The sequence below is a fragment of the Ranitomeya variabilis genome, chromosome 1 (genome assembly GCF_051348905.1).
Source record: "Ranitomeya variabilis isolate aRanVar5 chromosome 1, aRanVar5.hap1, whole genome shotgun sequence".
In the NCBI taxonomy this organism is placed as follows: Eukaryota; Metazoa; Chordata; class Amphibia; order Anura; family Dendrobatidae; genus Ranitomeya; species Ranitomeya variabilis.
In genome coordinates, this window is record NC_135232.1 from 253,745,091 (window position 1) to 253,817,179 (window position 72,089).

The window sequence follows — 72,089 nt, forward strand, 5'->3', positions numbered from 1 at the left end:
CCGCATTTAATACGCCCGAGGGCCATTTTGAGTATTTAGTAATGCCTTTTGGTCTTTCAAATGCCCCTTCAGTCTTTCAGTCCTTTATGCATGACATTTTCCGTGAATATTTGGATAAATTTATGATCGTGTATCTGGATGATATTTTGATTTTTTCGGATGACTGGGATTCTCATGTCCAACAGGTCAGGAGGGTTTTTCAGGTTTTGCGGGCTAATTCCTTGTGTGTGAAGGGTTCTAAGTGTATTTTTGGGGTTCAAAAGATTTATTTTTTTGGGTTACATTTTTTCCCCCTCTTCCATTGAGATGGATCCTGTCAAGGTTCGGGCTATTTGTGATTGGACGCAACCTTCTTCTCTTAAGAGCCTTCAGAAATTTTTGGGCTTTGCTAATTTTTATCGTCGATTTATAACTGGTTTTTCTGATGTTGCTAAACCTTTGACTGATTTGACCAAAAAGGGTGCTGATGTTGCTGATTGGTCCCCTACTGCTGTGGAGGCCTTTCGGGAGCTTAAGCATCGCTTTTCTTCCGCCCCTGTGTTGCGTCAGCCTGATGTTACTCTTCCTTTTCAGGTTGAGGTCGATGCTTCCGAGATCGGAGCTGGGGCGGTCTTGTCGCAGAAAAGTTCCGACTGCTCCGTGATGAGACCTTGTGCGTTCTTTTCTCGAAAATTTTCGCCCGCCGAGCGAAATTATGATATTGGTAATCGGGAGCTTTTGGCTATGAAGTGGGCTTTTGAGGAGTGGCGTCATTGGCTTGAGGGGGCTAGACATCAGGTGGTGGTATTGACCGATCACAAGAATTTGATTTATCTTGAGTCTGCCAGGCGCCTGAATCCTAGACAGGCGCGCTGGTCGTTGTTTTTCTCTCGGTTTAATTTTGTGGTCTCGTACTTACCAGGTTCTAAAAATGTGAAGGCGGATGCCCTTTCTAGGAGTTTTGAGCCTGATTCCCCTGGTGATTCTGAACCTACAGGTATCCTTAAGGATGGGGTGATATTATCTGCTGTTTCCCCAGACCTGCGACGGGCTTTGCAGGAGTTTCAGGCGGATAGACATGATCGTTGCCCGCCTGGTAGACTGTTTGTTCCTGATGATTGGACCAGTAGAGTCATCTCGGAGGTTCATTCTTCTGTGTTGGCAGGTCATCCCGGGATCTTTGGTACCAGGGATTTGGTGGCTAGGTCCTTCTGGTGGCCTTCCCTGTCTCGAGATGTACGAGTTTTTGTGCAGTCTTGTGATGTTTGTGCTCGGGCCAAACCTTGTTGTTCTCGGGCTAGCGGATTGTTGTTGTCTTTGCCTATTCTGAAGAGGCCTTGGACTCACATCTCTATGGATTTTATTTCTGATCTCCCTGTTTCTCAGAAAATGTCTGTCATCTGGGTGGTGTGTGACCGTTTTTCAAAGATGGTTCATTTGGTGCCCTTGCCTAAGTTGCCTTCCTCATCCGAGTTGGTTCCTCTGTTTTTTCAAAATGTGGTTCGCTTGCATGGTATTCCGGAGAATATCGTTTCTGACAGGGGGACCCAGTTCGTGTCTAGATTTTGGCGGGCGTTCTGTGCTAGGATGGGCATTGATTTGTCTTTTTCGTCTGCGTTCCATCCTCAGACTAATGGCCAGACTGAGCGAACTAATCAGACCTTGGAGACTTATTTGAGGTGTTTTGTGTCTGCGGATCAGGATGACTGGGTTGCCTTTTTGCCGTTGGCGGAGTTTGCCCTCAATAATCGGGCTAGTTCTGCCACTTTGGTTTCTCCTTTCTTTTGCAATTCGGGGTTTCATCCTCGTTTTTCTTCCGGTCAGGTGGAGTCTTCGGATTGTCCTGGAGTGGATACTGTGGTGGATAGGTTGCATCGGATTTGGGGACAGGTGGTGGACAATTTGGAGTTGTCCCAGGAGAAGACTCGGCATTTTGCTAACCGCCGTCGTCGTGTTGGTCCTCGTCTTCGTGTTGGGGACTTGGTGTGGTTGTCTTCTCGTTTTGTCCCTATGAGGGTTTCTTCTCCTAAGTTTAAGCCTCGGTTCATCGGCCCGTATAAGATTTTGGAGATTCTTAACCCCGTGTCCTTTCGATTGGACCTCCCAGCATCTTTTTCTATCCATAATGTCTTCCATCGGTCATTATTGCGCAGGTATGAGGTACCGGTTGTGCCTTCCGTTGAGCCTCCCGCTCCGGTGTTGGTTGAGGGTGAATTGGAGTACGTTGTGGAGAAGATCTTGGACTCCCGTGTTTCCAGACGGAAACTTCAGTATCTGGTCAAGTGGAAGGGCTACGGTCAAGAGGATAATTCTTGGGTGACAGCCTCTGATGTTCATGCCTCTGATTTGGTCCGTGCTTTTCATAGGGCTCGTCCTGATCGCCCTGGTGGTTCTTGTGAGGGTTCGGTGCCCCCTCCTTGAGGGGGGGGTACTGTTGTGAGTTTGGTTTTTGGGCTCCCCCGGTGGTCACTGGTGGTACTGGACTTGTGTGCTTCACTTTCTCTGTTCACCTGTTTCCATCAGGATATGGGTGTATCCTATTTAGCCTTGCTGCTCAGTTATTCTAGTGCCGGCCATCAATGTAACCAGAGCCTTTCTGTTGCATGTTCCTGCTTCTAGACTACTATCAGCTAAGTTGGACTCTTAGTCCTAAGTTTGTTTTGCATTTTTGTTCCAGTTCACAGTTATGTTATTTTTCTGTAGCTGGAAGCTCTTGTGGGCCGAAATTGCCACTCCGGTGTCATGAGTTGACACATGAGTCTTAAAGTAATTTCGGGATGGTATTTTAATAGGGTTTTCAGCTGACCGTGAAGTTCCCTATTGTATCTTCTTGCTATCTAGTAAGCGGACCTCGCTTTGCTGAACCTACCTTCATACTGCGTATGTCTTTTCCTCTGAACTCACCGTCAATATATGTGGGGGGCTTCTGTCTCCTTTTTGGGGGAATTTCCCTAGAGGTAAGCCAGGTCTGTCTTTTCCTCTATTAGGGTTAGTTAGTCCTCCGGCTGGCGCTAGGCGTCTAGGGATAAAACGTAGGTACGCCACCCGGCCACTGTTAGTTGTGTGGTAGGTTTAGCTCACGGTCAGCTCGAGATTCCATCACCCAAGAGCTGTTCTGTTATTTATGTTCTATGACGTTCCCTTGCCATTGGGAACCATGACACTGATGGCTGTAGACTGGGCTGGGATTATGAGGATGACTGGGAACGTGGTGCTGCGGGTGGAATTACAGTGGGTCTCTGGACAACAGTGCCAGAGGTTCTTCCTTGGCGATCCTGGGAGGAAGCCGAACCAGCTGTGTGTGAGCTGGAGGAAGAGGCAACACGAGCTGAAGAGGTGGTAGCTGCCGCTGTTGGTTGGCCTAGGTCTTCAGTGTGTTTTTGTAACTCCACCGCGTGCCTGGTCCGCACATGTTTCCACATATTTGAGGTATTGAGGTTGCCGACATTTCTCCCTCTTTTGATTTTATGATGACACACTTTGCATTTGACAAAGCAAATGTCATCTGCAACTGTGTCAAAAAAGGACCAGGCACTGCAAGTCTTGGGAGCGCCCTTTTTGGCTTTTGGAAGAGACATGCTCCTAACAGGTGCCGAAGTGGAGGCTACAGGCTCCGCAGTCTTCCCCCTCCCTCTCCCTCTTTGGCCCATTCGGGGAATCTCTTCCTCAGAGCTGCTCCCACCACCTTCCTGTTCCTCACGCCACGATGGGTCAAGGACCTCATCATCTACACTACCCTCTGCCACCAACTGCTCCTCCTGGGTAGTCTCGGCAGCACAGCACGCACCAGAAAGTGGCACCTGAGTGTCATCATCAGATGCGTTCTGCGGTGTGGTGATCGGAGGCACTGGCCCACCCGCCTCTTCAGAGTCAGAGAGACAAAGCTGTTGCGCATCACTGCACACTGCCTCTTCTTCCATTTCTCCAATGCTGCTTTGCTGGCCCCCTGTTTCCAAGCCAAGAGATTCAGAGAACAGAAGTAGAGATGGCTCCTGTCCTGGGCTCTCTGACTGCCTGGGCAATTTGGCAGGTGGTGAAGAGACAGATGGGTGCTCTCCAGTGCTCTATGCCTGAGAGGATGTGGCACTAATTGAAGTTGATGCATTAGCTGCCATCCATTCGACAACGGCTTCAATTTGGTCTTCACGCAGCAGCGGTGTAAGGCGCTCTCCGACAAAGCTGCGCATGAAAGACTGTTCCCTCCTGAAACTGGGTGATGATGAGTCACCGGTGCCCGCAGCAGGCACATAATCCCCACGTCCTCTCCCTGCTCCGTGCCCACGCCCACGTGCCTTATTCCCTGCCTTCTTCATCTTGGTTGACTGATAAAGATAAGCAGAAAAGTACTAAGGGCTTAGTGTGCTTATTCCTGAACAGCTCCTAACAGGTATAAGAAACACTAATTTTCTAAAGTGTGGACTAGACTTTAATATGAGCTAATGTGGCCTACACAACTGTAAAGTGGTGTGTTTGGTGAACTTTATTATTTTTTATTTTTTTTGGGCAGAACTGACTACAGGGCGAGCTGCACTCACACGGAGACCGTGCAGACAGCCGTAAACGGCGCTGCAAGGCCCAAAAAAACTCCTCCAGGTTATCCTATGTAGTGTTTTTCCACAATTTAGCTGGATACGGGTGGAAAGCCACTAATAGGAATTATTTGAAAAAATGTGCAGCAGCCTGCACTACTTGCAAAAAAGGACAATGTATTTTACGGTATGAGGCAGTGACGCACCATGAGCTGGATACAATCGGCTATGGCTGCACACAGACTACAGGGCAAGCTGCACTCACACGGAGACAGTGCAGACAGCCGTAAACGGCGCTGCAAAGCCCAAAAAACCTCCTCTAGGCTATCCTATGTAGTGTTTTTTTACAATTTAGCTGGATACGGGTGGAAAGCCACTAATAGGAATTATTTGAAAAAATGTGCAGCAGGCTGCACTATTTGCAAAAAAGAACAATGTATTTTACGGTATGAGGCAGTGACGCACCCTGAGCTGGATACAACCGGCTGTGGCTGCACACAGACTACAGGGCGAGCTGCACTCACACGGAGACCGTGCAGACAGCCGTAAACGGCGCTGCAAGGCCCAAAAAACCTCCTCTAGGTTATCCTATGAGGTGTTTTTTTACAATTTAGCTGGATACGGGTGGAAAGCCACTAATAGGAATTATTTGAAAAAATGTGCAGCAGGCTGCACTATTTGCAAAAAAGGACAATGGATAGAACAGTATGAGGCAGTGAACCACCCTGAGCTGGATACAACCGGCTGTGGCTGCACACAGACTACAGAGTGGGCTGCACTCACACACACACACACACACACAGAGACCTTGCAGATCGCTGTGAAAACAGCGCTGTAAGGCAAAAGCAAGGTGAACACACAGCGGTTGCTAAATTAGCCTGGGAAAAGCACAATGAAGCAAATCGCTATCTCAACTGGCCCTCAGTCAGAACACAGCGTCCTATGCCTAACTGAATTCACAGCAGAGTGAGCCAGAAATGGCGGCAGCGTTTTTTATAGTGCATCATGACATCATATCAGCAGCCAATCACAGCCTTGTCAGTAATTACATGCCCACCATGCTGAACAGGATGTGCCCACACTTGTAATCATTCCTCATTGGCTGAATTCGTGCAGTTTGATTTCTGGGAACTTCCAATTCCGGTATCCGATACACAGTAAATATCGGAACTCGGTATCGGAATTCCGATACCGCAAATATCGGCCGATACCCGATACTTGCGGTATCCGAATGCTCAAGACTAGTCAACATAGCAACGATCGTCATGCCCGTGCGGTCTCTGATCCAAAGGCAGAGGGGCTGTCGGCCCTCTGCCGGCTCCCAGAATGTTGCGATCTCATTCGATTGCAGCATTTCTGGGGTTAAAGTGCAGGTAGTGGTGTGTGACCACTCCGGGCACTTAGTGCTGGGTGTTCGCTGTCAGAATCAGAGAAGAAAATGTTCATGAGGTAAGAGAAGAAACCAGTTCGCAACTTTTCTCATGTCAGTGCTCAGACTAGCTGATTGTATAGTGGCTGCTCTTTCCTTTAACAATGCAAAAGTTTCCAAAGTATATTGAGAATGATTTGATAAAGAAAAAAAATCCGCCAAAACGTAATACTGTTGATGTAGAAATATTTGCCAACAAAAGGTGTCAGAGGGGAACAGTCAAGTAAACTGCAGCTAAGTACGATTATGTCCGAATGCAGAATTCCTGATTACAGATGGGCTATAACTAGAGATGAGCTGATTACTTGAAATTCAAATTTCCTTTGTCAAATTTAACCCAAAACTTCGATTTACATAGAATAAATTTGCGTTAATTGCAATACTGGAAAGCTTCTACTTACTTGTAAAACACGTGTATAACATTCTTAGTTTTTCTAAGGAAGGGGGAGAGAATGAGAGAGATACTCTATGTTTCAGTATGATACGTATAATTCACTTGCCTAGTGAATCCAATTCTGCCACTCAATCTTCTAGACTTGCTGTACTCGGACCCGCTGATCTCTGATAACTCAAGTACTGGCCACCATCGTACAAAGTAGGAGAATCCATTCTATAAAATTTGATAGATCATTTGATGTCAGTTTTTGGACATTATGTTGAAGTCTGTACGCCGCACAATACATCATTAACTAGCTTTTTAATGTAAGTAATGTAACAAATGGAGTTGGGCATATTTTTTTTTGCTCTCTTGAATTGAATTTCAGGAAGGAAGACTTGATGTTGATCTTCTGAGGATCGATCCCTAGCTATAACAGCAGATGCCTAGTTTGCATACAATTGCTATTTAAAGGAAGTAGAAAGACATGTTTCCAGTGGGCAAAAAAGAGCAAAAAATTGGATCACCGAGTAGTGGAAAAACATTGCCTGGTCAAAGTGATTCCAGTTTTTTTGTTGCATCATGCTGATGGAAGGAGCAGAATTTGACATAAACTGCACAAATCAAAATTGTGGGGTGTCAACAGTTCAGGCTGGTGGGGGAAAGGAATTAATGCTGTTGGGATAATTTTCTTGGTTCTTCCTATATCTTATGATACTTGTGGATAGGCATTTGGACAGTAGGGCATAGACCAAATAAACCAAAAGTAAAGCATAGTGCAATATGACTATATATAAATATAAGAAGAGAGAGATAGCAGAAAGGTGGGAAGTTGAAAATTTACTTTTAATAATATTATTAAAAATACCATTGCTTTTTTATTTAAAAAAACAACTACAGTTATGTCTCATGATTCAAGGTGTACAATACAGAGGTATGAATCTCATTTAACATAAATAGTGTAACGGACACTGTGACAGACTTACCCCCTGAGACTGTACAAGTGTCCTGAACGTGCTGGGAAAGCCGAGAACTTCTGCTGTAACGTGGGAAGCTGCTGTGAGCACACCTGCAGGTGTACAGGACCTGCAGCACGTGACCATCATGGGAGTGGTTTGGAGATGGGGCTGGGCCCTGAACTCCCAGGTATGATGACAGGAGCCAGGGAAACCCAGAGAAGTGTCAGGCGAGCCGAGGTCAGACTAGAGAACAGCGCGGTAGCCAAGGGGACAGACAAATAGTGTGGTAAGAGGGTAAGAGACAAGCCGGGGTCAGAAGCCAGAAAAAGATACAAGGTACCATAGGGACTAATGAGCAGACAGCCAGGGGACAAAGCAGAGATCAAAACCAGGAGTATAATGAATCAGGAGATAAATGCAAAACGGGGAACAGACCAGGTCATTCACAAGCACGCAACAGATACAAGCAATACACACAGGTATTCATAGGGTCAGCTGCTCAGCCAAGGTTTGATGTATAACTGACAACGGGCACAGCACAGGGGCGGGTAAATATAGCCCTCCTCAACCAAAGAGAGGCCACATGGTTTTAACCCTAGAAGCACTGCCAAAGAATTTCTGAGCAAACCATGACAGTACCCCCTATCAACAGGGGGGCCACTGGACCCCTAGGCTTCTCAGGATGCCTGGCATGAAACGCCCAGACCAGGCAATTGGCATGCACCGACTGGGCTGAGACCCATGACCAATCCTCTGGACCATACCCCTTCCAGTGTACCAAATACTGCAGTGTACGGCGCACCCACTGGGAATGTATAATGCGTCCCACCTCTATTCTATGTGACCCTCCACCAATACCAAAGGAACGGTGGACAAGGAACTCTTCTCAACGGCTCCCAAGGGCTTCAACAGGGACTTGTGGAACACGTTGGAAATTTTCAATAAAGCCAGGAGACGTAATAATTTACAAGCCACTGGATTAATAATCTCCACGATCTCATATGGGCCAATGAACTTCGGGCCCAACTTGGCTGATGGGACCTTGAGTTTTATATCATGAGTGGACCCAAAACCTTCTCACATACCTGGAATGTAGGACCTGAGACCCTTTTCTTGTCTGCAAAAAACTTGTGTCACCCCTGAGCTTTGGAGATGTTACGACGAACCTCAGCCCACAGCACCTTTAGATGCTGTATGGTACTCTCAGCCCCAGGACAACCCGAGTCCAGATGAGAAAACTCCCCAAAATGCAGACAGAACCCATAGTTGACAAGAAAGGAAGACATACTAGTGGACTGACTCACACGACTATTGAAAGCAAACTCAGCCAAAGGTAATATGCAAAAAAAGGTTGCACTCTATCGTGCCAAAACACGTCAAATATGAAATACATGAAATATGAATAGCAAAATGGCATTTTGAACATTAGGAAAACATTTTTGAGATGCTTAGCACAGAATTTGGCCAAATAGTTTGAGCCCATCAACCATTGTCAAGGTTGATGGGTGTAATAATTATAGGGGATAACTCAGGAGACTCTTTGCGTGGAACAAGACAACTACAGGACACAGTTTTATAAGTGGTAAAGTCTATATTATCACACGGTGATTCAAAGAGGTGCAGAGAGAAACTCAAGTCCACAACACTTGGTGTAAATATTAAATGCAGCTTAGCAGTCTACAGGAAGCTTCAGAGGAAAATGCAATCATGCAGAAAGTCTATGAAGCACAATTATTCTTGAGGATACTTGACACGAATAAGTCCTTGTTTTAGTCCAAACACAGATAGATATGCTTATAAGGCAGTTCAAATAATATCTTAGCTCAACCAGGGAGGCCTAGGTAATAGTCTCAGGTTTTTGCAGAGCAGCAGCAGCTTACATGTCCAGCAAATGCAGATGGAAGTAAACACGAGCAGCAGATGAAGGAGGATTACTGGAAACTGGTATATGCAGCAGGAACTCAGAGCAGAGTAGCAAGATCACCACACAGGTTCACAGGAGCAGGTATATAGCCAGGGAGTCATCAGGGTCAGGAGCTGTATGCAAGGCAGAATACTCTAGCATAGACTGAAGGCTGGGGTGGAGTTTTATAGCAGGAAGACACAGTACACATGAGACCAAAGACGCCATCTTGGAAAAGGGCATTAATGCACAAAAGGTAATAAAAAATGTTCAGAGTCCTGACAATGGGCTCACACTATTTGGCCAAATATGTATTTCATATTTTACTTGTTTTGGCACGATAGAGTGCAACCTTTTTTTGTATATTATATATGGAGGTTGCTGCTCCTGGTATGCACCTATTCACACTAGTTTGGATGTACCAGTCATTTTTCTGTCATTTCAGCCAAAGGTAAGGCATCACACCACTCATCCTGCCTAGTAGAGGCCAAGCACCTGCAGAATTTGCTCCAGAGAAGGATTAGTACATTCGGTTTGCCCATTAGACTCAGGGCGATAGGCAGAAGAAAACAACAAAGTAATCCCCAATTTCTTACAAAACGCCCTCCAGAATTTAGCGACGAACTGCACACCTCTGTCAGACACCACATTCGTCGGCACACCATGCAAGCTCACAACATGTTGCACAAACAGTCTGGACAAGGTCTCCGCAGAGGGCAACATGGACAAGGGTGCAAAATGGGCCTGTTTAGAGAATCTATCCACCACCACCCACACAATGGTATTACCTCTGTAAAAAGGGAGGTTGGTGATAAAATCCATGGACAGATGAGTCCATGGTCTATCAGGAACTGGTAGAGGTACCAATTCCCTGGCCGGCTGGGAATGAGAGCTTTTAGAACAGGCACAGACCTCACATGCAGACACAAATTTTATGATATCAACAACCATTAAGCGCCACCAAAAAACCCTAGTCATGGCCTCGCGAAAGGCTGAAATCCATGGACATGAGCACTCAACACGGACTCATGAAACTCTCGAAGGAGTCTAAGATGAAATTGTTCAGGGACAAAACACTTCCCAACTGGCTTAGGACTAGGAGCAAGAGACTGGGCCTCAAAAATCTCTGTCTCCAACTCCGACGAGATGTTGGCCACCACCTCCCCAGGTTGAAGAATGGAAAACGGAGGTTTGGGAGGAGATACTGGATCAAAGCTGTGGGATAAGGCATCAGCTTTAATACTTTTAGATCCCAGGTGAACATTAATGAAAAATTGAAACCGAGAAAAAAAAAGCGACCACCGGGCTTGCCTGGGGGTCTGTCTTTTGGCAGACTTGATGTAAGCCACATTTTTATGATTGGGAATTACCATAATGGGATGAGCCGCCCCCTCCAAAAAATGCCTCCACTCTTCAAAAGCCAACTTAATCGCAAGGAATTCTCTATTGCCCACATCATAGTTTCTCTCAGCAGAAGAGAACTTTTTGGAAAAGAAGGCACATGGTTTAGGGTTGGTCAAAGTGGCGGGTCCCTCAGAAAGCACTGCCCCACCCCCACCTCAAATGCGTCAACCTTCACAATAAAAGGTTTTGATGGGTTAGGTTGAATAAGTACCGGGGCAGTCATAAAACACTTTTTCAATGCTAGGAATGATTCAATGGAGACCAATTCTTAACATCTGCACCCTTTAACATGAGATCAGTAAGGCGTTTAACAATCTGTGAAAATCCTTTGATGAACTTTCGATAGTAGTTTGCGAACCCCAAGAAGCACTGCAGACCCTTCAAATCTCTGGGTTGGACAAAATCACTAATAGCCTGCACCTTCTTGGGATCCATGTGAAAGCCCTCATTGGAAACAATCAATCCCAAAAAGGGTAACTCTTGTACAAAAAATGAACATTTTTCCAATTTAGCAAATAATCAGATTTCCGAGTCTCTGAAGGACAGTATGCAAATGTTGCAAATGGGTTTGACTATCAGAGGAGTTCACCAAAATGTCATCAAGGTAAATGACTACAAAATGACCTATAAGATCCGCAAACACAACACTAATAAAATTTTGAAAAATGGCCAGGGCGTTTGTCAGGCCAAAAGACATCACCAAATTCTCAAAAAGACCTTCTGTCGTGAGAAACACCGTCTTCCATTCGTCCCCCTCTTTAACCCTAATCAAGTTATAGGCTCCCCGCTGATCCAGTTTAGAAAAAAACTTAGTCCCAGACAATTGGTTACACAAATCGGAAATAAGAGGGAGTGCGTACGTATTTCTCACAGTGATTTTATTGAGTTCCTGAAAGTCGAGGCACGGCCGCAACCCACCGTCTTTTTTTCAACAAAGAAAAAAACAGCTGCCACAGGAGAAACAGAAGGGCGGATATGCCCCTTACGGAGACTCTCAGCAGTATACTACTTCATGACCAACCACTCAGGACCAGACAGATTAAACTAATGGGCCTTGGGTAATTTAGCCCCAGTAACTAAATTGATGGCACAATCAAAAGACCGATGTGGTGGGAGGGAAAACAAGTCTTCAAAGTCCTTCAGGTACTCCGGAATACTCACCAGACTGACAGATGACACAGATACAGGTTTCAAAGATTTTGCAAAGGACACAGATTTACCACACAGATTGACACAGGTAGACCCCCATTGGATAATTTCCCCAGTAACCCAGTTGATAATGGGGTTATGCTGTAACCAAGGCACACCCAATACCAACCACGTAGGCAAATTGTCCAACACAAAACAACTTATGCTTTCCACATGAGCAGAGCCAACCTTGAGCAGAAAGACCTCCGAGACATAGAGGATCCTTTTTTTAGTAAGGGGAGAGGAGTCAATGGCCACAATTTTAACTGGAATCTCCAGCCTAACTGTCCCTAACTTACATTGAGTCGCCAGGCGATAGTCAATCAAGTTGATGGTAGAGCCACAATTGACAAAAGCCGTGGTAAGTGACCAAACACAGTATACCTCCAGCTCCACCTGGAGTAGGATTTTAGAAAACGAGGAACATTGTAACTGAGAGTCTGGGTAACTTCCTCAACCGTTACCAATACCTAGACGTTTCCTGACGGCTTGGCGGATGAAAGACAAGAAGGTCAGTTGGTTTTCCAGTGTCATGGAACTCGACAGTAAAAACACAACTGATTGTCCTGGTGGCGCCGCCTCTCCTTCTCCTTAAACAATATAGCTCCTACCTCCATGGGTTCAGAAGCCATTAGTGTATCACCTTTGCTAGGATATAGAGGGGTGTCCAGCTGCATCACCCACCTAGCATGAAGCCTTCAGTCCAAGCAGACAGCCTGAGTCATGGTGTCTTCAAGGGAGTCTGGAGGATGATGTAATGCCAATGTGTCCTTCAGGTGTTCAGCCAGGCCCCGGTGGAATAAACCCCTGAGGGGCCACATCATTTCATCAAACCTCTGAACCCCAACCCCTGAACTGTGAGCAAAACCACTCAGCAGAGTGCTTCCTCTGTGTCACACTCATCACCATGTCCTCAGCCAGACGCACATGATCAGGCTCATCATATATATGCCAGAGGGCCTCAAAAAAGCAATCCACTGACATTCTTTCAGGGGCAGTGGGAGAGAGAGAGAAAGGCCAGACCTGCGGAGCCTCCCTTAACAAAGAAATTATGACTCTCACCCTCTGACTCTCATTTCTCGAAGCATGGGGATGCAGGGAAAAAAACAATTTACACCCCTCCCTGAAAGCCAAAACTTCTTCTTGTCCCCAGAGAAAGTGTCAGGTAATTTTACAGGTGGTTCAGGAGTGAAAAGGGACACATCATTGGTGTTGTCACCCTGAGCCCCAGAGAAAAACGCACCCTGCACAGCCTCCACAACCTCCCTCTGAACTTCTTGCTGAGACTGAGCCAGGGTTTTGTGCTCCACAGACAATTTTTGCATAATCTGGGTGAGACTGCTAACCTGGTCAGAGAGAGCATGCAGAGGATCCATAATGTCACAGAAAAGCCCCACACCAAAAAGAGGGAAAACTTTAGTGATCAGTTATAGGGTTGAGCGAAACGGATCGGTCATTTTCATAAGTCGCCGACTTTTGGCAAAGTCGGGTTTCATGAAACCCGGCCCGATCCCAGCGTGGGATCGGCCATGCGGTACACGATCTTCGCGCCAAAGTCGCGTTTCCTATGACGCTTAAAGCGCCATTTCTCAGCCAATGAAGGTGCACGCACAGTGTGGGCAGCGTGATGACATAGATCCTGGTCCCCACCATCTTAGAGAAGGGCATGGCAGTGATTGGCTTGCTTTCTGCGGCATCACAGGGGCTATAAAGGGGCATTCCCGCCGACCGCCATGTTACCGGATGCTGATCTGAGCATAGGGAGAGGTTGCTGCCGCTTCATCAGAAGCAGGGATAGCGTTAGGCAGGGTAAATTAAGCCCCAAACCGCTTGTGCTGTAGCGATTTCCACTGTCCAACACCACCTTTTCTTTTTGGGACAGTGGAGGCTCGATTTCTGTGCAACAGCTCTGGAGGTTATAAGGCTCCCTGATAGCTGCATTGCTGTGTTCAAAGCACAAATCCTGTTGCTCCTTCCTTTCTGCACAGCTATCTTGTTTGTTTGTCCACACTTTTGACTTTTGTGTGCAGCAGTCCTTTTTATTACTGCCTGACATACTTTTCTGATATAACTGTAGGGAGATAGTAATTGTAGTACAGTCCCTTTTTTTTTTTTTTTTTTTTTATATCTCTTCAAGCCACTTTTTGCCACAGAAAATATACTCTAATACAGTGGCCCAGATTTATTCACAATTCTCCCAGAAAAAAAAAATAAAAGTGGGAGATTAAGATTGGCAAATCTGCATTAGTGCCAGTCCTGTGTGTGGCATCTGTCTTTGTTTTTCTGCCACAGAAAACCTACTTTTTTAACAGTGGGCCTGATTTCTTCACAATTCTCCCAGAAAAAAAATAAAAGTGGGAGATTAAGATTGGCAAATCTGCATTAGTGCCAGTCCTGTGTGTGGCATCTTTTTTTTTTTTCTGCCACAGAAAACCTACTGTGTAGCAGTGGGCCTGATTTCTTCACAATTCTCCCAGAAAAAAAAATAAAAGTGGGAGATTAAGATTGGCAAATCTGCATTAGTGCCAGTCCTGTGTGTGGCATCTTTTTTTTTTTTCTACCACAGAAAACCTACTGTGTAGCAGTGGGCCTGATTTCTTCACAATTCTCCCAGAAAAAAAAATAAAAGTGGGAGATTAAGATTGGCAAATCTGCATTAGTGCCAGTCCTGTGTGTGGCATTTTTTTTTTCTGCCACAGAAAACCTACTGTGTAACAGTGGGCCTGATTTCTTCACAATTCTCCCAGAAAAAAAAATAAAAGTGGGAGATTAAGATTGGCAAATCTGCATTAGTGCCAGTCCTGTGTGTGTCATTTTTTTTTTTCTGCCACAGAAAACCTACTGTATAACAGTGGGCCAGATTAAATCACTTGTCTCACATATCCCCCCAAAAAATTAAAATAAAGGGAGAATAATCTTGCCAAACCTGTGCATCTGTGCGAGTGCTGTCTGTGGTATCTGTTAGTCATTTTGTGCCACAGGAACTATACCGTGATATAGTGGGCCTGATTCAATCCCTTGTCTCCCATATCAAAAAAAAGAGGGAGATTTCTATTGCCAGTGTGTGCATCTGCGTCAGTCCGGCTAGTGCCATATCTGCCAGCCTCTTTCTGCTAATCAAACTGTGTTGTTGTGTAATACAGTGGGCCTGATTTTTCACTGCATTCTCCCACACATAAAGAGGGACATTTCTATTGCCAGTGTGTGCATCTACGTCACTCCTGTTAGTGCCATATCTGCCAGCCTCTTTCTGCTAATCAAACTGTGTTGTTGTGTAATACAGTGGGCCTGATTTTTCACTGCATTCTCCCACACATAAAGAGGGACATTTCAACTGCTAGTGTGTGCATCTGCGTCACTCCTGTTAGTGCCATATCTGCCAGCCTCTTTCTGCTAATCAAACTGTGTTGTTGTGTAATACAGTGGGCCTGATTTTTCACTGCATTCTCCCACACACAAAGAGGGACATTTCTATTGCCAGTGTTTTTATCTGCGTCACTCCTGTTAGTGCCATATCTGCCAGCCTCTTTCTGCTAATCAAACTGTGTTGTTGTGTAATACAGTGGGCCTGATTTTTCCCTGGATTCTCCCACACATAAAGAGGGACATTTCTATTGCCAGTGTGTGCATCTGCGTCACTCCTGTTAGTGCCATATCTGCCAGCCTCTTTCTGCCAATCAAACTGTGTTGTTGTGTATTACAGTGGGCCTGATTTTTCACTGCATTCTTCCACACATAAAGAGGGACATTTCTATTGCCAGTGTTTTTATCTGCGTCACTCCTGTTAGTGACATATCTGCCAGCCTCTTTCTGCTAATCAAACTGTGTTGTTGTGTAATACAGTGGCCCTGATTTTTCCCTGGATTCTTCCACACATAAAGAGGGACATTTCTACTGCCAGTGTGTGCATCTGTGTCACTCCTGTTAGTGCCATATCTGCCAGCCTCTTTCTGCCAATCAAACTGTGTTGTTGTGTAATACAGTGGCCCTAATTTTTCACTGCATTCTCCCACACATAAAGAGGGACATTTCAACTGCTAGTGTGTGCATCTGCATCACTCCTGTTAGTGCCATATCTGCCAGCCTCTTTCTGCTAATCAAACTGTCTACTGTAATATAGTGGGCCTGATTTTTCACTGCATTCTCCCACACACAAAGAGGGACATTTCTATTGCCAGTGTTTTTATCTGCGTCACTCCTGTTAGTGCCATATCTGCCAGCCTCTTTCTGCCAATCAAACTGTCCAGTGTAATACAGTGGGCCTCATTTTTCACTGCATTCTCCCACATATAAAAAAGGGAGATTTACATTCCCAACAAGTTCACGCACACCTTGTACCTGGTTTTACAGGACCACATAACGGTTGTTAGTTTGGTAACATTTTTCCAAGAATGAAGAAGTCTGGTGGAAGAGGTCGTGGCCGTGGGTGGTCATTGGCAGCTGGTAATGATGGCAGTGGTGGTGGTTGTGGAGCATCAGGTGGTCGTGGGAAAAGCAGTATAGCCCCTAAGTCTCGAGTTGTTGAGCCAGCGTCCTCATCTGGCTACACAAGGCTTTGAAGGCTCCCTTTTCTGGGAGTAGGAAAACTGCTTTTGAAGCCGGAGCAGCAGGAACAAGTATTGGCTTTCATTGCTGACTCTGCCTCTAGCTCTTTCGCCTCCTCCTCGGAAAGTGCCAAATGTCAGAGCAGTGCGTCGTCAGTGGATGCTCCCGGTCAGGAACAAGTCGCTTCCTTGTGTCTTTCACCCAGAACAACAGTGAAGGATGCGTCAGGCGACACAACTGGTTACTCCATGGAGCTCTTTACACATACCGTGCCTGGGTTAGAAAGGGAAATTGTTAACAGGACATGTCCATTGCAAGATGAATCGGACATGGAGTGCACAGATGCACAGCCACAGCCAGATTATTATGCTGTTCCTTTGACTCAGATCAGAACATTGCCCTCGCAGTGTACTGATCCAGAATCTGACCCCGATGAGACTATGGAGCCCCGTCACGAACGCTATAGCACCGGCTTACATGGTGACCCAAAGGAAGGTGCACAGAACATAGAAGAGGAGGTCATAGATGACCCAGTTGTTGAACCCGATTGGCAGCCATTGGGGGAACAGGGTGCAGGCGGCAGTAGCTCTGAAGCTGAGGAGGAGGAGCTGCAGCAGGCATCAACATCGCAACAGGTTCCATCTGGCAGTCCCGTATCTGGCCAAAAACGTCTGGCAAAACCAAAACCAGTTGTAGGATAGCGTGGCCATCAGGTTAAAGTAGCTCAGTGTGCAATGCCTGAAAAGGTATCCGATAGGAAGAGTGAAGTCTGGAATTTATTTAACCAAGATCCCAATGATCAGCACAAAGTCATCTGTAAAAAATGCTCAAGGACCTTCAGCAGAGGTCAGAATGTTAAAAATTTAAATACAAGTTGCATGCATAGACATTTAACCACCATGCACTTGCAAGCCTGGACAAACTACCAAACGTCCCTTAACGTTGTAGCACCCTCTCACAATGAAGCTAGTCAGCAACGCGACATCCCTTCCCTCACTGTAAGCCCACCGTTTACCACACCACCTGCAGGTAATGTTGCGGTTTCGTCGCAAGGCCAAAGCAGTCAGCGAATCACCAGGTTCGTGGTCGGAAAAACTGTATGTAGGGCACCATCAAGAATACCATCACCAACCCTCTCTCAGTCACCCATGTCCACCGGTACCCCCACTAGTTCCACTGTATGCAGCTCTCCAGTCCAGCTCACCCTACATGAGAGTCTCATTAGGAAAAGGAAGTACTCATCCTCGCATCCGCGTACACAGGGTTTGAACGCCCACATTGCTAGACTAATCTCGTTAGAGATGATGCCCTACCGGTTAGTTGAAACCGAAGCTTTCAAAGCCCTGATAGACTACGCTGTACCACGCTACGAGCTACTCAGTCGACACTTCTTTTCGAGAAAAGCCATCCCAGCCCTCCACCAGCATGTAAAAGACCGCATTGTCCATGCGCTCAGGCAATCTGTGAGTAGAAAGGTGCACCTGAAAACAGATGCATGGACCAGTAGGCATGGCCAGGGGCATTACGTCTCCATCACGGCACACTGGGTTAATGTAGTGGATGCAGGGTCCACAGGGGACAGTAATATTGGGACAGTTCTGCCTAGCCCACGGTCTAGGAAACAGTTGGCTGTAGGCGTTCGTCCCCCCTCCTCCTCCTCGTCCTCCAGCAGAAGCGAGAGCTCGTCCACAGACCGCAATCGCACGACCACTCCATCCGCAGCTGCCACTGTTGCACACGAGGTGTCCAATTATGGAACAGCTAGTGGCAAGCGTCAGCAGGCTGTATTGGCAATGAAGTGTTTGGGCGACAACAGACACACCGCAGAGGTTCTGTCCGAGTTCTTGCAGCAAGAAACTCGGTCATGGCTGGGCACTGTACATCTTGAGTGAGTGATAACGGAAGGAATTTTATGGCTGCCATAGCCCTTTCACAACTGAAACACATTCCTTGCCTGGCTCACACCTTAAACCTGGTGGTGCAGTGCTTCCTGAAAAGTTATCCGGGGTTACTCGACCTGCTCCTCAAAGTGTGCAGACTTTGCTCTCACATCCGCCGTTCGCCCGTACACTCCAGCCGTATGCAGAACCATCAGCGGTCTTTGAACCTTCCCCAGCATCGCCTAATCATCGACGTTGCAACAAGGTGGAACTCCACACTGCACATGCTTCATAGACTGTGCGAACAGAGGCGTGCTGTTATGTATTTGTGGGATGATACACATACACGGGCAGGCAGTTGGATGGCAGACATGGAGTTGTCAGCTGTGCAGTGGTCGAAGCTCCAAGACCTGTGTCAAATCCTTCAGTGTTTTGAGGAATGCACACAGCTGGTTAGTGCAAGCATGAGCATCCCCCTAATGCATCTGCTGATGCAAAGTTTGACGCACATAAAGGAACAGGCGTCTGCAGCCATTTACGAGGGAAGCCTTGATGACAGTCAGCCATTGTCTGCTCAGGGAAGTCTACAGGACGAGGTGGTGGGCGAAGAGGAGGAGGAACGAGGAGGATGATGGGGATGACTATTTTTTGGATGAGGAAGCGTCTCAGGGGGCAATAGAAACTGCTGGCGGTGCAAGGCCGGGTTCAGGGTTTTTGAGGGAGACAAGTGACGTTGATTTGCCAGAAAGTGCTTCTCAACCCAGCATATGCACTGCCTTGACAACTGGAACATTGGCCCACATGGCGGATTATGCCTTGCGTATCCTCAAAAGGGACCCACGCATTATAAAATTGATGACAGATGACGATTACTGGTTGGCCTGCCTCCTTGATCCTCGCTATAAAGGCAAATTGCAAAATATCATGCCACATGAGAACCTCGAACAGATATTGGCAACCAAACAAGCTACTCTTGTAGACCGTTTGATTCAGGCATTCTCAGCACACAGCACCGGTGATGGTTCTCACACGAGCTCTAGGGGGCAACAGGGCAGAAGTGTTAGAGGTGCACAGATCAGAAGTGGCAAAGGACAGAGGGGTTTTCTGACCAGGTTGTGGAGTGATTTCGCAAGGACCGCAGACACGACAGGTACAGCAGCATCCATTCAAAGTGACAGGAGACAACATTTGTCCAGTATGGTTACTAACTATTTTTCCTCCATTACCGATGTTCTCCCTCAACCGTCATTCCCCTTTGATTACTGGGCATCCAAAATAGACACCTGGCCTGAATTGGCTGAATATGCATTGCAAGAGCTTGCTTGCCCAGCAGCTAGTGTGCTATCAGAAAGAGTATTCAGTGCTGCTGGTTCAATACTGACCGAAAAAAGGACTCGTCTGGCTACCCAAAATGTTGATGATCTAACCTTCATTAAAATGAACCACTCATGGATTTCAAATTATTTTGCCCCACCTTTCCCGGCTGACACCTAGCTTTCCTGTAAAAACGTCTTGCTTTGGGACTGGTGTTACTGACTGTTCCAATCTCTTAATTTGCAGCTGCTGTTTGTCCAGCATACGACATGTTTACACCTCCCTAAATTGCCTAACTCCCCCCACGGGGCTGTGGTCTCGCAACTTGTCACAAGCACCCGTCAGAGTGCCATTTGTCTGAAGAGGTGGGTGTGCCCACTTTTGGTCGACGGCACTGGCATAGTGCATAGTACAATGAAGTGTCTCTGGCGGTGGTGGTGCGCACCCAACGTCAGACACACCATTGTAACATGAGAAGCCCTGGGCTTGTACCGCCGGCCAGGAGAGAGTGTCCCCCCCCAAAGGTCAAACAGTGCTCTACCACTTGCAAAATTATCTGTCGCTGCTCCACCACTGTTTAGTCTATGCGCTGAAATCCTTCCATGCCTGGCACAGACAATAACAATTTGTTGACATGTATGATGCTGGTTAAAATAGTCAGGGGCCCTGTCCTACATTTACTCCAGTAAATACTTTGCGCCAAATTACAATGTCTGAAAGTTAGCATAGGAGCACACCCCTGTACCTAAGTATGCCACCCTTTATTTTTTTTTTGGTTTTGTTTTTGTTTGGGATACATTAACATCAATTTAGGTTTTGGGACTCGGAGTACTTACTGTGTCAGACACTCCTTCCAATTGTCCTACGTTGACCACACCAATGCTGCCTGTGTACCCCTGCCACCTAATGGAAGCTGCACAGAGCCTATTTTATTATTTTAGGCCTAGGAAGTCTGTGTGCGGTCCCTCCTTCCAATTGTCCTCCACTGACACACCAATGCTGCCTGTGTACCCCTGCCACCTAACGGAAGCTGCATAGAGCCTATTTTACTATTTTGGGCCTAGGAATTCTGTCTACGGTCCCTCCTTCCAATTGTCCTCCACTGACCACACCAATGCTGCCTGTGTACCCCTGCCACCTAATGGAAGCTGCATAGAGCCTATGTTATTATTTTAGGCCTAGGAATTCTGTCTGCAGTCCCTCCTTCTAATTGCCCTACGTTGACCACACCAATGCTGCCTGTGTACCCCTGCCACCTAATGGAAGCTGCATAGAGCCAATTTTATTATTTTAGGCCTAGGAAGTCTGTCTGCGGTCCCTTGTTCCAATTGTCCTCCACTGACCACACCATTGCTGCCTGTGTACCCCTGCCACCTAATGGAAGCTGCATAGAGCCTATGTTATTATTTTAGGCCTAGGAATTCTGTCTGCGGTCCCTCCTTCCAATTGTCCTACGTTGACCACACCAATGCTGCCTGTTTACCCCTGCCACCTAATGGAAGCTGCACAGAGAATATTTTATTATTTTAGGCCTAGGAAGTCTGCGTGCGGTCCCTCCTTCCAATTGTCCTACGTTGACCACACCAATGCTGCCTGTGTACCCCTGCCACCTAATGGAAGCTGCATAGAGCCTATTTTATTATTTTAGGCCTAGGAAGTCTGTGTGCGGTCCCTCCTTCCAATTGTCCTCCACTGACCACACCAATGCTGCCTGTGTACCCCTGCCACCTAATGGAAGCTGCATAGAGCCTATTTTACTATTTTGGGCCTAGGAATTCTGTCTGCGGTCCCTCCTTCCAATTGTCCTCCACTGACCACACCAATGCTGCCTGTGTACCCCTGCCACCTAATGGAAGCAAGATAGAGCCTATGTTATTATTTTAGGCCTAGGAATTCTGTCTGCGGTCCCTCCTTCCAATTGTCCTTCGTTGACCACACCAATGCTGCCTGTGTACCCCTGCCACCTAATGGAAGCTGCATAGAGCCTATTTTATAATTTTAGGCCTAGGAAGTCTGTGTGCGGTCCCTCCTTCCAATTGTCCTCCACTGACCACACCAATGCTGCCTGTGTACCCCTGCCACCTAATGGAAGCTGCAGAGCCTATGTTATTATTTTAGGCCTAGGAAGTCTGTCTGCAGTCCCTCCTTCCAATTGTCCTCCACTGACCACACCAATGCTGCCTGTGTACCCCTGCCACCTAATGGAAGCTGCATAGAGCCTATTTTATTATTTTAGGCCTAGGAAGTCCGTCTGCGGTCCCTCCTTCCAATTCTCCTCCGCTGACCACACGAATGCTGCCTGTGTACCCCCGAAACTAATTTAAAAATGCATAGAGCCAACTTTTTAAGTTAACACATACTACCTTTGTCTGTCTGCGGCGCCAATCAATCACGCTGTCCTCCACTGAAAAAGCTGAACTTCAACCTTCAGGCTCTCATTAAGTAGTTGTTTATATAAGACAGCAGTTGGCCTACTACTTTGGTTGGGTCCTAGTAACGGTGTCTGCCGCTCCTTGGTGTTGTCCTCCACTGTATAAAGCTGAGCTTCAGTCTTTAGGCTTTCGGCCTATAGTATCAGATATTAAACTGCATTTGGCCTTCAACTTTGGTTGGGGCCTACTAACGGTGAGTGCCGCTCCCTGGTGTTGTCCTCCACTGTATAAAGCTGAGCTTCAGTCTTTAGGCTTTCAGCCTATAGTATCAGATATTAAACTGCATTTGGCCTTCAACTTTGGTTGGGCCCTACTATCGGTGTGTGCTGCTCCCTGGTGTTGTCCTCCACTGTATAAAGCTGAGCTTCAGTCTTTAGGCTTTCGGCCTATAGTATCAGATATTAAACTGCATTTGGCCATCAACTTTGGTTGGGCCCTACTATCGGTGTGTGCCACTCCCTGGTGTTGTCCTCCACTGTATAAAGCTGAGCTTCAGTCTTTAGGCTTTCGGCCTATAGTACCAGATATTAAACTGCATTTGGCCTTCAACTTTGGTTGGGCCCTACTAACGGTGTGTGCCGCTCCCTGGTGTTGTCCTCCACGGTATAAAGCTGAGCTTCAGTCTTTAGGCTTTTGGCTTATAGTACCAGATATTAAACTGCATTTGGCCTACTAGTATGGTTGGGCCCTTAAAACGGTGTCTGCTGCTCCTGGGTTTGCTCCTCCACTGAACAAAGCAATGCCGCCTGTTTTCTCCTGTTACCAATTTTGAACTGCATTTAGCCTACTTTATTCTTTGGCCCTATATCTGTGTTTCCTCCTCATCCTGCCCATTGCCCAGCCACTGCTAGATGAGTCTGCTGGTACATTGACCCAGACCACTACATTCCCCTTGCACTCTACACAGCCAGAATCTGACCCTGCTGAAAGTAAGGTTCCCCTTCCTGCATGCTATACCACCTTACACAGGGACAAAGAGGAAGAAAGTGCAGATGAAAGTGCAGGTTCCTTCATCAGGTGGGGGGGCATACTCGTTGGCGACGTCACTGGCACAGGGCCCCTCAGAGTATGCAAAAGTGTCACTGCCGGTGGGAGGCGCCCCCGCCGTGCAAACACACCGCTGTACTTTGAGGGGCCCTGTGCCAGTGCCAATGCCAACGAGTGGGCCCCCTCTGCTTTCTCAGGATCACAGCACTTGCAAACTTGACATACTTACCTCTCACTGCTCCACCGCCGTGACGTAGTCCACGTTTCCTGAGCCCACTAAAAACTTGAACCAGCCCTACCCCCCACAACTTTAGCCAAATGACCCCCAATTTCCAATGCCTATCTATTATTATAAAGTAAATTAACATTGACAAGCTTCAGTAACAAGAATGGATGTTTTTGCCATTAAAATGGGCACTGTAGGTGTTTTCCTGGCCTCCGCTCACTGCCGACTATGCTTCCCCATTGACTTGCATTAGGTTTCATGTTTCGGTCGATCCCCGACTTTTCGCGATAATCGGCCGACTTCACTCGACTCGACTTTTGACAAAGTCGGGTTTCGCGAAACCCGACTCGACCCCCAAAAAGTAAAAGTCGCTCAACCCTAATCAGTTATAATGTATCGGTCACCGTGACAGACTTACTCCCTGAGACTGTACGGATGTCCGTGGACGTGCTGGGAAAGCCAGGAACTTCTGCTGTAATGTGGGAAGCTGCCATGATCACGCCTGCAGGTGAACAGGACATGCAGCATGTGGCCACCGTGGGAGTGGTTTGGAGATGGGGCTAGGTCCTGAACTCCCAGGGATGATGACAGGAGCCGGGGAAGCCCAGAGAAGTGTCAGGCGAGCTGAGGTCAGACCAGAGAACAGTGCAGTAGCCAAGGGGACAGACAAATAGCATACTAAGAGACAAGCCGGGGTAAGAAGCCAGAGAGAGATACGAGAAACCAGGGGGACTAACAAGCAGACAGTCAGGGGACAAAGGGACAAAGCAGAGATCAAAGCAAGGAGTATCATGAGAAGTACCAAATCAGAAAACAAATGCAAAACGGGGAACAGACCAGGTAATACACAAGGACGCAAGCAGATACAAGCAATACACACAAGTATTCACAGGGTCAGCTGCTCAGCCAAGGTTTGATGTATAACTGACAACGGGTACAGCACAGAGGTGGGTAAATATATCCCTCCCCCAACCAAAGAGAGGCTACATGGTGTTAACCCTAGAAGCACTGCCAAAGAACTTCCGAGCAAACCATGACAAAAAATTCTGACCCCTGCTATGTTCCACCAAATCCAGAATGCAAAACAGCAACAATAATCCTATAAATTGGATATCGTTGTATATCCTAGATAATCAAACAGAAGGGAGGAGAAAAGAAGATATTCTCATGTATCGTCACCACAAATAATGAGTAATAAAGAAATACTGTCACACATCACATGAAGCGTGAAAGAACTTCATTAAAAAATTTCCCAATCAAACAATTCAGATCTCACTAATGTCAGGGGGACATCAGTCAGACACCCAGGTTCCACCCTGTAATGTTTCATTCATACAGAGGGCCCAGTTACTCTCTATTTATCTCCCTTAGGGATTACCTAAACATTATGGTTGACCAAATTCACTTTCAGCAGGACAATGCACTATGCCACAAAAGTCATATAGACATGCACTACATGCAGTGATTTTTTTCATTGCTCCCCTGCTCTTAACAATCCCCTGATTTCTGTCTTATAGAACATATCTGTGACAAGTGGCATTTCAGAGAATGTCAGTATAACGATATAATTTGAATCAATTTGAGAAGCTTTTCTGTTTGCACTGGCCAATACTTTTGTAGAATAATTTTCAGCACCTAGTGGAATCTGTTATGACCCCAATGGCAGAGGGTCTCAAAAATACATACCAAGTCTGCAAACACAAAAAACCAGCTCATAGGGCAGTGGTAACTGGGCTGACCATATATCTAATCCTAGCACCACAAATAGCAGCAGCCGGGGAATGTGCCTACGTTGGTTCTAGACGTCTCGCGCCAGCCGGAGAACTAACTAACCCTAGAAGGGAAAAGATAGACCTTTCTTGCCTCCAGAGAAAAGACCCCAAAAGTTGGATACAAGCCCCCAACAAATAATAACGGTGAGGTAAGGAGAAAAGACAAACGTAAGAATGAACTAGATATTTAGCAAAGAGAGGCCCACTGACTAATAGCAGAATATAGTAAGATGACTTATACGGTCAGCAAAAACCCTATCAAAATTTCCACGCTGGATATTCAAGAACCCCTGAACCGTCTAACGGCCCGGGGGGAGAATACCAGCCCCCTAGAGCTTCCAGCAAAATCAGGAATCACATTTAGTACAAGCTGGACAAAAAATAATAGCAATGCAAATAACCAAAAAACAAGGAAGCAAGACTTAGCTTAATTTTGCAAGATCCAGGACCAGCAGACAGGAGCAAACAGAAAGGAACTGATTACAACGATGCCAGGCACAGGACTGAGAATCCAGGAAGTTTATATAGCGACACCCCTGGACTAACGACCCAGGTGGGTGCCAAACTGAGGAAAGACAATCCCAGAGTCATATCACTAGTGACCACAAGAGGGAGCCAAAAAGGTCTAATTCACAACAGTACCCCCCCTTTAAGGAGGGGTCACCGAACCCTCACCAAGACCACCAGGGCAATCAGGATGAGCAGCGTGAAAGGCACGAACTAAATCGGCCGCATGCACATCAGAGGCAACCACCCAGGAATTATCCTCCTGACCATAGCCCTTCCACTTGACCAGATACTGAAGCCTCCGCCTGGAGAGACGAGAATCCAAGATCTTCTCCACCACGTACTCCAACTCGCCCTCAACCAACACAGCAGGAGGCTCAACAGAAGGAACCACAGGTACAACGTACCGCCGCAACAAAGACCTATGGAACACGTTGTGAATGGCAAACGACACCGGAAGATCCAAGCAAAAGGACACAGGATTAAGGATTTCCAATATCTTGTAAGGACCGATGAAGCGAGGCTTAAATTTAGGAGAGGAGACCTTCATAGGAACAAATCGAGAAGACAGCCATACCAAATCCCCAACACGAAGTCGGGGACCCACACCGGGGCGGCGTTTGGCAAAACGCTGAGCCTTCTCCTGTGACAACTTCAAGTTGTCCACCACATGATTCCAGATCTGCTGCAACCTATCCACCATGGAATCTACCCCAGGCCTGTCAGAAGGCTCCACATGTCCCGAGGAAAAACGAGGATGGAAACCAGAGTTGCAAAAAAAAGGCGAAACCAAGGTAGCGGAACTAGCCCGATTATTAAGGGCAAACTCAGCCAACGGCAAGAAGGTCACCCAATCATCCTGATCTGCAGAAACAAAACACCTCAAATAAGCCTCCAGAGTCTGATTAGTTCGCTCCGTTTGTCCATTAGTTTGAGGATGAAAGGCAGACGAAAACGACAAATCAATGCCCATCTTAGCACAGAAGGATCGCCAGAACCTGGAAACAAACTGGGATCCTCTGTCAGACACGATATTCTCAGGAATGCCGTGTAAACGAACCACATTCTGAAAGAACAAGGGAACCAGATCGGAAGAGGAAGGCAGTTTAGGCAAAGATACCAAATGGACCATCTTGGAAAAGCGATCACATACCACCCAGATGACAGACATACCTTGAGACACCGGAAGATCTGAAATGAAATCCATGGAAATGTGTGTCCAAGGCCTCTTCGGGACAGGCAAGGGCAAGAGCAAGCTGCTGGCACGAGAACAGCAAGGCTTAGCCCGAGCACAAGTCCCACAGGACTGCACAAATGACCGCACATCCCGTGACAAGGAAGGCCACCAAAAGGACCTAGCCACCAGATCTCTGGTGCCAAAAATTCCCAGATGCCCTGCCAACACCGAGGAATGAACCTCGGAAATGACTCTGCTGGTCCACTTATCAGGAACAAACAGTCTGTCAGGTGGACAAGAGTCAGGTCTACCAGCCTGAAATCTCTGCAACACACGTCGCAAATCCGGAGAAATGGCTGACAAGATTACTCCCTCTTTAAGAATACCAACTGGTTCTGCAACTCCAGGAGAGTCAGGCACAAAGCTCCTTGAAAGAGCATCAGCCTACACATTCTTTGAACCTGGTAAATACGAGACCACAAAGTCAAAACGGGAGAAAAACAATGACCAACGGGCCTGTCTAGGATTCAGGCGTTTAGCAGACTCAAGATACATCAGATTCTTGTGATCAGTCAAGACCACCACACGATGCTTAGCACCCTCGAGCCAATGACGCCACTCCCCACTTCATGGCCAGCAACTCCCGATTGCCAACATCATAATTCCGCTCAGCAGGCGAAAACTTCCTAGAGAAGAAAGCACATGGTCTCATTACAGAGCAACCAGGGCCTCTCTGCGACAAAACGGCCCCTGCCCCAATCTCAGAAGCATCCACTTCAACCTGAAAGGGAAGTGAGACATCAGGCTGGCACAAAACAGGCGCTGAAGTAAACCGGCGCTTCAACTCTTGAAAAGCTTCCACGGCTGCAGGAGCCCAGTTAGCAACATCAGAACCTTTCTTGGTCATATCCGTCAAAGGTTTAACAACGCTAGAAAAATTAGCGATAAAACGACGGTAGAAGTTAGCAAAACCCAAGAACTTCTGAAGACTCTTAACTGACGTGGGTTGAGTCCAATCATGAATAGCTCGGACCTTGACTGGGTCCATCTCCACCGCAGAAGGGGAAAAAATAAAACCCAAAAAGGGAACCTTCTGTACTCCAAAGAGACACTTTGAGCCCTTAACAAACAAAGCATTCTCACGCAAAACCTGAAACACCATCCTGACCTGCTCTACATGCGAGTCCCAATCATCAGAAAAAACTAGAATATCATCCAGATAAACAGTCATAAATTTATCCAGATACTTCCGGAAAATATCATGCATAAAGGACTGAAACACTGAAGGAGCATTAGAGAGCCCGAAAGGCATCACCAAGTACTCAAAATGACCTTCGGGCGTATTAAATGCAGTTTTCCATTCATCTCCTTGCTTAATGCGCACAAGGTTGTACGCACCACGAAGATCTATCTTGGTGAACCACTTGGCACCTTTAATCTGGGCAAACAAGTCCGACAACAGAGGCAAAGGATACTGAAATTTAACAGTGATTTTATTCAGAAGCCGATAGTCAATACAAGGTCTCAAAGATCCGTCCTTCTTGGCCACAAAAAAGAATCCCGCACCAAGAGGGGAAGAGGATGGACGGATATGCCCCTTCTCCAGAGATTCCTTGATATACGAACGCATTGCGGTATGCTCAGGTACAGACAGATTAAATAATCTTCCCTTAGGAAATTTACTACCTGGAATCAAATCTATAGCGCAGTCACAGTCCCTATGAGGAGGAAGAGCACTGGAGCTGGACTCGCTGAATACATCCTGGTAATCAGACAAATACTCAGGAACTTCCGAAGGAGTAGAGGAAGCAATAGACACCGGCGGGGAGTCACCATGAATTCCCTGACAGCCCCAACTTGACACAGACATTGCCTTCCAATCCAAGACTGGATTATGGGTCTGTAACCATGGCAGACCCAAAACGACCAAATCATGCATTTTATGCAGAACAAGAAAACGAATCACCTCCCGATGTTCAGGAGTCATGCACATGGTTACCTGTGTCCAAAACTGCGGTTTATTTTCCGCCAATGGCGTAGCATCAATACCTCTAAGAGGGATAGGATTTACCAATGGCTCAAGAACAAAACCACAACGCTTGGCAAACGACAGATCCATAAGACTCAGGGCAGCACCTGAATCCACAAACGCCATAACAGGGTAGGAGGACAATGAGCAAATTAAAGTCACAGACAAAATAAATTTAGGTTGCAAATTACCAATGGCAACAGGACTAACAACCCTAGTTAGGCGTTTAGAGCATGCTGATATAACATGTGTAGAATCACCACAGTAAAAACACAACCCATTCTGACGTCTATGATTTTTCCGTTCATTTCTAGTCTGAATTCTACCACATTGCATTAAATCAGGTGTTTGTTCAGACAACACCACCAGAGGATTCGCGGCTTTGCGCTCCCGCAAACGCCGGTCAATTTGAATAGCCAGCGCCATGGAATCATTCAGACCTGTAGGAATGGAGAAACCCACCATCACATTCTTAATGGCTTCAGAAAGGCCATTTCTGAAATTTGCGGCCAGAGCACACTCATTCCACTGAGTAAGCACGGACCATTTCCGACATTTTTGGCAATACACTTCAGCTTCATCCTGCCCCTGAGAAATAGCCAACAAGGCTTTTTCTGCCTGAATTTCAAGATTGGGTTCCTCGTAAAGCAATCCGAGTGCCAGAAAAAACGCATCAACATTTGCCAATGCCGGATCTCCTGGCGCTAGCGAGAAGGCCCAATCCTGAGGGTCGCCCCGTAAGAAAGAGATAACAATTTTTACTTGCTGAGCTGAATCTCCAGATGAACGGGGTCTCAGAGATAGAAACAATTTACAATTATTCCTGAAATTCCTAAACTTAAATCGGTCTCCAGAGAACAGCTCAGGAATAGGTATTTTAGGTTCAGACATTGGACTACTGGTAACAAAATCTTGTATACCCTGCACACGAGCAGCAAGCCGATCCACACTTGTAATCAAAGTCTGGACATTCATGTCTGCAGCAAGCACAAGCCACTCAGAGGTAAAGGGGAGGAAAAAAGAGAGGAAAGAAAAAAAAAAAAAACTCAGACTTTCCTTTCTTGTAATCCCACATCTGCAATGCATTAAACATTCAACCTTGGCCTGGCATACTGTTATGACCCCAATGGCAGAGGGTCTCAAAAATACATACCAAGTCTGCAAACACAAAAAAACAGCTCATAGGGCAGTGGTAACTGGGCTGACCATATATCTAATCCTAGCACCACAAATAGCAGCAGCCGGGGAACGTGCCTACGTTGGTTCTAGACGTCTCGCGCCAGCCGGAGAACTAACTAACCCTAGAAGGGAAAAGATAGACCTTGCTTGCCTCCAGAGAAAAGACCCCAAAAGTTGGATACAAGCCCCCAACAAATAATAACGGTGAGGTAAGGAGAAAAGACAAACGTAAGAATGAACTAGATATTTAGCAAAGAGAGGCCCACTGACTAATAGCAGAATATAGTAAGATGACTTATACGGTCAGCAGAAACCCTATCAAAATTTCCACGCTGGATATTCAAGAACCCCCGAACCATCTAACGGCCCGGGGGGAGAATACCAGCCCCCTAGAGCTTCCAGCAAAATCAGGAATCACATTTACTACAAGCTGGACAAAAAATAATAGCAATGCAAATAACCAAAAAACAAGGAAGCAAGACTTAGCTTAATTTTGCAAGATCCAGGACCAGCAGACAGGAGCAAACAGAAAGGAACTGATTACAACGATGCCAGGCACAGGACTGAGAATACAGGAAGTTTATATAGCGACACCCCTGGACTAACGACCCAGGTGGGTGCCAAACTGAGGAAAGACAATCCCAGAGTCATATCACTAGTGACCACAAGAGGGAGCCAAAAAGGTCTAATTCACAACAGGAATCTATGCCACTTTAAAATGCTGCAGTTGTAAAGACAAAAGGAGATCCACTATGGTAGTGTCATGCAGGTGTAGGGACTTTAGTTCTAGGGACCTAGTAAGAGCCCAGGGGTGCCCTGGTCTAACCCTGTCCCCCAGATTACTACTGAAGGTGGAGATGGTGGGTTCTCATGCCTTGCTTCACTCCTTTATCTACCCTAATCTGTCCCCTCTCCCACCCAAGGTAGTGGGATGCTGAAGTGTATAGGAGCACACTAACCAGACAAACAAGGAAAAACAGATAGGGATAAATGAAAATACCAATCATACAAAAGACATTCAAACAACAGATAGAGACATAGGGGTGTTAAAGGAAGGAGAAACCAAATAGGAGAGGATGAGTATGCGCACATAGACAAAACTCTAAGCAACAATCTCCAAACATCACCACCAAACACAAACAACACCTCCAACTCCAGAACCAGGCAGTAAGAACAAACACTGGCAGTCCCTAAGCGCCACAGGTAAGCATATATAGCAGAAGGGAGGGGGCAACACTGAAAAGGTGACACAATCCAAGCAGGAAAGCTCCAGGAGTTTCAACTGAACAGATTAAACCTTGCACTGCTATCAAGGAAAATACCTGCACTTTTTAATGCGATCCTGAAGTACAGTGCAGGCATTCATGAAACCAGACATTGCAGTCTTCTGGATCCTCTGTCCTGGTTTCAACATGACAGGTAGGTGGGCATATTTAACAAAGTGGCAATTAAGTGTATGTATCATTTATAAAAATATACAAAAGCCATATTAGTACTTATTCTCCAAAAGACCTTTAAACTTACTAATTTATATCATGCCAAATTTAGTCATACCTCTATCCTCATATACACATCTGAATTCCCCCTCCCTCTTGATTTCCCACTTGATAGACTGGGCCATAGAACGCCTGATTCTCCTAATAATTCAGCTTTATATCCATCTCAAAGGGAATAACCTTTTTATCATGTTCTCCAATTTTAGAGCACAATTATACTCCATCAAGTGGACATAAGCGGAGCTAACAGTATATATACGCACCTGCTGGTTATACTCTGCTCTAGAGAGATTTTCTAACAATAGTTGACCTTATGCAGTGTAAGGTTAATGTATTCAGCATGGAGAGATAGTTCGATTTGCTCGAAATCACAAGGACAGGAAACTGTGAAAGATTTCCACTTTTATGATTTACATATCTAGGTTCTTACTTTCATCACAGGTATTCAGGTAACTGCTGGAGGTCATGCATCACTAATCCCCTAATATTTACAGTAAAGCATGTCAGCTATTCTATACTACAATTCTGAAACAGAAGTCTGAAAGAAGTTATTCTTTTGCAATTAAAAGTGCAATATGACGTATATTTATATAGGGAAAAGACTGTGTACCATTATTAAATGTCCAATTGCCATTAGATTTGCATTGTATGTTTTACTCACTGTTTGATATATATCCATGACTGTTGTCACTCTATGTTATCTGGTGCAAGGTGTTATAGCATAGAGATGTAGCCAGCCCCAATGTCTTTGATCATCTAACCACCCCCTGGTGTGCTGGCCCCAGCTGCCAAATTATCGCTAATCTGTTCCCACAATCCATCTCTTCTAACCCTGCATTCTGGAATATAAATTTAGACATCTCCTTAGGGGTGAACGCAAACATTGCTGAAGAAAAGCATCCCAGCAGATAAGCATCGATCAAAAGGCATTTATTCCTCGGCAGTTAGTCAGGGCAGGAGTCAGGTAACCCACACTTTGCTCTCCCTTCTCTCCATGTGCTTTATTCCTATCCTGCTGTGTTCCCTTGCGATCCACATTCACCACACCATCCCCCCTCAATCACGACTCATACACATCAGCCTCTCTCTCCTTCCCTCTCCCATGTACAGCTCCCATGCACTTCTGATCTTCCTGAATATTCTCAGCCCATCTTGCCCAAACACATTGCACAAAAAAACTTCTTACAATTCCAATACCTACTTGCTCTTTATCCTCCTACTCCTTCTGATCTCAGGGGATATCTCCCCCCAACCCTGGTCCACCATCCCCCAACCTCAACCCCTATCCTACCTTGCATCAAAACCACACTAATCTTATTAATATTACTTGCACTCCTTCATATCCTTCTTTTAATTGTGCCCTTTGGAATCCACGGTTTGTATGTGTAAACTTCCTTTTCTGCACAATCACTTTCTGAACAACTCTTTAAATCTGTTGGCCCTCACTGAAACCTGGATTCAGGATTCTGACACTGTCTCCCCTGCTGCCATTTCCCATGGTGGCCTACAATTCTCCCATTCCCCGAGACCCACAAACAGACATGGTGGTGGAGTCGGCATACTCCTGTTACCACAATGCACCTTCCAGGTCATCCCCCCAAGTTCCATCACTCTCATTCCCTTCTTTTGAGGTCCACACCATCAGGCTCTTCCATCCCCTCTCCCTCAGAGTAGTGGTCATTAAGGTTGAGCGACTTTTATTTTTATAGGATCGGGTCGGGTTTCACGAAACCCGACTTTCTCAAAAGTCGGGTCGAGTGAAATCGTCCGATCCTATAAAAAAGTCGGGGTCGGCCGAAACACGAAACCCAATGCAGTGCAATGGGATACTATGGTTCCCAGGGTCTGAAGGAGAGGAAACTCTCCTTCAGGCCCTGGGATCCATATTAATGTGTAAAATAAAGAATCAAAATAAAAAATATTGATATACTCACCCTCGGACGCGCCCTGGTACTAACCGGCAGCCTTCCTTCCTAAGAATGAGCGCGTGAATGACCTGCGGTGACGTTGCGGCTTGTGATTGGTCGCGTGAGCGGTCACATGGGCGGTCACGCGACCAATCACAAGCCGCGACGTCATCTAAGGTCCTTCACGCGCTCATTCTTAGGAAGGAAGGCTGCCGGAAAGAAGCATGGCGCGTCCGAGGGTAAGCAGCCAGGGTCATCTACCTGGCTAATCGGTATTCAGATGAAGCCGCTCTTCGCCAGTCATTACAGTGACTGCCCATTTATTATAGAATCCAATTCAAAATACTTGTTCTCACCCACAAAGCTCTCCACAGACCGGCACCCCCTTACATCTCCTCCCTTATTTCTGTCTATCGGCCTAGCCGACCGCTGCACTCTGCAAATGACTTTCGACTAACCTCTGCATTAATCCGTACCTCCCACTCCCATCTCCAAGACTTCTCCCATGCTGGGCCAATCCTCTGGAATGCTCTACTCCAAGAAATTAGGACCATTCACAATTTGCATAATTTTAGGCGCGCCCTCAAAGCAAATTTGTTCAGAGCGGCCTATCACGTTCGCTAATAAAAGTAATTTTATGTGTAAGGGCGCGTTTGTAGCCCATTCACTATCTCCATCTATCCCCCACCCCCTGTAAATGGCTGGACTATCATTGTAAATACATCATTGTAAATAAGCTCCTGTACTTTGTATCTCCCTCACCTCATTGTAGATTGTAAGCTCTCATGAGCAGGGTCATCTTATTGTGCTTTAATTATTGTATTGTTAACTTTGTTACTTATGACTTGTGTTTTAAACTGTTAAACTGTAAAGTGCTGCGGAATATGTTGGCGCTATATAAATAAAGATTATTATTATTATTATTATTATTATTAGATCTGGTTAGTAGCTTTATTTGGCACAACCACATCAAAGTAAACTTATAGCTGAGTTTCTGTAGAAGACGGCAAATAAACCTTTGCACCGCACCTGAACTCTGCTGCAGTGCTTACTTCTCAATGGTGGTATGAGCAAGAGCGCAGCCATAAAAGAGAACAAACAAAATCTATTTCTCTGTCGCTCGGGGAAACCCAGCGGCCGAACATTTTTAATAAATGCTTCCTTTGCAGCAGTGTGTAAGTAAAAACAACAGCTATAAAGAATAATATATGGGAAGCAATCCACAGTGATCGTTACTTTATAGAGGTGATGAGAATGAAAATAAAAATGGTCACCGTGTCTTCTGTAAAGGTTCATGGTCAATTTTAGCATCATTCATCACTGAATTATTCAAGGATGTGTTCATGCTGTACTATGGGTAACAATTTTCATAGCCACAAATAATTTTCATGTGAAATACAAATTATTTAATATTTTACTGAAGGATTATCATCTTTAGAGAAACTGCTAGGAAATATGTGGAAGGTAATTCACAATACAGTCCACCCAAAGACAATACACTCATTCATGATTATTTTATTTATTAGCAATTCTAAAAAATGTTAACATTGTACGTAAATGTTGACAGCCTCTGTACTTGGCAAATATTCAACCTATTGGTGACAGACCCATAACATTTTTAAGAGAAGTACACATGACCAAACTGTAGCTTTAAAAATCTCCCTGATGGCCCTGTACCAATGGCCACCATCTCCCATGCTCATCACTAGCTGCTTGGGTGATACCAGTTATGTGGGCAAGTGACCATCCAGTGAACCTTTGGCATGGGAGCAAGATGGAATTTATAGGTAAATAAGAAAGGTTTATTTATTTTTTATTTTCATTCACTTTTTAAACTTTCCTTATGTGATTGGAACACCTCTAAACAGCAATCTTGCAAGACATCGTAAATTAACGCATTTTATTTAATTTGGGCAATTTTGTATAAATAAACAGCAGCAAACTTACAGGAGCTAATCCCATCAATTAAGTTACACTTTACACAAAAATGTTGCAACTATTGGCCAGTTACAGCCAGCTTTGACAAACATTTTGAACAAAGGGTAAAGTGGCGTAAAATAAAACTAAATGTTCTCCAGAGCAGAAATATTCTCTAGCGTATATTCCTTCTGCTGGGCAACTGCAAGTAAAAAATGAACCAAATTCATTAAGTGGCACACTACTTACTTAATTTGGTGAATCCTTGTAGAGTTCATAATTTTCATCAAGACTGGCATACAAAATGCCAGCCTTGATGAATATTGGCAAAATACTTTCCTGTAATGCTGAGATCTTCTTCTGTAAAATTTGTATTTATTAGCATTGGTGCCCTGCAGATCACCACCATAGCCAGAGTGTCTCCAGTGCATAAGAATGCGGAAGCAAACTAGAGCTGATGCAGAGAAGAGCCACCAAGCTTATAAAGGGAATGGATGGACTGCAGTACCATGATAGATTAATAAACTTGAGCTCATTGAGTTTGGAAAAATGAAAGCTTATGAGTGAGCTCATTACAATTGTACAAGTATGTGAAGAGACAGTACAGAGATGTTTCTAATAATCTTTTTGCCTCTAGGTCTGCAAACATGATGAATAGGCTTCCTCTATGTCTGGAGGAAAGAAGGTTTAACCATAATTACAGACGCTGATTCTTTACTGTAAGAGCAGTGAGACTATGGAACTCTCTGCCACACAACGTAATGGTTGATTCACTAAATAATTACAAGGAGGGCCTGGATGCCTTTCTTGAAAAATATAGTAATACAGGTAACTGGTACTAGATTCTGTGATGCCATGTTGTTCCAAGGAACTAGTCTAATTACTGTATGTGGAGCTTAAAAATGATTTTCCCTACAATATGGGGCAATTATCATCTGCCTCTTAAGGTACCTTCACACTAAACGATATCGCTCGCGATCGGTGACGTTGCAGCGTCCTGGCTAGCGATATCGTTGTGTTTGACAGGCAGCAGCGATCAGGATCCCGCTGTGACATCGTTGGTCGGAGAAGAAAGGCCAGAACTTTATTTTGTCGCTGGATCTCCCGCTGACATCGCTGAATCGGTGTGTGTGACACCGATCCAGCGATGTATTCACTGGTAACCAGGGTATACATCGGGTTACTAAGCGCAGGGCCGCGCTTAGTAACCCGATGTTTACCCTGGTTACCAGCATAAACGTAAAAAAAAACACATACTCACATTCCGGTGCCCGGCGTCCACATCCCTGCACTCCTCCTGCATCCTGTGTAAGTGCCAGCCGTAAAGCAGAGCGGTGACGTCACCGCTCTGCTCTGTGGGAGATGCCGGAGATGTTCGGCGCTGACACAGGATGCAGGAGGAGTGCAGGGAAGCGGACGCCGGGCACCGGAATGTGAGTATGTGGGGTTTTTTTACGTTTACGCTGGTAACTGGGGTAAACATCGGGTTACTAAGCGCGGCCCTGCGCTTAGTAACCCGATGTTTACCCTGGTTACCAGGGGTCTTCGGCATCGTTGGTCGCTGGAGAGCTGTCTGTGTGACAGCTCTCCAGCGACCACACAGCGACTAAACAGCGACGCTGCAGCGATCGGCATCGTTGTCTGTATCGCTGCAGCGTCGCTTAGTGTGAAGGTACCTTTAGGTTTTTTTATTTCCTCTGGATCAACACTTTAGGATAACAGATTGAATTTGATGGACCTGAGTCTTCTTTTAATCTTAAAACAATAAAACTGTGAAACATCTCTACTAGAAATATACTTTCTAGCCTTGCACTTGAGGCAATAGATTTTGTTAGTCTACATATATTATTGAATTACTGTAGCTGTTTTGCAGCCAAATATTGTCTTGTCCTAACAAGCAGTTCAATAACTAAAATCTGTTTACACTAGTCTTTCTGTCCACTTTGATCACTTCTCAGTGCCTTTGCTTAAAGGTAACTGTCGATGAATCAGCTATGCACCTCAGTTCCACCATCAGTGTGAACATGTCACATCCAAATGTTAATATTATTTCAATAAGATGAGCAACTGAATATGTTTCCATGACAGCCTTCTTGAGACCAGAGTCTTCCAGACCCTTTGGACATATGCTTGTTAGCAAATCCTGCCAAACTTAGCAGGATGTGTTGAGAAAAGTCTAATTTTTAATAAAAGCTTTAGATAACAGAGCTTAGGCCTCTTTCACACTTCCGTCTTTCAGCTCCCATCACAATGCGTCGTTTTGTGAAAAAAACGCATTATGCAAATTTGCCCGCAGGATGCGTTTTTTTCCCCATAGACTTGTATTAGCAACAGATCACGAAGTATGGCCACACGTTTCATCAGTCGTGCACTGGATCCATCAGAATTTGGCAAAACGCCGTCTGGAAAAAGGTCAATGTAACATTTTTTGTCTGCGCTGGAAAAACGTGCGACGACACATCCTGCAGCATGCATCGTTGGCTAGAATGGAAGCCAATGGATTCAGGATCGGAATCCAGCACTGGAATACATCTTTTTACACTGAGCATGCTTCAAATCAAATTTTGTAGCCAATTGGCCAGACAGCCCCAAATGTATATAAACCTGGCCTGGGGCTTCACCCCTAAATGTGCCAGCAAGACTTCTGCCAGCATCCAGCCAGAAGCCAGCCAGCATCCAGCCAGAAGCCAGCCAGCATCCAGCCAGAGGCCAGCCAGCATCCAGCCAGAGGCCAGTCTGAGGTCAGACAGAGGCCAGCCAGCATCCAGACAGAGGCCAGCCAGCGTCCAGCCAGCGTCCAGCCAGAGGCCTGCCAGCCAGTGTGAGTCTTGCCATTTTTGCGTGCGTCTGTGTGTGCATATGTCTGTGTGTGCGCGTCTGTGTGTGCGTGCGTGTGTGCGTGCGTGTGTGCATGCATGCATCTGTGTGTGTGCGTCTGTGTGTGCGCATCTGTGTGTGCATGCGTGCACCTGTGTGTTTGTGTGCGCCTGTGTGCTTTTGTGCATGTTCATGTGTGTGTGCGTCTGTGTGTGCGTGCGTGCATCTGTGTGTTTGTGTGCACCTTTGTGCTTTCGTGCGTGTGCATGCATGCGTGTGTGCATGCATCTGTGTGTGTTTGCGTGCATCTGTGTGCTTTCGTGCGTGTGCGTGCGTCTGTGTGCATGCACGTGCATTTTTTTTACTGTGATGTATTTACAAAGTAGTGTGGCGTGTGCAGCATGTGGTTTCAGTGTGTGTGTAATGGTGATGTGAGCGTGTCTGTCTTGCGGGTGTGTTATGTTGGGTTTTTTATTTTAATTTTTTTTTTTAAATTGTATTGTTGAAAACATTTACAGTTAATGTACTTGTATTTAAAATAAAGAGCATTGTAGCTCCTAATTGTGATGGTAAAAAAAGAAAAAGAAAAAAATTATTAAACATTTTTAATTCAAACTGTACATAGTATCATTTCACAAAGGTAAATTAAAGTGGGGTGTATGTACAAATGTACACACCTGCAATACAGAGTTGGTTGAGGGTTTATTTTTTAATATAAAAGGTTTAGGGAAATTTTAAGAGTTTTTTTATTTTCTTTTTGTAATTTTTAAAGGGATGTTTTCAAATCACATATGTGGTCAATACATTTTCAACTGGTGTTTAGGAATTTCAATTTTAAATGAGGATATTTTGTTCATTTTTTTGGGGGGGGGGAAATGGTTTTACAGCTTGTGCATATTATTGAGCCAGGATATCCAGCTCAGACTGGTGTGCCTTGGGTATATTTTTTGGGTAGTTTCTCAAAACGTTGTTTTTTGGCCTCCTTGGACATTGCTCAGAAATAACATTTGAGCAGGGTGGTTTTTAAATCTTTTACATTAGCTATTTTGGGGGGTTTGTGGGTCTAAGTATAAATTATCTTTATACTTTCAGATCCAGCAGGGACCACTGAGCCAGCAGGGACCACAGAGCCAGCAAGCCAGTTACCTGATCTAAGTATTAGGCTGGAGTCACACTAGCGAGTTTTACGGACGTAAGAGCGCAGAAAATACGTCCGTAAAACTCGCCAAACAAACGGCACAATTATTCTCAATGGGGCTGCTCCTATCAGCCGTATTTTACGCATCCGTAATATACGGTCTTGTACGGCCGTAAAAAATCGCAGCGTGCTGCGTTTGTCAGCGTTTTGCGCAAATAATACGCCAATGAAAGTCTATGGGGGCAAGAAAAATACGGATTCCACACGGACCAGCAGTGTGACTTGTGAGAAATACGCAGCGGTGTTAGTGAACAGCCGGTAATTCAATTGCCGGCTTTTCATTTCTCCTTCCCAAACCCGACATGATATGAGACATGGTTTACATACAGTAAACCATCTCATATCCCCCTTTTTTTTGCATATTCCACACTACTAATGTTAGTAGTGTGTATGTGCAAAAATTGGTTGCTGTTGCTGCTAAAATAAAGGGTTAAATGGCGGAAAAAATTGGCGTGGGCTCCCGCGCAATTTTCTCCGCCAGAATGGTAAAGCCAGTGACTGAGGGCAGATATTAATAGCCAGGAGAGGGTCCATGGTTATTGGCCCCCCCTGGCTACAAACATCTGCCCCCAGCCACCCCAGAAAAGGCACATCTGGAAGATGCGCCTATTCTGGCACTTGCCCACTCTCTTCTCACTCCCGTGTAGCGGTGGGATATGGGGTAATGAAGGGTTAATGCCACCTTGCTATTGTAAGGTGACATTAAGCCAGGTTAATAATGGAGAGGCGTCAATTATGACACCTATCCATTATTAATCCAATTGTATGAAAGGGTTAAAAAACACACACACACATTATTGAAAATTATTTTAATGAAATAAACACACAGGTTGTTTTAGTATTTTATTGCTCTCTCAATCCACCTGAAGACCCTCGCTTGGCAAAATAATAAACCCACAATAAACATACCATCCGAGGATCTGTCAGGTCCCACAATGTAAATCCTTCTGAAGGGGTTAAATCAATTTACAGGCAGGAGCTGCGCTAAAGCACTCGCTCTCAGGCTCGTGCCTGTAATTCCCGGGTGCTGAAAGGAAAGCTGGGTGATCTGTACTTACATTGAGTTGCGGTGAGGCACCCTCTGGTGGATGAACTCATATGAACTCGAGCGTGGGAACTTTTCCAAGGCTCCAGTTCATGAGCTCATCCACCAGAGGACGCCTCACCGCAACTCAATGTAAGTACAGAACACCCAGCTTTCCTTTCAGCACCAGGGGATTACAGGCACGAGCGAGTGCTTTAGCGCAGCTCCTGCCTGTAAATTGATTTAACCCCTTCAGAAGGATTTACTGTTGTGTATCCACTTTTTGGGCTCCCCTGGTGGTTGCTGGTGGTACTGGTGACTTGTTTGCACTTTGCTTCTTCTGTTCACCTGCTTCCATCAGTGTTTGGGAGTTTCCTATTTATCCTTGCTCTCCAGTCATTTCCTTGCCGGTCATCATTGTAACCAGAGCCTTCGGTTGCATGTTCCTGCTACTAGTCTGCTGATCAGCTAAGTGGACTTTGTCCTTTTGTTTTGTACCTTTTGTCCAGTTTGCAGTTTTTGTAATTCTCTGTAGCTGGAAGCTCTTGCGGGCTGAAATTGCCACTCCTGTGTCATGAGTTGACACAGGAGTCTTAAAGTAATTTCAGGATGGTTTTTGAAAGGGTTTTCAGTTGACCGTGAAGTCCTCTTTTGTATCCTTCTGCTATCTAGTAAGTGGACCTCTCTTTGCTAAATCTACTTTCATACTGTGTATGTCTTTTCCTCTTAATTCACCGTTATTACATGTGGGGGGCTGCTATCATCTTTTGGGGTATTTCCCTAGAGGTAAGCAAGGTCTGTTTCTTCGTCTACCAGGCGTAGTTAGTCCTCCGGCTGGCGCGTGGCATATAGGAAGCCGTAGGTATGCTCCCTGGCTACTGTTAGTTGTGTGGTAGATATAGCTCACAGTCAACTCGAGTTTCCATCACCCGAGAGCTCGTTCGTTACTTATTTGTTTTTTACGTTCCCTTGCCATTGGGAACCATGACAGTATGACCGGCCTACAAAGTGTTAATTGTTTGGGCTGAAGCAGGAGAAAAAGAAGTGTTGAAGGGAATTTTTTTTTTTTTTTTCCTTTTCCTCAGAGTTTTGCTGCCTAGCCCTTAATTGCTGTCTAGCTGCTTCTTACCTCCTCTTAACCCTTGAATGGCTCTGACCTTAGCTGTTTAATATGGATGTCCAGAGTTTGGCTGCAGGTTTATATAATCTTGCTACGAAGGTTCAAAATTTACAAGATTTTGTTATACATGCTCCTATTTCTGAACCTAAAATCCCTACACCAGAGGTGTTTTCCGGAGATAGATCTCGGTTTTTGAATTTCAAATATAATTGTAAATTATTCCTTTCTCTCAGACCTCACTCCTCAGGAGATCCTGTCCAGCAGGTTAAGATTGTAATCTCTTTGCTGCGAGGTGACCCTCAAAATTGGGCATTTTCATTGGCACCAGGGGATCCTGCGTTGCTCAATGTGGATGCGTTTTTCCTGGCTTTAGGGTTGCTTTATGAGGAACCTAATTTGGAGATTCAAGCTGAAAAAGCTTTGATAGCCCTATCTCAAGGGCAAGATGAAGCGGAGATATACTGCCAAAAATTTCGTAGGTGGTCTGTGCTTACTCAGTGGAATGAGTGCGCCTTAGCGGCAAATTTCAGAGAGGGCCTTTCTGATGCCATTAAAGATGTTATGGTCGGGTTCCCTGCGCCTACAGGTCTGAATGAGTCCATGACAATGGCAATTCAGATTGATCGGCGTTTGCGGGAGCGCAAACCCGTGCACCATTTGGCGGTATCTTCTGAAGAGACGCCAGAGAAAATGCAATGTGACAGAGTTATGTCCAGAAGCGAGCGGCAGAATTATAGGCGTAGAAATGGCTTATGCTTCTATTGTGGTGATTCTGCTCATGTTATATCGGCATGCTCTAAGCGTACTAGGAAGGTTGACAAGTCCATTTCAATTGGCACTTTACAGTCCAAATTTATTTTGTCTGTAACCTTGATTTGTTCATTATCAGTTATTACCGTGGATGCCTATGTGGACTCGGGCGCCGCTCTGAGTCTTATGGACTGGTCCTTTGCCAGGCGCTGTGGGTTTGATTTAGAGCCTCTGGAAGTCCCTATACCTCTGAAGGGTATTGATTCTACACCTTTGGCTTGTAATAAACCACAGTTCTGGACGCAAGTGACTATGCGTATGACTCCAGACCATCAGGAGGTGATTCGCTTCCTTGTGTTGTACAATTTACATGATGTTTTGGTGCTTGGATTACCATGGTTACAGTCTCATAACCCAGTCCTTGACTGGAAGGCTATGTCTGTGTTAAGCTGGGGATGTCGGGGGGCTCATGGGGACACTCCTATGGTGTCCATTTCGTCATCTATTCCATCTGAGATTCCGGCATTTTTGTCTGATTATCGTGATATTTTTGAAGAGCCTAAGATTGGTTCACTCCCTCCTCACAGGGATTGTGATTGCGCCATAGATCTGATTCCTGGCAGTAAATTTCCAAAGGGTCGTTTGTTTAACCTATCTGTACCTGAACATGCTGCTATGCGCGAGTATATTAAGGAGTCCCTGGAAAAGGGACATATTCGTCCTTCTTCATCACCTTTAGGAGCCGGTTTTTTCTTTGTCTCTAAAAAGGATGGCTCTCTGAGGCCTTGTATTGATTATCGTCTCCTGAATAAAATTACAGTCAAATATCAGTATCCGTTGCCTTTGCTGACTGATTTGTTTGCTCGCATAAGGGGGGCTAAGTGGTTCTCTAAGATTGATCTTCGTGGGGCGTATAATTTGGTGCGAATTAAGCAGGGGGATGAGTGGAAGACCGCATTTAATACGCCTGAGGGCCATTTTGAGTATTTGGTAATGCCTTTCGGCCTTTCTAATGCACCTTCTGTCTTTCAGTCCTTGATGCATGATATTTTCCGGGAATGTTTGGATAAATTTATGATTGTGTACTTGGATGATATTTTGATTTTTTCTGATGACTGGGAGTCTCATGTTCAGCAGGTCAGGAGGGTTTTTCAGGTTTTGCGGGAGAATTCTTTGTGTGTAAAGGGTTCAAAGTGTGTTTTTGGGGTTCAAAAAATTTCATTTTGGGGGTATATTTTTTCCCCTTCTTTTATTGAGATGGACCCTGTCAAGGTTCGGGCTATTTACGACTGGACGCAGCCTACTTCTCTGAAGAGTCTCCAGAAATTCTTGGGCTTTGCTAATTTTTATCGTCGATTTATAGCTGGTTTTTCTGGCGTTGCTAAACCTCTGACGGATTTGACTAAAAAGGGTGCTGATGTTGCCAATTGGTCCCCTGCTGCCGTGGAGGCCTTTCGGGAGCTTAAGCGCCACTTTTTGTCTGCCCCTGTGTTGCGCCAGCCTGATGTTTCTCTTCCCTTTCAGGTTGAGGTCGATGCTTCCGAGATCGGAGCGGGGGCGGTTTTGTCGCAGAAAAGTTCCGACTGCTCAGTGATGAGACCTTGTGCGTTCGTTTCGCGAAAATTTTCGGCCGCCGAGCGAAACTATGATGTTGGTAATCGGGAGCTTTTGGCCATGAAGTGGGCATTTGAGGAGTGGCGTCATTGGCTTGAGGGTGCCAGACATCAGGTGGTAGTTTTGACTGATCACAAGAATTTAATTTATTTGGAGTCTGCCAGGCGCCTGAATCCTAGACAGGCACGTTGGTCGTTGTTCTTTTCCCGGTTTAATTTTGTGGTCTCGTACTTACCGGGTTCTAGGAATGTGAAAGCAGATGCTCTTTCTAGGAGTTTTGAGCCTGACTCTCCTGGGAATTCTGAACCTGCTGGTGTCCTTAAGGATGGAGTGGTTTTGTGTGCTGTCTCTCCAGATTTGCGACGTGCTGTGCAAGAATTTCAGGCGGATAGACCTGATCGTTGTCCATCTGGTAGACTGTTTGTTCCTGACGAGTGGACCACTAGAGTTATCTCGGAAGTTCATTCTTCTACTCTGGCAGGTCATCCGGGAATTTTTGGCACCAGAGATTTGGTGGCTAGATCCTTCTGGTGGCCTTCCCTGTCTCGAGATGTGCGTGTTTTTGTGCAGTCTTGCGATGTGTGTGCTCGGGCCAAGCCTTGTTGTTCTAGGGCTAGTGGGTTGTTGTTGCCCTTGCCTATTCCGAAGAGGCCTTGGACGCACATCTCTATGGACTTTATCTCGGATCTCCCTGTTTCTCAGAAGATGTCTGTCATCTGGGTGGTGTGTGACCGTTTTTCTAAAATGGTTCATTTGGTGCCATTGCCTAAGTTGCCTTCCTCATCTGAGTTGGTCCCTCTGTTTTTTCAAAATGTGGTTCGCTTGCATGGTATTCCGGAAAACATCGTTTCTGACAGGGGTACCCAGTTCGTGTCTAGATTTTGGCGGGCAGTCTGTGCCAGGTTGGGCATTGATTTGTCCTTTTCGTCTGCATTCCATCCTCAGACCAATGGCCAGACGGAGCGAACTAATCAAACTTTGGAGACTTATTTGAGGTGTTTTGTGTCTGCGGATCAGGATGATTGGGTTGCCTTTCTGCCGTTGGCGGAGTTTGCTCTTAATAATCGGGCTAGTTCTGCCACTTTGGTTTCTCCTTTCTTTTGCAATTCAGGGTTTCATCCGCGTTTTTCATCTGGTCAGGTTGAGTTTTCGGATTGTCCTGGAGTGGATGCGGTGGTGGATCGGTTGCATTGGATTTGGGGACAAGTGGTGGATAATTTGGAATTGTCCCAGGAGAGGACTCAGCAGTTTGCTAACCGTCGTCGTCGTGTTGGTCCCCACCTTCGCGTTGGGGACTTGGTGTGGTTGTCTTCCCGTTTTGTCCCTATGAGGGTTTCTTCTCCCAAATTTAAGCCTCGGTTTATCGGTCCTTATAGGATTTTGGAGATTCTTAACCCTGTTTCCTTTCGTTTGGACCTCCCGGCATCTTTTGCGATCCATAATGTGTTCCATCGGTCGTTGTTGCGGAGATATGAGGTACCGGTGGTTCCTTCTACTGAACCTCCTGCTCCTGTGCTGGTGGAGGGTGAATTGGAGTACATCGTGGAGAAGATCTTGGACTCCCGTATTTCCAGACGGAGGCTTCAATATCTGGTTAAATGGAAAGGCTATGGTCAGGAAGATAATTCTTGGGTAACTGCCTCTGATGTTCATGCCTCGGATTTGGTTCGTGCCTTTCATAGGGCTCATCCAGATCGCCCTGGCGGTTCTTGTGAGGGTTCGGTGCCCCCTCCTTAAGGGGAGGGTACTGTTGTGTATCCGCTTTTTGGGCTCCCCTGGTGGTTGCTGGTGGTACTGGTGACTTGTTTGCACTTTGCTTCTTCTGTTCACCTGCTTCCATCAGTGTTTGGGAGTTTCCTATTTAGCCTTGCTCTCCAGTCATTTCCTTGCCGGTCATCATTGTAACCAGAGCCTTCGGTTGCATGTTCCTGCTACTAGTCTGCTGATCAGCTAAGTGGACTTTGTCCTTTTGTTTTGTACCTTTTGTCCAGTTTGCAGTTTTTGTAATTCTCTGTAGCTGGAAGCTCTTGCGGGCTGAAATTGCCACTCCTGTGTCATGAGTTGACACAGGAGTCTTAAAGTAATTTCAGGATGGTTTTTGAAAGGGTTTTCAGTTGACCGTGAAGTCCTCTTTTGTATCCTTCTGCTATCTAGTAAGTGGACCTCTCTTTGCTAAATCTACTTTCATACTGTGTATGTCTTTTCCTCTTAATTCACCGTTATTACATGTGGGGGGCTGCTATCATCTTTTGGGGTATTTCCCTAGAGGTAAGCCAGGTCTGTTTCTTCCTCTACCAGGCGTAGTTAGTCCTCCGGCTGGCGCGTGGCATATAGGAAGCCGTAGGTATGCTCCCTGGCTACTGTTAGTTGTGTGGTAGATTTAGCTCACGGTCAACTCGAGTTTCCATCACCCGAGAGCTCGTTCGTTACTTATTTGTTTTTTACGTTCCCTTGCCATTGGGAACCATGACAATTTACATCGTTGGACCTGACAGATCCTCGGATGGTATGTATATTGTGGGTTTATTATTTTGACAAGCGAGGGTCTTCATGTGGATTGAGAGAGCAATAAAATACTAAAACAACCTGTGTGTTTATTTCATTAAAATAATTTTTAATAATGTGTGTGTGTGTTTTTTAACCCTTTCATACAATTGGATTAATAATGGATAGGTGTCATAATTGACGCCTCTCCATTATTAACCTGGCTTAATGTCACCTTACAATAGCAAGGTGGCATTAACCCTTCATTACCCCATATCCCACCGCTACACGGGAGTGGGAAGAGAGTGGCCAAGTGCCAGAATAGGCGCATCTTCCAGATGTGCCTTTTCTGGGGTGGCTAGAGGCAGATGTTTGTAGCCAGGGGGGGGCAATAACCATGGACCCTCTCTAGGCTATTAATATCTGCCCTCAGTCACTGGCTTTACCATTCTGGCGGAGAAAATTGCGCGGGAGCCCACGCCAATTTTTTCCGCCATTTAACCCTTTATTTTAGCAGCTACAGCAACCAAATTTTGCACATACACACTACTAACATTAGTAGTGTGGAATATGCAAAAAAAGGGGGATATGAGATGGTTTACTGTATGTAAACCATGTCTCATATCCTGTCGGGTTTGGGAAGGAGAAATGAGAAGCCGGCAATTGAATTACCGGCTTTTCACATATATCGCGCTGAATTAAATATAAATACAGAAAATATATATATATATATATATATATATATATATATATATATGTGTATCTCAATGACATATATATATATATATATATAAATATATATATATATATATATATATATATATATACTGTATATATGTTTTAACGGACATTTGAGCACATAAATCCATTAGATGTCGGTTTTGCAAGCCTGCGAGAAAATATCGCAGTACGGATGCCATACGGATTACATACTGAGGATGCCATGCGCAAAATACGCTGACACCCCCTTCCTACGGAGGACATACGGATCACTATTTTGGGAACATTTCTCCGTATTACGGCCGTATTACGGCCGTAAAAAATGGACCGTATTGTCTTACGCTGAGTGTGACTCCAGCCTTAAAGACCACAAAGCTTGGAATTTAATTTGTATAGTAGCTTACAAGTGTCTTTATATTTACAGATCCAGAAGGGACCACCAAGCCAGCATGGACAACCGAGCCAGCAAGCCAGTTTCCTGATGTAAGTATTAACCCATTTTTGACCTCGGACGGGATAGTACGTCCGAGGTCAGATCCCCCACTTTGATGCAGGGCTCAGGCGGGGAGCCTGCATCAAAGCCGGGACATGTTTTGAACAGCTGACATATCCACGCAATAGCTGGGGGAGAAACGCGATTCACCCACCGCTATTAACTGTTAAATGCCGCTGTCAAACGCTGACAGCGGCATTTAACCGGCGCTTCCGGCCATCCGGATGGAAATGAGCGCATTGCTGACTCCCGTCACATGATCGGGGGTCAGTGATGCATCAGAATGGTAACCATAGAGGTCCTTGAGACCTCTATGGTTACAAGGGTGACCGGATCTTATATGGGTTTGAAAAAATGTGGGAATCTTGTCCGTCTGGACCCCACAAAACGATTCCCCTTTCCGGATATTGAGATAGCCAAAATTTGAGCTCGATCAAACGACGTTAACCCGTGCCGCTCGTCGCTCAAAGTTTGAAAAAATCCGAATTTTTGCCCAAAAAGCTGACATATGAAGCCATAACTCCAGAATGGTAAATAATAAAAACACGCTTAATATCTCAAAAGAAAGCTAATGTTGTTCTTCAAAATTTATATTTTATACATAATTGTTATTTTAAGTCAAACTGAGTTAAAACATCTTTTAACCCCAAGAACGTGACCTGGTACCACTAGGAGCATACTTCGTATATTTTGTTATTAAGTGATACATTTTTTTTTTTTTTGGTATATTTTTGAGTTTAAAGTAGAAATATAATAAAAAAACAAGTAATACTGATAAGTCTAATGACTTTTTTTATTTTAAAATATAAAAATGAGGTATTTAATACATACAAAACAGAGCTTAGGCCTCTTTCACACTTCCGTCTTTCAGCTCCCGTCACAATGCGTCGTTTTGTGAAAAAAACGCATTATGCAAATTTGCCCGCAGGATGCGTTTTTTTCCCCATAGACTTGTATTAGCAACAGATCACGAAGTATGGCCACACGTTTCATCAGTCGTGCACTGGATCCATCAGAATTTGGCAAAACGCCGTCTGGAAAAAGGTCAATGTAACATTTTTTGTCTGCGCTGGAAAAACGTGCGACGACACATCCTGCAGCATGCATCGTTGGCTAGAATGGAAGCCAATGGATTCAGGATCGGAATCCAGCACTGGAATACATCTTTTTACACTGAGCATGCTTCAAATCAAATTTTGTAGCCAATTGGCCAGACAGCCCCAAATGTATATAAACCTGGCCTGGGGCTTCACCCCTAAATGTGCCAGCAAGACTTCTGCCAGCATCCAGCCAGAAGCCAGCCAGCATCCAGCCAGAAGCCAGCCAGCATCCAGCCAGAGGCCAGCCAGCATCCAGCCAGAGGCCAGTCTGAGGTCAGACAGAGGCCAGCCAGCATCCAGACAGAGGCCAGCCAGCGTCCAGCCAGCGTCCAGCCAGAGGCCTGCCAGCCAGTGTGAGTCTTGCCATTTTTGCGTGCGTCTGTGTGTGCATATGTCTGTGTGTGCGCGTCTGTGTGTGCGTGCGTGTGTGCGTGCGTGTGTGCATGCATGCATCTGTGTGTGTGCGTCTGTGTGTGCGCATCTGTGTGTGCATGCGTGCACCTGTGTGTTTGTGTGCGCCTGTGTGCTTTTGTGCATGTTCATGTGTGTGTGCGTCTGTGTGTGCGTGCGTGCATCTGTGTGTTTGTGTGCACCTTTGTGCTTTCGTGCGTGTGCATGCATGCGTGTGTGCATGCATCTGTGTGTGTTTGCGTGCATCTGTGTGCTTTCGTGCGTGTGCGTGCGTCTGTGTGCATGCACGTGCATTTTTTTTACTGTGATGTATTTACAAAGTAGTGTGGCGTGTGCAGCATGTGGTTTCAGTGTGTGTGTAATGGTGATGTGAGCGTGTCTGTCTTGCGGGTGTGTTATGTTGGGTTTTTTATTTTAATTTTTTTTTTTAAATTGTATTGTTGAAAACATTTACAGTTAATGTACTTGTATTTAAAATAAAGAGCATTGTAGCTCCTAATTGTGATGGTAAAAAAAGAAAAAGAAAAAAATTATTAAACATTTTTAATTCAAACTGTACATAGTATCATTTCACAAAGGTAAATTAAAGTGGGGTGTATGTACAAATGTACACACATGCAATACAGAGTTGGTTGAGGGTTTATTTTTTAATATAAAAGGTTTAGGGAAATTTTAAGAGTTTTTTTATTTTCTTTTTGTAATTTTTAAAGGGATGTTTTCAAATCACATATGTGGTCAATACATTTTCAACTGGTGTTTAGGAATTTCAATTTTAAATGAGGATATTTTGTTCATTTTTTTTTTGGGGGGGGGAAATGGTTTTACAGCTTGTGCATATTATTGAGCCAGGATATCCAGCTCAGACTGGTGTGCCTTGGGTATATTTTTTGGGTAGTTTCTCAAAACGTTGTTTTTTGGCCTCCTTGGACATTGCTCAGAAATAACATTTGAGCAGGGTGGTTTTTAAATCTTTTACATTAGCTATTTTGGGGGGTTTGTGGGTCTAAGTATAAATTATCTTTATACTTTCAGATCCAGCAGGGACCACTGAGCCAGCAGGGACCACAGAGCCAGCAAGCCAGTTACCTGATCTAAGTATTAGGCTGGAGTCACACTAGCGAGTTTTACGGACGTAAGAGCGCAGAAAATACGTCCGTAAAACTCGCCAAACAAATGGCACAATTATTCTCAATGGGGCTGCTCCTATCAGCCGTATTTTACGCATCCGTAATATACGGTCTTGTACGGCCGTAAAAAATCGCAGCGTGCTGCGTTTGTCAGCGTTTTGCGCAAATAATACACCAATGAAAGTCTATGGGGGCGAGAAAAATACGGATTCCACACGGACCAGCAGTGTGACTTGTGAGAAATACGCAGCGGTGTTAGTGAACAGCCGGTAATTCAATTGCCGGCTTTTCATTTCTCCTTCCCAAACCCGACATGATATGAGACATGGTTTACATACAGTAAACCATCTCATATCCCCCTTTTTTTTGCATATTCCACACTACTAATGTTAGTAGTGTGTATGTGCAAAAATTGGTTGCTGTTGCTGCTAAAATAAAGGGTTAAATGGCGGAAAAAATTGGCGTGGGCTCCCGCGCAATTTTCTCCGCCAGAATGGTAAAGCCAGTGACTGAGGGCAGATATTAATAGCCAGGAGAGGGTCCATGGTTATTGGCCCCCCCTGGCTACAAACATCTGCCCCCAGCCACCCCAGAAAAGGCACATCTGGAAGATGCGCCTATTCTGGCACTTGGCCACTCTCTTCCCACTCCCGTGTAGCGGTGGGATATGGGGTAATGAAGGGTTAATGCCACCTTGCTATTGTAAGGTGACATTAAGCCAGGTTAATAATGGAGAGGCGTCAATTATGACACCTATCCATTATTAATCCAATTGTATGAAAGGGTTAAAAAACACACACACACATTATTGAAAATTATTTTAATGAAATAAACACACAGGTTGTTTTAGTATTTTATTGCTCTCTCAATCCACCTGAAGACCCTCGCTTGGCAAAATAATAAACCCACAATAAACATACCATCCGAGGATCTGTCAGGTCCCACAATGTAAATCCTTCTGAAGGGGTTAAATCAATTTACAGGCAGGAGCTGCGCTAAAGCACTCGCTCTCAGGCTCGTGCCTGTAATTCCCGGGTGCTGAAAGGAAAGCTGGGTGATCTGTACTTACATTGAGTTGCGGTGAGGCACCCTCTGGTGGATGAACTCATATGAACTCGAGCGTGGGAACTTTTCCAAGGCTCCAGTTCATGAGCTCATCCACCAGAGGACGCCTCACCGCAACTCAATGTAAGTACAGATCACCCAGCTTTCCTTTCAGCACCAGGGGATTACAGGCACGAGCGAGTGCTTTAGCGCAGCTCCTGCCTGTAAATTGATTTAACCCCTTCAGAAGGATTTACTGTTGTGTATCCGCTTTTTGGGCTCCCCTGGTGGTTGCTGGTGGTACTGGTGACTTGTTTGCACTTTGCTTCTTCTGTTCACCTGCTTCCATCAGTGTTTGGGAGTTTCCTATTTAGCCTTGCTCTCCAGTCATTTCCTTGCCGGTCATCATTGTAACCAGAGCCTTCGGTTGCATGTTCCTGCTACTAGTCTGCTGATCAGCTAAGTGGACTTTGTCCTTTTGTTTTGTACCTTTTGTCCAGTTTGCAGTTTTTGTAATTCTCTGTAGCTGGAAGCTCTTGCGGGCTGAAATTGCCACTCCTGTGTCATGAGTTGACACAGGAGTCTTAAAGTAATTTCAGGATGGTTTTTGAAAGGGTTTTCAGTTGACCGTGAAGTCCTCTTTTGTATCCTTCTGCTATCTAGTAATTAGTCATCTCGGAAGTTCATTCTTCTACTCTGGCAGGTCATCCGGGAATTTTTGGCACCAGAGATTTGGTGGCTAGATCCTTCTGGTGGCCTTCCCTGTCTCGAGATGTGCGTGTTTTTGTGCAGTCTTGCGATGTGTGTGCTCGGGCCAAGCCTTGTTGTTCTAGGGCTAGTGGGTTGTTGTTGCCCTTGCCTATTCCGAAGAGGCCTTGGACGCACATCTCTATGGACTTTATCTCGGATCTCCCTGTTTCTCAGAAGATGTCTGTCATCTGGGTGGTGTGTGACCGTTTTTCTAAAATGGTTCATTTGGTGCCATTGCCTAAGTTGCCTTCCTCATCTGAGTTGGTCCCTCTGTTTTTTCAAAATGTGGTTCGCTTGCATGGTATTCCGGAAAACATCGTTTCTGACAGGGGTACCCAGTTCGTGTCTAGATTTTGGCGGGCAGTCTGTGCCAGGTTGGGCATTTATTTGTCCTTTTCGTCTGCATTCCATCCTCAGACCAATGGCCAGACGGAGCGAACTAATCAAACTTTGGAGACTTATTTGAGGTGTTTTGTGTCTGCGGATCAGGATGATTGGGTTGCCTTTCTGCCGTTGGCGGAGTTTGCTCTTAATAATCGGGCTAGTTCTGCCACTTTGGTTTCTCCTTTCTTTTGCAATTCAGGGTTTCATCCGCGTTTTTCATCTGGTCAGGTTGAGTTTTCGGATTGTCCTGGAGTGGATGCGGTGGTGGATCGGTTGCATCGGATTTGGGGACAAGTGGTGGATAATTTGGAATTGTCCCAGGAGAGGACTCAGCAGTTTGCTAACCGTCGTCGTCGTGTTGGTCCCCACCTTCGCGTTGGGGACTTGGTGTGGTTGTCTTCCCGTTTTGTCCCTATGAGGGTTTCTTCTCCCAAATTTAAGCCTCGGTTTATCGGTCCTTATAGGATTTTGGAGATTCTTAACCCTGTTTCCTTTCGTTTGGACCTCCCGGCATCTTTCGCGATCCATAATGTGTTCCATCGGTCATTGTTGCGAAGATATGAGGTACCGGTGGTTCCTTCTACTGAACCTCCTGCTCCTGTGCTGGTGGAGGGTGAATTGGAGTACGTCGTGGAGAAGATCTTGGACTCCCGTATTTCCAGACGGAGACTTCAATATCTGGTTAAATGGAAAGGCTATGGTCAGGAAGATAATTCTTGGGTAACTGCCTCTGATGTTCATGCCTCGGATTTGGTTCGTGCCTTTCATAGGGCTCATCCAGATCGCCCTGGCGGTTCTTGTGAGGGTTCGGTGCTGTTGTGTATCCGCTTTTTGGGCTCCCCTGGTGGTTGCTGGTGGTACTGGTGACTTGTTTGCACTTTGCTTCTTCTGTTCACCTGCTTCCATCAGTGTTTGGGAGTTTCCTATTTAGCCTTGCTCTCCAGTCATTTCCTTGCCGGTCATCATTGTAACCAGAGCCTTCGGTTGCATGTTCCTGCTACTAGTCTGCTGATCAGCTAAGTGGACTTTGTCCTTTTGTTTTGTACCTTTTGTCCAGTTTGCAGTTTTTGTAATTCTCTGTAGCTGGAAGCTCTTGCGGGCTGAAATTGCCACTCCTGTGTCATGAGTTGACACAGGAGTCTTAAAGTAATTTCAGGATGGTTTTTGAAAGGGTTTTCAGTTGACCGTGAAGTCCTCTTTTGTATCCTTCTGCTATCTAGTAAGTGGACCTCTCTTTGCTAAATCTACTTTCATACTGTGTATGTCTTTTCCTCTTAATTCACCGTTATTACATGTGGGGGGCTGCTATCATCTTTTGGGGTATTTCCCTAGAGGTAAGCCAGGTCTGTTTCTTCCTCTACCAGGCGTAGTTAGTCCTCCGGCTGGCGCGTGGCATATAGGAAGCCGTAGGTATGCTCCCTGGCTACTGTTAGTTGTGTGGTAGATTTAGCTCACGGTCAACTCGAGTTTCCATCACCCGAGAGCTCGTTCGTTACTTATTTGTTTTTTACGTTCCCTTGCCATTGGGAACCATGACAATTTACATCGTTGGACCTGACAGATCCTCGGATGGTATGTATATTGTGGGTTTATTATTTTGACAAGCGAGGGTCTTCATGTGGATTGAGAGAGCAATAAAATACTAAAACAACCTGTGTGTTTATTTCATTAAAATAATTTTTAATAATGTGTGTGTGTGTTTTTTAACCCTTTCATACAATTGGATTAATAATGGATAGGTGTCATAATTGACGCCTCTCCATTATTAACCTGGCTTAATGTCACCTTACAATAGCAAGGTGGCATTAACCCTTCATTACCCCATATCCCACCGCTACACGGGAGTGGGAAGAGAGTGGCCAAGTGCCAGAATAGGCGCATCTTCCAGATGTGCCTTTTCTGGGGTGGCTAGAGGCAGATGTTTGTAGCCAGGGGGGGCCAATAACCATGGACCCTCTCTAGGCTATTAATATCTGCCCTCAGTCACTGGCTTTACCATTCTGGCGGAGAAAATTGCGCGGGAGCCCACGCCAATTTTTTCCGCCATTTAACCCTTTATTTTAGCAGCTACAGCAACCAAATTTTGCACATACACACTACTAACATTAGTAGTGTGGAATATGCAAAAAAAGGGGGATATGAGATGGTTTACTGTATGTAAACCATGTCTCATATACTGTCGGGTTTGAGAAGGAGAAATGAGAAGCCGGCAATTGAATTACCGGCTTTTCACATATATCGCGCTGAATTAAATATAAATACAGAAAATATATATATATATATATATATATATATATATATATATATATATATATATGTGTGTCTCAATGACATATATATATATATATATAAATATATATATATATATATATATATATATATATATATATACTGTATATATGTTTTAACGGACATTTGAGCACATAAATCCATTAGATGTCGGTTTTGCAAGCCTGCGAGAAAATATCGCAGTACGGATGCCATACGGATTACATACTGAGGATGCCATGCGCAAAATACGCTGACACCCCCTTCCTACGGAGGACATACGGATCACTATTTTGGGAACATTTCTCCATATTACGGCCGTAAAAAATGGACCGTATTGTCTTACGCTGAGTGTGACTCCAGCCTTAAAGACCACAAAGCTTGGAATTTAATTTGTATAGTAGCTTACAAGTGTCTTTATATTTACAGATCCAGAAGGGACCACCAAGCCAGCATGGACAACCGAGCCAGCAAGCCAGTTTCCTGATGTAAGTATTAACCCATTTTTGACCTCGGACGGGATAGTACGTCCGAGGTCAGATCCCCCACTTTGATGCAGGGCTCAGGCGGGGAGCCTGCATCAAAGCCGGGACATGTTTTGAACAGCTGACATATCCACGCAATAGCTGGGGGAGAAACGCGATTCACCCACCGCTATTAACTGTTAAATGCCGCTGTCAAACGCTGACAGCGGCATTTAACCGGCGCTTCCGGCCATCCGGATGGAAATGAGCGCATTGCTGACTCCCGTCACATGATCGGGGGTCAGTGATGCATCAGAATGGTAACCATAGAGGTCCTTGAGACCTCTATGGTTACTAGGGTGACCGGATCTTATATGGGTTTGAAAAAATGTGGGAGTCTTGTCCGTCTGGACCCCACAAAACGATTCCCCTTTCCGGATATTGAGATAGCCAAAATTTGAGCTCGATCAAACGACGTTAACCCGTGCCGCTCGTCGCTCAAAGTTTGAAAAAATCCGAATTTTTGCCCAAAAAGCTGACATATGAAGCCATAACTCCAGAATGGTAAATAATAAAAACACGCTTAATATCTCAAAAGAAAGCTAATGTTGTTCTTCAAAATTTATATTTTATACATAATTGTTATTTTAAGTCAAACTGAGTTAAAACATCTTTTAGCCCCAAGAACGTGACCTGGTACCACTAGGAGCATACTTCGTATATTTTGTTATTAAGTGATACATTTTTTTTTTTTTTGGTATATTTTTGAGTTTAAAGTAGAAATATAATAAAAAAACAAGTAATACTGATAAGTCTAATGACTTTTTTTATTTTAAAATATAAAAATGAGGTATTTAATACATACAAAACAGACACAGAAAAGATACAGACGTAGTACCTACATGAGTTGATAATTTTACATAGTTATCTAATCTATTCTAGAGGTTTTGTTAAAGTAGTTTTTGAAACGCCAGAATATAATGCTCGGCATTTGCTTACAACTTGCAGGACATATTGCTTTTGTTCTTCATTTTTTGTCAGAAGGTCGTTAAAGTCGGTTATTAATTTAACACCACGCTCAGCCATATCATTAACTACTTTTAATGTTTTGACAATTTTCAATCCTTCTTGGAAGTCATTATTTTGAGGCCAGGTGTTTGGATTTTGTCTTAGGAAATCCGTTTTTATATTAAATCGGTCAAAGAATGTAAATGTTTCTTTGGTAAGTAAATTTAACAATCCTCCATCAACGACCTCTTTTACTTTTTCTTTCTTAACTTTTGGATTTACAACCCTAGCGTGCTCTGATGGTTCATCTGTGCTACTGAGCAATTTATTAGCCATTAACAACTTTTCATCGTCTGTAATGTTGGGATCAAAAAACGATAATCCCACCAACTCTGCATTCAAATACCACAAATGGTTCGAAAATTTGGTCAGGGCTATTTCTGCAATGTCGTTGTCACATTCTTTATAGTCTAACAGATTATGCAAAATACCTAAATCTTGCTTTGGCGCAAGATGAGCTTTTGGAGCATTGAACCAAGCTTTACAATAAATTTTAACTAGGAAAACAGAAATGGCACGCACAGAACTTTCTTCTTCTTTAGACATCTTAAATTGACGACAAAAAATGAACATTTTTAAGCAGTAAATAGCCTTTGCCATCCACCTAGCGTGATGAATGGCTCCTGGAGTTCTAAAACCCACAACATTGCCGTCTAGTGATCCAACAAATACGAGAACCAACTGCAACAGCTCCTTGTAGTCATCTCTGGGGTGGCTCTCAGTTAATTTGGTCTCGAATTCAGCAGTAACATTTGCAATTACTTCTGTAGTTAGCTGCTTTTGTATTAGCTTGTCACTGATACCTGTGTCGTATTTTCCTTTGTCTATCTTGGGCCACGCAGTGAGGAATCTTTTGAAAATGTCTGCATGAGGTCCAGTGGTTGATCCCATTTTTGTGTCGAATACGCCTCTTAACACAATTTCCAAGATATGGTGACGGCAAGCTAGGTGTAGCAATTCTCTTCCTAACATTTGCTCCAATAGGACGCATGCTCCTTTGAGTCTTCCCGTGTTCGATGCTGTAGTGTCGAAGCACATCGCCTTGACGGTGTTGGGAAGACCCCATTCCTGTAGGCATTCATATACGGCTACGGCTTGCTCCTCTCCAGAGCTGCTTGCTGTTACAGGAACTCCCAGCAGCTGTTCCTTTTCGCCATATGAAATAGCAATAGCTATTCGCTCACATTGCTCATTTTTTAAAACACCCGGTAAAAGTTTACCGTCCCAATGGACAACCACGGGCTCTTTTTCAGGAATGTTTACTTTATCTAACATGTTTTTAGTATATTGTTCTCTGAACGTTTGCCTTCTAGAATGTAATAAAGTTTTCGAGACTTTGTACTCAAGAGGGTCAAGGTTTAGTGCTTCTAGAGTAGCTATTAAAATTCTCGTGGCATTTCTGTCGGATAACTTACATCGATCTAACACAATGGATAATTTCATGTTTAAAATCTCTTTAACGCCCCTTGCAAATGAAAGTTTCATCCTCTTGCTCTCAGATGGTCCTGGATCTTCTGCAGCTTCTTCAGGGATGTTGTCCATTTCCTCCAAGCTCTCAAGTTCCTGGTAGATGTTGTCCTCTTCAGTATCTTCTTCTTCTTTTCCTTCTTCGAGCTTGTCTTCATCATCCGTCTCTAAGAAGTAACAAAAGAAAGAGAAAAAAAAGACTATAAAAACTTGTCGTTTTAGCAGAATAGTAATAATACATAGGTACTAAATTACCTACTTCTAATTATCAATAGGTATTATTTTAAGAATATAAACTCAATCATAAAGATGCCAAATGATGCTTTCATGTACAATTTTCTTTCAATTATATTGAAACTATTTACTTATTTATTTATCTACTTTTTAGAATAATAATAATAAAATAAACTCACCAATATCAAAAGTTTCTTCTTGGATTTGTCGGTTCATTTTTGCAAGTTCCTTTTGCGCCTTGATTTCTTCAGCTTGACACAACTTGATGTCCACTCCAGCCATGGAACCTGGGCGGCCCTTCTGCCTCTGTTTCACGAGAAACGCCTTATCTTCTTCCGATTTCAACAGAGCCAAGGCATCTTGTTGAGCAATATCAAAGAGATCATCCAACCTTTCAACAAACTGTTTAAATTTGTTCTTGGCCGTTTCCGATGTTTTCTTCCGGTCTTTTTGAAGACTTCTCCACGCGGCGTGAACTTTTTCCAGCTTAGTAATTGCATCTTGCTCATGTTTAGTCGGGATTCGAGCTTTCCCCCCAAAAATTAACACTTCTCGTATGGTCAGTTTTGCTGATTCTCTTAAAGTCAATTTCACAGTACGTAAATTATAAAATAAAGCACATAAGACTTGACGATTTGAGGGTAGTTTACAACCGGTGATCTGGTGAATGGGATAGCCCACAAGAAATAATTTATCCTTGTTCCGGCTTTGTACACCTGATGTGAATGCCATTTCAGAGTCCAATAGGTAAATAACAGTTAACTAGAAAAACGAAAACAAATATATTAACTTAAATTTCAATAAAACATTTTCAAATATCTTTTAAAATAATACTATAATAGCTATAAAAACAATAACACACACTTGGAAAATTTTAAGCAGCATGTGCTTGTTTTTATGAGGAGCGCAGTCAGATTAGATTAGATAACTATGTAAAATTATCAACTCATGTAGGTACTACGTCTGTATCTTTTCTGTGTCTGTTTTGTATGTATTAAATACCTCATTTTTATATTTTAAAATAAAAAAAGTCATTAGACTTATCAGTATTACTTGTTTTTTTATTATATTTCTACTTTAAACTCAAAAATATACCAAAAAAAAAAAAATGTATCACTTAATAACAAAATATACGAAGTATGCTCCTAGTGGTACCAGGTCACGTTCTTGGGGCTAAAAGATGTTTTAACTCAGTTTGACTTAAAATAACAATTATGTATAAAATATAAATTTTGAAGAACAACATTAGCTTTCTTTTGAGATATTAAGCGTGTTTTTATTATTTACCATTCTGGAGTTATGGCTTCATATGTCAGCTTTTTGGGCAAAAATTCGGATTTTTGCAAACTTTTTGCGACGAGCGGCACGGGTTAACGTCGTTTGATCGAGCTCAAATTTTGGCTATCTCAATATCCGGAAAGGGGAATCGTTTTGTGGGGTCCAGACGGACAAGATTCCAACATCGATTTTTTGTGGTCACCCTAATGGTTACTGATGCCAGTTTGCTGTGAGTGCCACCCTGTGGTCGGCGCTCATAGCACACCTGCAATTCAGCTACATAGCAGCGATCTGATGATCGCTGCTATGTAGCAGAGCCGATCGAGTTGTGCCAGCTTCTAGCCTCCCATGGAGGTTATTGAAGCATGGCAAAAGTTAAAAAAAAGTTTAAAAAAATGTGAAAAAAATAAAAAAATGTAAAAGTTTAAATCACCCCCCTTTCGCCCCATTCAAAATAAATCAATAAAAAAAAATCAAACCTACACATATTTGGTAACGCCACGTTCAGAATTGCCCGATCTATCAATAAAAAAAGGATTAACCTGATCACTAAACAGCATAGCGAGAAAAAAATTTGAAACGCCAGAATTACTTTTTTTGGTCACTGCGACATTGCATTAAAATGCAATAACGGGCGATCAAAAGAACATATCTGCACCAAAATGGTATCATTAAAATGCTAGCTCGGCACACAAAAAATAAGCTCTCAACCGACCCCAGATCATGAAAAATGGAGACGCTACGGTTATCGGAAAATGTCGCAAATTATTTATTTTTTTTTAGCAAAGTTTTGAATTTTTTTTCACCACTTAGATAAAAGAGAACCTAGACATGTTTGGTGTCTATGAACTCGAAATGACCTGGAGAATCATAATGGCAGGTCAGTTTTAGCATTTAGTAAATCTATTAAAAAACCCAAACAAAAAAACAAGTGTGGGATTGCACTTTTTTTGCAATTTCACCGCACTTGGAATTTTTTTCTCGTTTTCTAGTACACGACATGCTAAAACCAATGATGTCGCTTAAAAGTACAACTTGTTTCGCAACTAATGAGCCCTCACATGGCCATATTGACAGAAAAATGTAAAAGTTATGGCTCTGGGAAGGAGGGGAGTGAAAAACGAACATGGAAAAATGGAAAATCCCAAGGTCATGAAGGGGTTAAAGTCCACAGAGCTTGGAATTTAATTTGTATATTAGCTTACAAGTGTCTTTATACTTACAGATCCAGCAGGGACCACCGAGCTAGCAGGGACCACCAAGCCAGCAGGGACCACCGAGCCAGCAAGCCAGTTTCTTGATGTAAGTATTAGGCCGGCGTCACACTCGGCGTAAGACAATACGGTCCGTATTTTACGGCCGTAATACGGCCGAAATACGGTGAAATGTTCCCAAAATAGTGATCCGTAGTCAGGGTGTGTCAGCGTATTTTGCGCATGGCATCCTCCGTATGTAATCCGTATGGCATTCGTACTGCGAGATTTTCGCGCAGGCTTGCAAAACCGACATCTAATGGATTTATGTACTCAAATGTTCATTAAAACATATATACAGTGTATATATATATATGTCATTGAGACACATATATATATATTCTGTATTTAGATTTCATTCAGCGCGATATCTGTGAACAGCCGGTAATTCAATTGCCGGCTTTTCATTTCTCCTTCACAAACCCGACAGGATATGAGACATGGTTTACATACAGTAAACCATCTCATATCCCCTTTTTTTTTGCATATTCCACACTACTAATGTTAGTAGTGTGTATGTGCAAAATTTCAGCGCTGTAGCTGCTAAAATAAAGGGTTAAATCGCGGAAAAAATTGGCGTGGGCTCCCGCGCAATTTTCTCCGCCAGAATGGTAAAGCCAGTGACTGAGGGCAGATATTAATAGCCAGGAGAGGGTCCATGGTTATTGGCCCCCCCGTGGCTAAAAACATCTGCCCCCAGCCACCCCAGAAAAGGCACATCTGGAAGATGCGCCTATTCTGGCACTTGGCCACTCTCTTCCCACTCCCTGTAGCGGTGGGATATGGGGTAATGAAGGGTTAATGCCACCTTGCTATTGGAAGGTGACATTAAGCCAGATTAATAATGGAGAGGCGTCAATTATGTCACCTATCCATTATTAATCCAATTGTAGGAAAGGGTTAAAAAACACACACACACACATGATTAAAAAGGATTTTAATGAAATAAACACAGCGGTTGTTGTAATAATTTATTGTTCTCGCAATCCATTTGCAGGCCCTCACTTGGCAAAATAATTAATGCACAATATACATACCTTCTGATGTCAGATCACGTCCCACGAAGTAATCCATCTGAAGAGGTTAACTAATATTACAGGCAGAGCTGCGATAAACCACTCGCTCGTGCCTGTAATCCCCGGGTGCTGAAAGGAAAGCAGGATCTGTACTTACATTGAGTTGCGGTGATGCGCCCCTGCTGGATGTTCTCATGAACTGCAGCCTGGGAACTTTTTCCCACGCTCCAGGTCATATGAGGACATCCACCAGGGGGCGCATCACCGCGACTGAAGGAAATGTAGGTCAATGACCTACATTTCATTCATTCGCCGGGGATTACAGGCACGGAGCACCGCTGCATTTGCAGGGCTCCTGCCTGTAATATTAGTTAACCCCTTCAGATGGATTACCTCGTGGGACGAGACGGTTCACCAGAAGGTATGTATCTTGTGCGTTTATTATTTTTCCAAGCGAGGGTCTGCAAATGGATTGCGAGAACAATAAATTATTACAACAACCGCTGTGTTTATTTCATTAAAATCCTTTTTAATCATGTGTGTGTGTGTTTTTTAACCCTTTCCTACAATTGGATTAATAATGGATAGGTGACATAATTGACGCCTCTCCATTATTAATCTGGCTTAATGTCACCTTACAATAGCAAGGTGGCATTAACCCTTCATTACCCCATATCCCACTGCTACAGGGAGTGGGAAGAGAGTGGCCAAGTGCCAGAATAGGCGCATCTTCCAGATGTGCCTTTTCTGGGGTGGCTGGGGGCAGATGTTTTTAGCCACGGGGGGGCCAATAACCATGGACCCTCTCCTGGCTATTAATATCTGCCCTCAGTCACTGGCTTTACCACTCTGGCGGAGAAAATTGCGCGGGAGCCCACGCCAATTTTTTCCGCCATTTAACCCTTTATTTCAGCAGCTACAGCGCCCAAATTTTGCATACACACACTACTAACATTAGTAGTGTGGAATATGCAAAAAAATGGGGATATGAGATTGTTTACTGTATGTAAACCATGTCTCATATCCTGTCGGGTTTGTGAAGGAGAAGGAAAAAGCCGGCAATTGAATTACCGACTTTTCACTAACACCGCTGCGTATTTCTCGCAAGTCACACTGCAGGTCCGTGTGGAATCCCTATTTTTCTCGCCCCCATAGACTTTCATTGGCGTATTATTTGCGCAATACGCTGACAAACGCAGCATGCTGCGATTTTGTACGGCCGTAGAAAGCCGTATAATACTGAACCGTAATATACGGCTAATAGGAGCAGCCCCATTGAGAATAATTGTGCCGTATGTAATGCGAGTTTTACGGACGTAGTTTCTGCGCTCTTACGTCCGTAAAACTCGCCAGTGTGACGCCGGCCTTAAAGACCACAAAGCTTGGAATTTCATTTGTATAGTAGCTTACAAGTGTCTTTATACTTGCAGATACACCAGGGACCACCGAGCCAAACAAAATGTCTTCTTCTGGGAGCCCTCCTTCACAGCGTCTGTGTAGTGAGGTAATTTAAAAATTCTTTTTTTTTTTGGTTCGTGTTCAAATTTTGGCTAAACACTATATGCATTAATTATGTTTTCACAGGAAGCTGAAGCAGCCGAGGGCCTCTCAGAAGGAGACGGAGTGGGTGGAGAAATGCCAGGAGCGGGCGCACAGAGTGTAAGTTGTGCCGAAACAGTTGCTTCACACATCACAGTGCACCCAACACATACAAAACAGATCATCATACATCACAGTACACATACAACATATGCCTACATCCAACATAATTTATTTTCCTTTTTTTAGTCTGCTGCACATTCTGGCCAATGCCATGAAGGTCCTCCCAGCAGCTCCCAGAATCGGCGTCGTAATCGCCGCAGCAGTCAGCCAGCAGTAAGTCTTTTTTTTTTTTTCTCTTGGTAGTTTTGCGTTTCAGTGTACTAATTTTTTTTTCACTTTCACAGTATTCACAGAGTGCTCCCGACTCAGATGTTGAGGACGGCAAAATAGATGTGGACCGCCTCATCGAGGAGGTCCGTGAGCGGGAGCCGCTGTGGAACATGGCTGACCGCAGCCATGCAGATCAGTTTGTGACCCGTCGGCTCTGGGAGCAAATATCCGTGAACGTTGTGGACAACTGGGAGGACCATGAACCAAGGCAGCAGACTCGATTACGTAAGTAGTCACATTTCAGTAATTTCGGTAGCAGGACGGAATGTGTTGTACTTGACCAATTTTTTTAGTTCATTCTTCTCTTTACAGGTGAAAGGGTTATGAAACGGTGGCAGTCACTCAGGGATTGCTTCAAGAGGGAGTTCAACAAGGAGATGCAGGCCCCGAGTGGCTCAAGAGGACGCAGGACACAATATAAATACAGCCGTGCCCTGTCATTCCTCCGGTCCACGATGTTGAGCAGAAGGTAAATATTCAACAGCCAATTTAATAATTCGCCATGTTTACCTGTCTAACCTTTTTTTTGTTTCAGGCAGGGCTTTTTCCTATCAATATATTAATTGCTTTTTTTTCTATTATTTCACAGCACCTTCTGTAGCAATCGGGAGCCTGCTTCTACCTTGGACCCCTCTGGAGCGATCCCACAGGAGTCTGCCACCATGGGCCACATCGGTAGACCCCACCCCTCTGACCCCTCGTGTGGCCCTTCCCTCACTTCTGGTACCTCGGCCCCATCCACATCAACATCCGTCAGCACTGGAGCATCATCGCAGACTTCGTTACATGAAGCTGCTGGTGACGAATTAGCATTCCCTTTACCCCACCCCTCTGATCCTGTCACCTCTAGAACACCATTAGGTTCGGGGCGGCAATGACAGAGGGGTCAGGAAAGGAGTTATGCTCCTGAGTTCTTGCATCTGAAAGCAGGCTTCCAGAGCTCTATCAAACTTTTGGGAGAGCAAGTGACTGCTGGGTTCAGCATGGTGAACAAAAGCATCAGTGAACTCAGCAGTCGCTTGGATAGGCTGCATTCAGATGCAAGGGAATAACCTTTTTTTCCAATCAATGCTCAAGAGCATGGAAAAGCTAACTCTTGACCAACAGATGCATGTAATGCAAGGCTGCCGTGCTGCTCTAGCACAGGCCATCGCCCAAGCCCCTCCAACTCCCATACCTCCCCACACAGCCACTGTCTCTCCTACCAACCCTTTCCAAAATACTTGCTGTTTTCCAACCCAGGCCCAATTCCCAACCCAGGCCCCAATCCCAACCCAGGCCCAAATCCCAACCCAGGCCCAAGTCCCAACCCAGGCCCAAGTTCAAATGTCCTCCCCACTGTTTCCTTCCCTGTTAAATTTTCCTTCCCTGTATAGTTTTCCACCTACCCCAACACCACCCCCTGTCCAACCTGACCTCCCTGCTCAGCCTCATGTTTTTCCCCCCTTCCACTACAAATCAACCCCAACCCAGTAGGCTTTCCCCCACTATCGACGTGGTCCAACCTTCCAGCCCCTCAGTTAGTATCTCCACCCCACAGTTTACAGATTTGTAAAGATTAACCTGTTAAAAATTGTTAAAGTTGTTTAATAAAAATTGTGAAAAAATGTGTTTCATAAAAAGTGATAAAAAAAATGTGTTTAATCTAAATTGATTACAAAAAGTGGTTAATAAAAAGTGTAATAAAATACCAAACTTTAGCGAAATAAGTAAAACTTGGTGTCAAGAAAATCAGAAGAGTGACTTTGTACAGAAACATTATTGCCATAGACATCAAAGAAACAGCTCAAGCAATGTCATCTTGCCATGGAACTCTGCCTTCAGGTGACATGAAATAATCAGCGAAGTGGTCCCTCATTCTGGAAACCGCAACTGCGGTACGAACAGAGATGCTTTGATAGTCCCACAAAGTTGTCTCAGAGTCCTCTTCATCCATAGAAACTGGCTCCTGGGAAATCACGTAATTATGCAGAACCACACAGGCCTTGACCATCTCATCCACAGTCTCTGTCTGTAGTTTGATGGCAGTTAGCAGCACTCGCTATTTTGCTGTTAAAATGCCAAACGCACACTCCACCACTCGTCTGGCTCTAGTTAAACGATAATTAAAAACTCGTTCTGGTTAGTCCACTGCTGGAATAAGGTTTCGGTAGGTGTGGTGACATCTGGAATGCCTCATCACCAACACAGACGAATGGCATAAGTGGGCCAGATGTTCCCGGGAGTGGTCTTGGCAGTGGGAAATGATAGGTGTCTCCATATAGACAACGGCCCATAGCAGATGATTTAAAGACCTGTGAATCATATGCTCCAATATCCACCGCAGTAAACTTACAATGGGCATCCGCTATGGCCATAAGCACTATAGAAAAGTACTTTTTGTAATTATAGTACTCCGAGCCAGATCCTGCAGGTTTTGAAATCCGTATGTGCTTGCCATCGACGGCACCCAAGCAATTAGGGAAATGGCAAAGTTGTTCAAAATTGTCTGCACTCTCCCTCCAGATGTCCATTGTGGGATAAGGAATGAAGTCCTCATGCAAACTATCCCATAATGCGCGGCATGTCACTTTCACAATTCCAGAAACTGTGGAGATTCCCAGACGAAACTGGTAATGGAGGGACGTAAGTCATTCTCCAGTCGCAAGGAATCTGTGGGAAAAAAAAAAATATTATTACAAACTGCAAGCAACAAGGCAATTTTCACACATAGAAGAATATTATCTTTAATTTTTAAAGATTTTTTTTTTTTTAAATTGTTGTTAAACGGCACTGCGGATGTTTTTTTCTGTTTTATTGCACATTTAAACCAGTGTTTTTACAGCTGTGCATTCCTATTATGGAGAAGGTGTTAAACACTGTGGAATGGGCACAAATAATTGACATGCTGCAGAAAATGCAACGCAGTGTTTCAGCACAGTATTTTCTGCAGCATGTTCACTGCAGATGTGGTTTTCCATAGGTATACAGGGTACTATTAACACAAGGAAAAATGATGCGAATATTCAGCGTCAAATTCGCTGTGTACCTGCTGCAAAAAATACGCAACATGTACACATGGCATGAACTATGAACAATGATAAAACAAAATACATAAAAAAGGCTTACCGCAGTGTCACCATCATATGCTCCACCAGTGAGATGGAAAACCTACAATATGTGTCCTTCCTTCGGATTAAATCCACCAAAAAGTCAAAGTGTTCCGGTCTCATGTGCGCATAGTTAAAGAATTTTTCCGGGTTCTCTCTCAACTCCATGTAGAGTGTAGAATACACACCCCGAGTCATTCGCCGTGTGTTGATGGGATGTATCCATAGGCGGCATCGGCGACGTCGCTGTCCAAGGATGCGCTCTCTCGCTGCCTCCTTTTCCCGAACTATGATTGCCAGCCTATTAACCTCAAAAGTAAAATCAGAACATATGGTTGCAATCTTTATTAGCACTCCTTCCATCTCTGCCACTTGCTCTAAACCCTGTCAAAGATGGGGTGTTAAAACACTCAATATATAGGTTTCCCTTTTTTTCCAGTAGCCAATCACATTTGGGAGACTCTCATTTGTAGCCATGGAAAACGGATCTGTCAAAAAAACGGATGAAATGGATGGTAAAAACGGACAAAATGGATGCAACGGATCCAGTTTTTCGACGGAACCGTCTAGCAGATCCGTCGAATTACTGTATGCGTTGCATCCGTTTTTCACTATTTTTCACAAATCTGTCGATACGTCGCGACGATGCATTATGACGGACGCCTGCCGACGAAAGTGTGAAAGAAGCCTTAGTTGAATGTTGCTTATATGTCTAAGGCTACTTTCACACTTCCGCAAAGCGTCGCGCCGACGTACCGACGGACGCTGTGAAATAACTGCAAGACGTGGGGAGCGGATGCAGTTTTACAACGCATCTGCTGCCCATTCTGCAGTCCGGGGAGGAAGGGGCGGAGTTTCGGCCACGCATGCGCGGTCGAAAATGGCGGACGCGATGCACAAAAAATGTTACATGGAACTTTTTTGTGCCGACGGTCCGCCATAACACGATGCATCCGTCGCACGACGGATGCGACGTGTGGCAATCCATCGCAATGCGTCGCTAATGCAAGTCTATGGAGAAAAAACGCATCCTGCAGGCAACTTTGCAGGATGCGTTTTTTCTCCAAAACGACACTTTGCGACGTACGCCATAAGATGGAAGTGTGAACGTAGCCTAAGGCTACGATCACACTTGCGTACTGGGGCTTTGCAGACGGCTGCGTACTTCCTCCCTGAAGCTCCACCCACTTCCGCACTTCTTCCGTTTAGGTCCACCTACTTCTGCATTCATCCTGCATACTTATCTTTAACATTGGGAAGCAGGAAATGCGGATGTATGTGTCATTTTGATGCGTCCGCCGACCGCACTGGTATGCAACAAGTGTGGTGTATTAGTGTAGGGTAAATTCCCAATGAAGTTTAATTGTACCATTGCTATGGTATTCATGTCAACATGGATATTTAAAAACCAATTAAACAATTTATTAAGGAGGTATGATAAAAGAGTATGTAGGGTGAGGATATTACATAGTCTTTTATTTTTAGATTTCATTAATTAATTCCAGACAGACACTTAAAAGATTTATGTAGTGTGTCATCTTGGCATATTTTTGGCTGGGAAATAGCTGCATAAGTCTGTCCATATGTTCAACATGGCTATTTAAAAAATTGAACACAGTGTAAAGTAATCCCTGCTAGTTCAATATAGTCTGTTGGTCACAAAGTAAAAATATAAAAAATTATAACCAAGGAGCATTTTTAGGGGTTCCAAATGAGTTGGAATTTTTTTTGCAGTGGTCCAGTGCAAAGGTGTATCTAGGTTTTCTGGCACCCAGGCAAGAATTCAATTTGGTGCCTTACCCTCCCCAAAGCACCAATGCTATTGGCACACTTAGTCACGTGCCGACTAGCTGCTCTTCCTATTTCTCTTAATGTTCAGTGAAAAACTGAGAGAAACAGGAAGAGAAGCTAGTTATCATGTCACCGTAAGATTGAAAATTGGGTATGAGTGAACTGGCAATGTGGTAAGTGCTGGAACCATTAAGCAGAGATTAATCCTGACAGTGAGTATATCACACTGTTAGGATTGGCTACAGGGCTTCATTTTATAATTAAAGGGCTTGATCAGGTTTAAGATGAAGGTCTGCAGTCTTCTGAATTCTCACAGCGCATTGTGATGCGGTGACCCCTGTTACAGGTAGGGGGCGCTATATGGTCTCCTCAGAAAATGCACTGAGGCGCATTGAGGCCATGGGAATGCATTGCAGTTGGAGGCATATCTATGATGATGAAAAAATGTCCAGCATGATTGTAAATGGTATGTGTTGCAGAGGGAGTGTGCGCTGTAAGCCTGAAGTAATGTTGTTCTGGGACCTGTAGTCTGACAAGTATTTGTATCTTTAAAGGGAGGCTTACAGGGTTAGTTGGAGAGCTGGGTGCATCTGACTAACCACACACACACCTCCCACCTGTGGGAGTGGTTACAAATATATAATGTGACCATGGTGTGGTCACATGGGAGAGAGTGTATGGACCTGATTGGTCCATGTGTAAGGTCCTGGAAGGCCTACGTGTTGGAGGTTCTAACTTCCTGAAGAGCACATGCTGATGCTTTGGACCTGGTGGCCTGTGTGCTGGACGGTTCCAAGTGGGGACGGACGTCCTGAAAAGCACATAGAGAGGCTGTGTTTGCAGAGTCAGTGATGGCACTGCATTTGGGGGAGCTATCGCCCGTCTGAGGATCTGGACTGTCAGGAGTGCATTGGTCACAGGGATGGTGATCCCAGTTCAGCAGCCTTCCCAGGAGAGAGGACTGACAGGAGGTCAGCGTGGGGAGTAGGAGCTCCAGGAAGGTGACCCAGAGTTGGGGGACTGTGTGTACTGACGAGGGTCAGTTAATGAACTGAGCAGTCACCCATGGTAACTGTACGGAGTGAGGTCCAGCATGTTTAGTGACCGCAACTTAATGTCATGTTCCGATACAGTGTGTAATGGACTGTTCGTGGTAGGGTTTATGTAAAATAAACCGCATAGACTGTTTAAAGTGGAAAGTGTTCCTATGCTCATATGCCAAGTGAGTATTCACCAACCCATTAGTGATCCCTGCATCACAGCATGCACTTCAGACTTTTAGGATTCTCCCTTGCACAAGTATGTGATTTGTATACTTCTGGCCACATTCCGTCTAGACTTCTCCAGCCTCGCTCAATTCATTTTCATTGGATAAAGCCATGCATGTCTAGTCTGCACATGTGCGCATATATGCAAATAGCCGGCATGAGAGAAACCTGACACCGTCAGGTTTCTCTCGTGCTGGCTATTTTCATATATGCACACTGTGATAATGCAGTATGCACACTGTGATAATTCAGAAGCCTGCAGTCACATAGAATGACCGCAGACTCATCACAAACATGGACAATCCCTTTACTGCTCCTAAAATAAAAATGTGAGAAGTAGTCAGTATTAGGGTTGAGCGAAACGGATCGTTCATTTTCATAAGTCGCCGACTTTTGGCAAAGTCGGCGTCTCATGAAACCGAGCCGATCCCTGTGTGGGGTCTGCCATGCGGTACGCGACTTTCGCGCCAAAGTCGCGTTTCAATGACGCTAAAAGCACAATTTCTCAGCCAATGAAGGTGGACGCAGAGTGTGGGCAGCGTGATGACATAGATCTCAGTCCCCACCATCTTAGAGAAGGGCATTGCAGTGATTGGCTTGCTTTCTGCAGCGTCACAGGGGCTATAAAGGGGCGTTCCCGCCGACCGCCATCTTACTGCTGCTGATCTGAGCGTAGGGAGAGGTTGCTGCAGCTTCTTCGGAAGCAGGGATAGTGATAGGCAGGGTACATAAAGCTACAAACCGCTTGTGCTGTAGCGATTTCCACTGTCCAACACCACCTTTTGATTGCAGGGACAGTGGAAGCTACATTTTTTTTTCCTCAGCGCTGTAGCTCATTGGGCTGCACTAGAAGGCTCCCTGACCCTGATAGCTGCATTGCTGTGCCTGTGTGTACGCCGCTGTGCAAACCAACTGCTTTTTTCAAAGCACAAATCCTGTTTTTCCTTCCTTTCTGCACAGCTATCTTGTGTGTTTGTCCACACTTTTGTGTGCAGCAGTCCTTTTTATAGCTGCCTGCCATACTTTTCTGATATAACTGCAGGGAGATAAATATTGGCAAGTCTGCCTCCGTGCCATTGCTGTGTGTGGCATCTGTCTCTCATTGTGTGGCACCGAAAACACTGTGTAATACTTGGCCATTTTTTTTGTTTTTTTGGGTACATTCTACCTTTTCCAAAAAAAAAATTAGTGGGAGATAAATATTGGCAAGTCTTCCTCCGTGCCATTGCTGTGTGTGGCATCTGTCTCTCATTGTGTGGCACCGAAAACACTGTGTAATACTTGGCCATTTTTTTGGGGGGGGGTACATTCTCCCTTTTCCAAAAAAAAAATTAGTGGGAGATAAATATTGGCAAGTCTGCCTCCGTGCCATTGCTGTGTGTGGTATCTGTCTCTCATTGTGTGCCACCGAAAACACTGTGTAATACTTGGCCATTTTTTTTTTTTTTTGCTAAATTCTCCCTTTTCCCCCAAAAAAATTAGTGGGAGATAAATATTGGCAAGTCTGCCTCTGTGCCATTGCTGTGTGTGGCATCTGTCCCTCATTGTGTGGCACCGAAAACACTGTGTAATACTTGGCCATTTTTTTTTTTTTTTTTGGGTACATTCTCCCTTTTCCAAAAAAAAAATTAGTGGGAGATAAATATTGGCAAGTCTGCCTCCGTGCCATTTCTGTGTGTGGCATCTGTCTCTCATTGTGTGGCACCGAAAACACTGTGTAATTCTTGGCCATTTTTTTTTTTTGGGGTACATTCTCCCTTTTCAAAAAAAAAATTAGTGGGAGATAAATATTGGCAAGTCTGCCTCCGTGCCATTGCTGTGTGTGGCATCTGTCTCTCATTGTGTGGCACCGAAAACACTGTGTAATACTTGGCCATTTTTTTTGTTTTTTTGGGTACATTCTACCTTTTCCAAAAAAAAAATTAGTGGGAGATAAATATTGGCAAGTCTTCCTCCGTGCCATTGCTGTGTGTGGCATCTGTCTCTCATTGTGTGGCACCGAAAACACTGTGTAATACTTGGCCATTTTTTTGGGGGGGGGTACATTCTCCCTTTTCCAAAAAAAAAATTAGTGGGAGATAAATATTGGCAAGTCTGCCTCCGTGCCATTGCTGTGTGTGGTATCTGTCTCTCATTGTGTGCCACCGAAAACACTGTGTAATACTTGGCCATTTTTTTTTTTTTTTGCTAAATTCTCCCTTTTCCCCAAAAAAAATTAGTGGGAGATAAATATTGGCAAGTCTGCCTCTGTGCCATTGCTGTGTGTGGCATCTGTCCCTCATTGTGTGGCACCGAAAACACTGTGTAATACTTGGCCATTTTTTTTTTTTTTTTGGGGTACATTCTCCCTTTTCCAAAAAAAAAATTAGTGGGAGATAAATATTGGCAAGTCTGCCTCCGTGCCATTTCTGTGTGTGGCATCTGTCTCTCATTGTGTGGCACCGAAAACACTGTGTAATTCTTGGCCATTTTTTTTTTTTGGGGTACATTCTCCCTTTTCCAAAAAAAAAATTAGTGGGAGATAAATATTGGCAAGTCTGCCTCCGTGCCATTGCTGTGTGTGGTATCTGTCTCTCATTGTGTGCCACCGAAAACACTGTGTAATACTTGGCCATTTTTTTTTTTTGCTAAATTCTCCCTTTTCCAAAAAAAAAATTAGTGGGAGATAAATATTGGCAAGTCTGCCTCTGTGCCATTGCTGTGTGTGGCATCTGTCTCTCATTGTGTGGCACCGAAAACACTAAGTAATACTTGGCCATTTTTTTTTTTTGGGGTACATTCTCCCTTTTC

General features: G+C 44.6%; 1 protein-coding gene across 1 annotated transcript; it reads right to left on the reverse strand.

Annotated features, from left to right (window-relative positions):
• Positions 1-10,149: 10,149 nt before the first annotated feature.
• On the reverse strand, positions 10,150-58,459 carry LOC143794152 (uncharacterized). Its single transcript, XM_077280946.1, has 7 exons — positions 57,852-58,459; positions 55,903-57,605; positions 12,943-13,113; positions 12,067-12,163; positions 10,734-10,819; positions 10,487-10,656; positions 10,150-10,390 (listed from the first exon to the last, which is right to left on the reverse strand). Exons 1-7 carry the CDS (start codon positions 58,402-58,404, stop codon positions 10,150-10,152), a joined length of 3,021 nt encoding a protein of 1,006 aa, XP_077137061.1. The 5' UTR covers positions 58,405-58,459.
• Between the last annotated feature and the right edge of the window lie 13,630 nt (positions 58,460-72,089).

Excerpts from the sequence above, each read along its gene's own strand:
- LOC143794152 (XM_077280946.1), bottom strand. The coding sequence starts at position 58,404 with ATGGCATTCACATCAGGTGTACAAAGCCGGAACAAGGATAAATTATTT. Across the intron at positions 57,606-57,851 it reads AGAAGAAACTTTTGATATTG|AGACGGATGATGAAGACAAG; the intron begins GTGAGTTTATTT and ends GTTACTTCTTAG. Across the intron at positions 10,391-10,486 it reads GCCAAAAGACAGACCCCCAG|CTTTGATCCAGTATCTCCTC; the intron begins GCAAGCCCGGTG and ends CTTATCCCACAG.